Source organism: Linepithema humile, chromosome 2 (assembly GCF_040581485.1).
Source record: "Linepithema humile isolate Giens D197 chromosome 2, Lhum_UNIL_v1.0, whole genome shotgun sequence".
In the NCBI taxonomy this organism is placed as follows: Eukaryota; Metazoa; Arthropoda; class Insecta; order Hymenoptera; family Formicidae; genus Linepithema; species Linepithema humile.
Genome location: NC_090129.1, coordinates 16630953 through 16703041, shown reverse-complemented (window position 1 = coordinate 16703041; position 72089 = coordinate 16630953). Strand labels below are relative to the sequence as shown.

The 72089-nt window shown below is 39.2% G+C and overlaps 6 protein-coding genes and 1 pseudogene across 6 annotated transcripts in view; 3 read left to right on the top strand and 4 right to left on the bottom strand.

Annotated features, from left to right (window-relative positions):
- Positions 1-1123, bottom strand: part of LOC136997907 (uncharacterized) — a 1143-nt gene extending 20 nt beyond the window's left edge. The window contains exon 1 of the mRNA XM_067349308.1: positions 1-1123. This exon is cut by the window's left edge and continues 20 nt beyond it. Coding sequence (XP_067205409.1) covers positions 1-1123 — 1123 coding nt within the window.
- Positions 1124-5852: 4729 nt separating this feature from the next.
- Positions 5853-7086, top strand: LOC136997906 (uncharacterized). The gene is made up of 3 exons (XM_067349307.1): positions 5853-6464; positions 6549-6706; positions 6978-7086. Exons 1-3 carry the CDS (start codon positions 5853-5855, stop codon positions 7084-7086), a joined length of 879 nt encoding a protein of 292 aa, XP_067205408.1.
- A 1258-nt stretch (positions 7087-8344) lies between these two features.
- Positions 8345-10852, bottom strand: LOC136997905 (uncharacterized). Its single transcript, XM_067349306.1, has 2 exons — positions 10176-10852; positions 8345-9959 (listed from the first exon to the last, which is right to left on the bottom strand). Exons 1-2 carry the CDS (start codon positions 10850-10852, stop codon positions 8345-8347), a joined length of 2292 nt encoding a protein of 763 aa, XP_067205407.1.
- A 122-nt stretch (positions 10853-10974) lies between these two features.
- On the bottom strand, positions 10975-13563 carry LOC136997761 (uncharacterized). Its single transcript, XM_067348973.1, has 2 exons — positions 13042-13563; positions 10975-12966 (listed from the first exon to the last, which is right to left on the bottom strand). The coding sequence occupies exon 2, from the start codon at positions 12069-12071 to the stop codon at positions 10998-11000; it is 1074 nt and encodes a 357-aa protein (XP_067205074.1). The 5' UTR covers positions 12072-12966; positions 13042-13563; the 3' UTR covers positions 10975-10997.
- Positions 13564-31376: 17813 nt separating this feature from the next.
- LOC136997904 (uncharacterized) lies at positions 31377-33492 on the bottom strand (annotated as a pseudogene).
- Positions 33493-33519: 27 nt separating this feature from the next.
- Positions 33520-35471, top strand: LOC136997953 (uncharacterized). The gene has a single exon (XM_067349501.1). It carries the CDS (start codon positions 33531-33533, stop codon positions 34209-34211), a length of 681 nt encoding a protein of 226 aa, XP_067205602.1. The 5' UTR covers positions 33520-33530; the 3' UTR covers positions 34212-35471.
- Positions 34550-37975, top strand: LOC136997903 (uncharacterized). The gene is made up of 2 exons (XM_067349305.1): positions 34550-34595; positions 37080-37975. The coding sequence occupies exons 1-2, from the start codon at positions 34550-34552 to the stop codon at positions 37973-37975; spliced, it is 942 nt and encodes a 313-aa protein (XP_067205406.1).
- Positions 37976-72089: the final 34114 nt, after the last annotated feature.

The following is a 72089-nucleotide window of genomic DNA, read 5'->3' as shown; positions in this document are numbered from 1 at the left end:
TGTTGTTCAATGGATTATATTCGACCATTCGATCGTGTATAACGAGACAATAGGCGGTGGTGTTGGCCGGTATATTTTCCTTACAATCAAATTCTATTCGCACGTCGACGGTGGCGTTCTTGACAGAGTCGTTTTGTGGCGAACAATCTATGACTACGAACGGACCGGTTATCAAGAAATCATCGATATCCAAATACGTATCGTCCTGTCCGTAATAGGCTTTGCGGAAACGCGCATACATGTTGTACAGTATAGCGTATCGATTTCTGTCGAAATCCAAGTTCATGTCGTCGTACGGATAAAAATCTGAATTCAGATGCAGTCTCACATTGGTGAGTTTACAATCGTCAAATTGCGCAGCGTTTTCAGACAGTACGTTTTTTCGACCGGTTTGGAGAGCGAAGATTACGTATCGCGGTTTTTCCAATTGCGTCGCGGCTTTGATCGCCCAGGAATGCTTGGTCGTGTTTTGCAGCAGAGGAAACTCGTACAGATCCCACGAACGGAAGCACACGCTCAGATATCGTCCGCTTTCCAAAGTTCGAAGAAGAGACAGCTTGTTGACTTCGCTCAGAGATACGTGAGGCATTCGCCACTGTATCTTGAGTAGCTCGATCGTCGGATTCGCACCGGCTCGTCCTACGAAACAATTGTTATCGTTGCGCGATCGTATCAATACAAGTTCGTGACGAGCGTTGATCACGATGCGCTTGTAGTCCTCGCAGAATCCAAACAGAGCATTGAGCGGAACGCAAAAATTAAAGTTTCCATCGATCAACGAATATCCATTCGGATTCCACGATGCGTATTTCAGCATCTTGCTCTTCTCCGTCGTCAGCGATATATAATTTTTGATCGTCGTTGTTATTCCAACATTTCTGTTACGATCGATTTCAACTCCGTCGAGCTCGTATCGCATTTCTTCAAACATGAACGCGACACAATTATTTCCCATAATACACACGACATCTCTATTCTCACCGGTAGGATTCATAACGAGTTTTCCTTCAACGTAGAGAAAACTCTCACACGGCAACGTGTACAAATCCTGTTGTTGTATAGGTATTCGTATCTCGTCGCTGTGTCCCAACGTCGTGTTAGCGTACGGATTGTACGTGTGCATCTCATATTTCACGATACGCTCGTCGAAGACGGGCTCGTCAACGATGTCGAGTATATCCATCTCTTTAAGCGTTTCTCACAACGAATCCCAACGATTGTAAAAAGTTTACGTTCGTCGTACTGAGCCTCTTGAATGGTGATTTTTTCACAATTTTCGTTGCTCTCTCAATCACTCGCTGTTCGTTCAACACGAGCATTTCCTCGCACCGCGTCGCCGCAAGTGCAGTCTGATGGTAATCTCCTCTCCGCGAAAGTCGATCAATCGTCCGTCTTGATCCACCACACGCAAGGTGATATCGGTAACACTCCTCGCGATGACCGGAAGGTAAATGATTTGCGCCGGTGTTTCCGAGACTTTATATCCCGGAGGCACGTTCGGTGAAAATTCGTGTATCGTGTGCACCGACTTGTCGTTGGCGTACGCACCCGCGGTAATGCTGCATTCCACTCGAATAATGTTTACGTTGATGATGTTTACCGAGGAGTCTGATTCGTACCACTTTCTCGGTTCCAGTATACGATCCGTCGAAAATCCCAACAATGGTCCGATGGTATTCGGTTTGGCGAAATTTATCCGAAAAGCGCACATGATTTCACTCTTCATGGTATTAACGTTGGGACGAAGTGACAATGGATAATCCTGCTCTTCGCCTTTTCCTCGTTTTTGCAGTATCGCGCGTTTCAGATAAGAAGCAATGGCGTCCAGTTCGTACGATCCTTCGGGAATTGTAATTTCTTCGTCATTGTCGTCGAAATAAAATTTATCGTTCGCTACCGTCACGTTCGGAATCGTGTTGTAGGTCTCCATCGTGGTTAGGCCGAGCTCGTAGTCTCCATCGCTCAAGTCTATCGGTGGAAAATAATCCACCGTGAGAACGCTGCTTTTACCGCTTAGAGTGAGCGTCAGCGACATTGCCGAGATTCCATCGACGACTGATGTCGATCGATGGCGGATCGATTTTTATATCTATTTTCTGGAGGAACAGGAGGCACAATTGTCCGCAGATCGTTTGATTGTACGTCTGGTAGACCGTGCGATTGTACGTTATCGTTGTATCGGTGTCTCCGAGGTAGCGTGTAAGCTCCTTCGGCGGTTGCAAATTGCCAAAGCTGTCAAAGTATACGGCGCGATCGCCTCTCTTGGCGTACGCCACCCAATGCGTGCCCGGTCCGTCGACATCGTCCAAATTCACGATACCGCTCTCATTTTTATGTATCTTGTCGGGTAAAGCGTTACGCATGTAGACACCTCGGAAATACGGTATTCGCATACGCTTCGCTATTCGTGACAACTGTAGATTGGTGGTGGCACCCGCGGGCATCTCTATCGTTTTTTCGACGTTTTTTTTTTTTTTCTTCTTCTTCTTCAATCCTTTGCCCCGCTTGTACGGAGCGAGATAAATCCCCCGTCCTTCCATAGCTTTATTGTGACGTTTCGTCTCTTCGAGTTGTCGTCGCGCGGCCTTGGAGTCGTTCACCGCCTTTGCAACACCCGCTGCTCCACCGGCAAGCGAACCGATGACTCCCAAGAGCGGTAACAACGGTAACATACCACCGCGTTTCGCCGTCGGAAGCGTTCTCCTCTTTTTGATCTTCTTCTTCTTCTTTCCCTTTGTCATACCCATCCCCAATTTCGTCTTTGCTTTCATAGCAGCCCATACGGCGGTAGCGGCGGCCCTCTCACCGAGAGTCGCGTCCGCAGCGGTGATCCGCTCCCGCGCTTTATCGGCGAGAACGCGATCGGCCGCGTGGCGGTCCGCTGATTCGCGGTTTTGCGAGTACGCGATGTCGTGATCGCGACACGCCGCGTCCAACGGATTGATACCTCGATCCCCTCGCGCGAGTCGTTTCCGCAGACGAGTCCCCGGCCCGCAAAATTGGTAGCCGGGTATATGCAGCTCCAACGGTAGTCGATTTATCACACTGTTCAGTAAACCGGCACCCTTGTATCGTTTCATAGAGCGCGAATTATAACGTATCGCGTGTAAATCATATTTCCAACTGAGGTGTGTTTCGACAACGCTCACCTATAAATAGGAGGCGCGTATCGATCGCTAACTAGTGGAATATCAAAGTTTGTCGGACGACGACGTACAATGAATAACCGGGACAATAAGAAGGAACGGAAGGAGGTGAAATATATCGCAAACGTGCATCGCTAATCGTGTGTTTGAAACAATATTTTTTTTTTTTTCAGGATAATGTCCGAATCATGTATGGAAATAGAGATATTTTAGATCTAGCGACGAATATCCGAGCACCGCTCTTTCCGACATCCGATACCGCGCACTCGTCGCGTAATAACAAGGATGAGAAAGAGTCTGGTAAAAAAAAATGAAATTTGTACAACAACCGTACACGATCCGTGTGAAAAACATGGATGATAAGACGCAAGGGGTTTGTGAGAAGGCGTGCAGACACGGTAAAATGCTGCCAAACACGATACGCGGTATCATTTGCGGTCCCTCGAATTGCGGTAAAACCAATGTGATGATCAGTCTGCTGGAAAGTCCGAACGGTGTACGTTTCGAAAACGTGTACGTGTACTCGAAATCGTTGAATCAACCAAAGTATTGGTATCTCGAAAGATTGCTCGGATCGATCGATGAAATCGGCTACTTTACGCTCTCGGACAACGATACAATTGTACCGCACAGCGAGGCGTTACCGAATTCCGTATTCGTCTTCGACGATATAGCGTGCGACAAGCAGAATGCGATACGCGAGTACTTTGCTATGGGTCGACATTCGAAGGTCGATTGTTTCTATCTGTGCCAAACGTACGCGAAAATACCTAAACATCTCGTGCGCGACAACGCGAATTTACTCGTAATATTCAAGCAGGATGGAACAAACCTTAAGCACGTCTACAACGATCATGTGAATACGGACATGACGTACGAAGATTTCGGTACATTGTGTCACGCATGTTGGCGACACAAGTACGGTTTTTTAGTGATAGACAAGGATAGTGCGATTAACGATGGACGATACAGACGTGGTTTTAACGAGTTTGCGGTACCGCGGAATGGTTAGTCGTTCTCGAGACGTTGACGATGACGCTCGACACGAAAGATATCGACGAGAGGGAGAAGATCGCGAAGGAAATCGCTCGTACGAGCGAGTCGATTCGCAAGAAGCACCGGACGTTGAAGACGGGTAGAGTGGAGCAAGAGGCGCAATTGGAGAAACGGTTGAAACCGATCGTAGAGCCGTTGAAACGAATCGTCGAGAACATCAAGAGTGACGATGATTCGGTTGACGATCTCGAGATTACAAACGAGCCGGATATCAAACGAAAGCGGTCGAGTTTCGAGAAGAGGAAGAAGAAAATCAAGCGTACCCCGTTGACGACACCGATACAAGCCTCGACGCCGTTCAGCCGCAAAAATTGGCGTTTGAATCGCCGATAAATTTACCGATCGAAAACGTGTTCGAAACCACGGACCCGTCTTTCGCGACATCCGTGAGACAGACGATGCAAACGTCCGATGGTCGGGAAGCGCTGTACGGTCAAATGGGCCCGCTGGGCCAAGAGTACATCGGGGAGCTCTTGAGCGGTGACAAGAAGAGAGGGATCGACAACGTGTACGGCGTATACTTCAACGATGCGGGAACGTTTCTCGGGGACAAGACCTTCGACATCGATCGAGACGACAATTTGATCGTGGACGGTGTGAAATACGCTGGCACGCCCGGCATGTTTGAATTAATATTCAAAAGACTTCCCGACAATACGCTGTGTACGGAGGTTGACAAACAAAAGTACAAGAGCATACTACTAGCTACTAACGCTCACAGACGCGGTCATAACGCGCATTTACCTGTTTTGGGAAACAAAGGATACAAATACAAACATATCATCACACCTCTGATATCTAAGAAAGGTGGAGGTGTCGCACATCTCGACAAGAGAGGTGCGGATCGCACGTTACCCAAGTGTAACGTACCACAGACCATGACTGTGACCGACAACGCGGTCGATTACGTGCACTGGGACGCATCCGAACGAATTGGTGGATCGCCTTCGATTGCTGGACGCCTCCCGTCAGGCGGGAAACAACGCGCACGACAACGAGTTTCTCTCGATTATCGAGGAACTGCGCGAAGCCGGTCTGATTATAAATTGATCGTCGTTGTCATCGCTGTAGCCAGTATTGCTCGTGCGATGCTACGGGAATGTCTATCAACAAATTCGGACTACAGCTAGGAGGAGGAAGCGCCAGGGTGACGAGACAGAGCGGTGGAGTCTCGAAGAATTACGTGCGCGAGAATTGTCTCTGCAAGGATGGTGGGGTTTTCAACGCCAAGTCACGCGTAATCAGACATCTCGCCGACCCTGAAGCGGACACCGACGCCGTCAACAAGCTGCATCTGGATCATCACTTCCAGCTTATGAGCGATCGTGCGAATCGAGATCGTATGCTCTATGAAAATTTTAAGCGAGAAGTACTTTCGCGACTCGAAGATTCGGAGAATACCGAGCGGACCTGGAAGAGAGACCACGACGATTACATCGAGACCAGATACGTGACGTTGGAACGTCAGATTCACGATCTGAGAGGTCTCCTCGACGAGAGTGTGGCGCTACTCGATGGAAAACTCGTCGATCGCGAGCGAGAGACGAAGAGTCTTGTCGAGCGAGAGATTCACAATCTTCGTAGAACTGTGAGAAAAAATTTCATCAAATACTACGATGAGGCGATGAAGAAGAAGCAAAACGAATCGCAATGAGCCTGGAGAGGAGATCGCTCGTGGACGAGCTCCACGCACCGGCGAGAAGAAACTTTACGCGTCGGCCAGTCGTCGTGAAAGGATACGATGATTTGTGGCAGGCTGACATTGTCGAGATGAGACCGTACTCGCGATCCAACGGCGGTTACAACTATATTCTAACCGTTATCGATGTGTTGAGCAAGTACGCGTGGGCCGTGCCCTTAAAGACCAAAGGTGGAATCGAAACGTCCAAAGCATTTTCCGCGATATTTAGGGAGAGAATTCCGAAAAATTTGCAGACCGATCGTGGAAAAGAATTTTACAACAGAGATTTCCAAAATCTTGTCAAGAAACACGACATCAATCATTATTCGACATACTCGGTCATGAAGGCTTCGGTGGTGGAACGATTGAATCGCACGTTGAAGAACGAAATGTGGAAGTTTTTCACGCTCGCGGGATCGTACAAGTGGATCGACGATTTACCGCGATTGGTCTCGGAATACAACGGTCGTAAACATCGTACGATCGGTATGCGCCCGATCGATGTCACTCCCGAGATCGCAAAGGGACTCTTGAGCACCGTGTACAGTAGAATAAAAATTGCCGCGCCGGCGAAATTCAGGGTGGGTGATCCGGTGCGCGTGAGCAAATTCAAAACTGTATTCGAGAAAGGATACACGCCGAATTGGTCAACGGAGGTGTTTAAGATCGCCACGGTGCAACGTACCAATCCTGTGACGTATCTGATTAAAGATTATCGCGGAGATCCGGTCGCGGGAGGCTTTTACGAGCACGAATTGCTCACGACCGCACAACCCGACGTTTATCTCGTGGAGAAGGTGTTGCGCCGAAAGGACGACAAGGTGTTTGTAAAGTGGTTGGGATTCGACAATTCGCACAACTCTTGGATAAATAAAGACGATGTATTGTAATAAACTGTGTATATTTTACATTGTATTATAATAAACTATTATACATATATACAATGGTGTTTTTTATTACTACTACAATATGTTACAATATATACATTTAAAAAAAAAACTAATAATACATAAAATATTAAACTATATAAATTAAACACTATGTATATTACTAAGCATTATTTACAAATGTATCTCGCGATGTCCCCATGGTAGAGTGTCGGTGGAACCGGATACGACGTGCCGCTTATCGTCGTACGGACTGAGCGCGAGCTTCGACTCCGACACGGTGTACACCTCGTGCATCTTTGAGCGGATGCTTTAATTATTATATTATATTTATTATTTTATGTTTTATATTAATTACACTTAAATTTACATATTTTTATTCCTGTGTGATGTTAGCATATAGAAGACATGTCTTATTACTATATATATATTGTTAGAAGAATAAATTATTATTAATATTATAAACTTTTAATATTTTCATTCTTATTGTCCACTCATTTCTTTCCTTCTCCTATCTCAAGCAGTAACTTGACACGCGCCTTTGTCACGCAGTAGGTCTGTAGTGGATAAAACGAGGCATAGGAAATATATATATACGAGAAGTTGGGATAATAAAAAAAACATAATTTAAAATATAATATAAAAAATATAATTTAAATATTTATAAAATTTGATTACATAAAATATTATTAGTAAAAAAATAAAAAAACATTTTTAGTCCATATATGATGGTGGACAGCCAGCGTTTCCTGTAACAAATAGAATGGAGTTACACAAAATTTATAGATGATAAAAGCATGACAACGCATGCGCACCGCTTAAAATTTATAGAAAATTAAACAGTACTTACCGGTGGTGGAGTCTCCTATGGACTTAGCGGGCTGTCGGGTTGAATGTTGGGCACTTGTTGGAGCCATTTTTCCACTCGCTCCTGCCGCGAGATCTTCCCCACAGTAGCCCGCCATAGGGCTACATTGGCCTCCGTCAATTCCTCCACTCTGAACGGTGTGCTTTCCTCCCAAAACCGGAAACGTTTTACTTGTCGCACATCGGATTCGCGGTCAACCGCGATCACCAGTGTGGCGCGGTCCATGTCTTTTTAATGACTAACTCTAAAGAGCAAACGTTGCGGTAAACATCCTTCCTATAAGTTTCTTGGAAGGTTTATCTGTTGCAAACGAAGATGCTTTATATTGCATCAACTGTGACGTATCTGATTAAAGATTATCGCGGAGATCCGGTCGCGGGAGGCTTTTACGAGCACGAATTGCTCAAGACCGCTCAACCCGACGTTTATCTCGTGGAGAAGGTGTTGCGTCGAAAGGACGACAAGGTGTTTGTAAAGTGGTTGGGATTCGACAATTCGCACAACTCTTGGATAAATAAAGACGATGTATTGTAATAAACTGTGTATATTTTACATTGTATTATAATAAACTATTATACATATATACAATGGTGTTCTTTATTACTACTACAATATGTTACAATATATACATTTAAAAAAAAAAACTAATAATACATAAAATATTAAACTATATAAATTAAACACTATGTATATTACTAAGCATTATTTACAAATGTATCTCGCGATGTCCCCATGGTAGAATGTCGGTGGAACCGGATACGACGTGCCGCTTATCGTCGTACGGACTGAGCGCGAGCTTCGACTCCGACACGGTGTACACCTCGTGCATCTTTGAGCGGATGCACAATTGACGCCGCGTCAGCTCGATTTCGGCGTTGAGGCACCGAGTGTAGTCGTCGAACGTTATCGTTCTAGCGACTACACTCTTTTTTACACCTTTAATCTTTTTGGTGTCTTTTTGGCCGGTGACTCTCAACGCGTACATCTTCGCTCTCAGTCCGACAAATTCCGTCATGATCGCGCCGTTATTCTCGTCTTTCATCAGACCGGGTACTTTCTTGTTGGCGCGCGGCATACCGTAAGCGTTGTCCTCGGAGTAGTCGCTCGTGTCGAATTTGGATATATCACGTTTCATATCCCGATACGCGTCCTCGCAGTGCAGAAAGTATATCAGACTGTCGGTATCGGTGTACATAATTTTGCAATTGTCGCGGTAGAGAGGCGCCATGTACTCGTAGTGAAACTCGTACAAGCAGGTCTTGGATATGTCGAGGATGCACATACCCACGTAGATCGGCTTGTCGAATTTCACTTCGAGTTTTCGCAACTCTACGGCGATCAGATCCTCCGAGAACACGCTTCGGCTGTGGAAATTCGGTTTCGCGATCATAGCCTCCGCTCCGTACCGACCATCCCACTGTGTAACGAGCCGGACATCCGTGTGATTTCGCACATTCTCCATGGTTTTGCCGAAAACGGCGTTGTTCATCAATTTGTACAAATTTTTTTTGAAATCATTTTTCGCCCGTGTCCGAAACTGTGTATTCAGTTCTATGTATCCGCGGAGCCACGGAGATTGCGCGAATTGCAGTACGCGGTGAATCTTTGCAATTCGCAGACCATGTCGCACGCATTGTTGCAGATTACGATAGTGGATGACATAACGCTGCTTATCGTACAGCGTTGCGAGTAACTTGAACTTCCGCTTGCCGGGCGGCTTATCACACGTCGGGCAGAACGGCAGGTCGGCGTGCGCGTCGTGAAGATTCACCGGATACTCGAGATCGACTTCCAGCACGTAACCGGTAGCCGAATCGGATGCAACGGACATTACGTCAAAGCTCGCGACATCATCGACCCATCGAAATTTGGCGTAGGGCAACGGTTGACACATCGCCCACCCGTACAAATTGTTTACATCATAGTACATTAGGTACGATGACGGTTCCGATGGGTCGTAGGATGGCATGTATTTGTTGTTGGCGGCGGCGTATCGGTTGGAGCATTGGCTGAGACCACCGCGTATACCGCGCTCGACAAACAGTACCATATCGATGTCCGTGAGCAACTCGAATTTTACACACGTGTACTTCAACATAGCGTCCCACGTGTATCCCGGTAGAGTGTAATAATGAGCGGGATCTAAACCGTAACTCTTTATAGACATGTTTCGAAAATTTTCGAAAATATCCGCCAACAAAAGAACGTCTGTTTTCAAATACAAATCGCTGTATTGGCCTAGATCTTCGATCGAAAAAGTTTGCCAGACGTTTGTCGCGTGCGCGTAATCGCTCTCGGATACCGTTTCTCCGGTGAGCGAGCTGTAAAACGATTCGCGCGATGGCAGGCTTGTGTCCCGGAGCTTGTCGACGCTGTCGACGTACTCGTAGGGAAACACACCTTTCCGAGTAAGCAGATTGAAATTTTCCGCGGATAAATGTTTGAATTCCGATCGTGAAATTTTTAATTCATCCACAGTTAAATAAGATGCCAATTTGTCGAGACTCGTACTGAGAAATTTAAACGAATCAATAAACCGTAATTTTATACACAATTTTGATTTTTGATCCATGGTATCTTTAACATTTTTTGTAAATGAAATGTAATGCTCTTTCGTCAGCGGCAACAATTCGACGTTGCCTTCGAAAGCATTGGCAACGTCTTTAATAATGAAATGCGCGTCGTAACCGGATAAATTGTGAAATATCACCGGGATAACGTTGGAGTCTATGTAATTTAGATTGCACGACGAGTGCGCGGCACCGCGGTAACGCCCGGTCAGATGACAATGATCGCGCACCCGCGTGTCGTCCGCTGTTAAGGGTTTCTCGCACACGTGACACGTTACGGCGCTACGGAATTCCTCCGATTCCTCCCGCGTAAGATCCGCCATGGGGACGACGGTGGTGCGGATCGCTTTCACGCGGTGCGTCAAATCGTGCAGTTCGTTGACGAACCACGCTGTGCAATCCTCACCGCGATATGACTTATAACTAGAGAGCGAATTATCGTAAGCGCAACTTACATAATATCCTACGCTAAAGGCTCTGTGATGTTGGTAGGCGTAAGTAGTACCGTCCTGATCCTCCTTTTTCTCGAGCGTACATTCGAGATCGGCGTACACTACAAACGGAACCCGCTCCTTCCGATTGTAATTCCGGAACGTCAGCCACTTGTCGTCCTCGCTGGGGAGAACGACGGCGCAGTCGTTCATTTTCCCGCAGTCGACGCTGTGGACTGACAACTTCTCCCGTGTATAAAAGTAGTGTAGACACCTGTAATAATTTATTTGATTAAAACTATGAATAAAAAATATTGATTTATTTTATACGCATCTTTTTTTTTTTTTTTTTTTTTACTTACCGATCGCAAATGTACATTTTATGTGTGTGTTTGCTCAGTTGTGAGCTCACCAACCGCGGCAGGTTCTTTATGCACGCAAAGTGTGCATCGTTGTTTTTACGCACGTATAGCAGGTTGACGTGCTTCTCCTTTTTGTCGTCGGCGAGCCGCAGAGGGACGATTTTTGAGTCTTCGGTGGTGAAGACGTTGACGGAGATGGCGTTTAGTTTCTCAAACTTTGATATTTGTGACAGCGTCACGGGGAACTCGATGCCGCACAGATTCAACACCGTTGAATAGTGCGGGTACTGCGATACTCTTTCCGGGTACTTTTCCGCCGGATGTAAAGCTGCTACCACCGCCCACGCGAAACATGCATTGTCCGTCGATTGCACGTTGACCACAGCCCTTTTTAGCATAATTTGCCACGGTAACTCGATGTGGCATCCCGCGTGCAGAGGATTGAACTTGTTCACATTGACGGTGAGATTCAGGATACGCGACAACGCCCATCCGCTATCGCGTTCCTGAAACTCCTCCAAAGCCGCCAGAATATCATTCTCCACGTGCCGCGTGTACCACTCGTTGAGATCGGATGTGGGAAACAACTCGCAATTTTTGGTGGCGATGGTCTTCACGGCAGTCTTGTCGCCCGCGACGAATTCCCCGTTGAACGCGGTGTTAATCTTGACGCTGTTGTGTTCCGCCATGACGCCCTGGATCCGCTCGATAACCGTATTTTTTACATTTTCAAAAAATTCACGAGGATCGATGTATTCGCGATTGACAACCACACCCGTCAGCACACGGTTCCTAAACGCCGTCTCGATCTCCTTCCACGTGTAGCCCTTCTTCTCGTATCCACCGTATCCGGCACCGACGGGCACAAAACGCTCGTGCAGGTTGTCCCTCACACCCTCCAGACGCGCAATTTGTGCCACCAGAGAGTTGACTACTCCGGTGCGTTGTCTCTTGCGACATTGTTCCTTGAGAGAATCGAGGTACTCGTTGCACTCGTAGTCCCATGGAAGGAACTCTCCCGTCGTTTTGATATTCGCTGCTCGTACGGTAAGATTGCGCTCCTTCTCCATTGCGAATGATTTTGAAGATTCATATTTTTCTCACTCGCTTTATATACCCGTTTGTTGCACACGACACTAACTATAAGCATAACAATGGCTCATGTTTGTATTAACAATTCTTATCTTATCTCTTCCGGGAATTATTGTAATCTGATACCCCTACCACTCCGAATTTACCCCCTCTCCTCCAAACATGATGACGTATCTAGCAACATGCGCTCTACTTTGATGCGCGCGTTGTAGGATAAGTCGGTATAGCGGATAAGATGGCACGGAAAAATAATAAAAAATTTTAATTACAGTTGAAATAATATTTATTAATATGTATTGTTACAACTCCACAAAGACCTGAGTCACCAGTTCACAATCAATTATGTTATTCTTATCAAATAAATCGCTTTTGCGAATCGCCACGTGATCGGGGTCCTTCGCATTCTTCGCGATTTCTGAAAAGTGTGCGAACTTGACATCAACCGTACCGGTGATGTTGTTCAACAAATGATTGATACAGTCTACGCAATATTCAAGTGCAAACATGTTACACACGGTTCGGTTTGACATGATTAAACATAACGCTGATGTTGCCAGGCGCATTACTTTTAGGTTGTTCATTTTTCCAAAACTTAACGTGCAGTGTCCAACGGTCTGAGACGGTGCTTCGTCCACATCGTTCTTAAAGAAGCTGGTGATGATGTCCCGTTGATTCATGAGTTCTTTCCATACGTCGTATGATAGACGTAGCTCCTTACCATGGTTGTCACCGAGAGCGATTTCCACACGGCTCGACGTTGAGACGTTGATTCCGATGTCGAGATATTTGTAACTGGTTTTTGTCAACGAGTATCTTCTAACCAAGATCCTAGATGATTCTTTTTCCATCTTTGACATATTACTTTTTTGTTTTCTATGAAAAAAAATAAATTGTGAGTTTAAAAGTATAACAATTAAGTTTAAAGATGTAGCTAAAGAAACAACTTACTTCACGGTTGACATGGTGCAAAACATCGTTGCTAGTAAACGTCACAGCGAACTAGTAATTTTCTCAATGATTTCGAACGACTGATGGTTCCTATTCTTTTTCACTCGCTTTATATACCCGCTTGTTGTATACAAAATTGAAATCTGACAACATGGCGCCAAAAATGCTGACGTGGCTGCCTGTTGCTATGGGCTTTTGTTCTAAAATACAGCAATGATGCAATCCGTAAACCTGCACGAACCTGCATAAACCTACTATAAACATTGCGATTCCGACAACATGGCGCTCCACTTTGATGCGCAGAGAAAAACCAAAGGATCTAAACAGTTCTCGGAATCCTTTAACAATGATACATTCCGACAACATGGCGCTCCACTTTGATGCGCAGAGAAGAACCAAAGGATCTAAACAGTTCTCGGAATCCCTATCTCTTCCAGGAATCCTTATCTCTCGACGACTCATGTTTGTATTAACAATCCTTATCTTATGTCTTCCGGGAATCCCGGAAATCCCCCACTTCCAGGAATTATTGTTATCTGATACCCCCCACCACTCCTAAATTACCCCCTCTCCTCCAAAACGATGACGTCATTACCCCCTCCACTGTTATCTGATACCCCTCTTCCCCTCTTCACCCGCACCCCCCTCATTGCCCCATGGGTTAGAACCGGCATAGTATAACTACTTCCGTAAGTTTCATGATACCGTCGACAAATTGGTTGAAATGAACATAGATATCAATCCGGAATTACTCGCGATTATGCTATTGTACAGTTTACCGCCATCTTTTGAGAATTTTTGATGCGCCATCGAATCGCGTGACGAGCTGCCGTCACCGGAAGTACTACGCATAAAAATCGTGGAAGAAAGTGACGCTCGAAAAAATGACACGCGCGGCGCTGTTCAGAACGCCATGTTTGTGAAGAAAAGAGGTAAACCGAACAGAGATAAAGCTAGAAAACCAAAATCAGAAAACAAGGAAGAGTTCAAGTTTCGCTGCCACAAATGCAAAGAAAAAGGACACAAATCCATAGATGGCAAGAAGAAAGAAGAGTCCCAACCGTCTGCGAAGAGCACCGAAGATATACTCCTATGCGCTGTAGAAACGTTCGCGAGTGCGCAAGAAGCGTTTCGCGTGGAAAGCAACGTGCGCGGTACGAAATGGTGTCTCGATAGCGGCGCGACGTCACACTTGTGCGGACAATTGCACGAATTCGCGGAAGTTGACGAACTAAAACGCGGCAATTTAAATCTTGCAAATCATGCATCGACGGAAATTACGGCAATGGGAAAGGTCTCATTTGTGACAAGTGTCGGCGGAGACAAGAAAAACGTGAGTCTGAGTAACGTGTTTTGCGTACCCGATCTTCGCGAAAACTTATTGTCAGTAGCTAAAATTACGGATAAGAATCTCGAAGTCATTTTTAAAAGGGATCGTGCAGTCGTAGTTGATCGCAATGGAAACGTGATATTACGCGCTAATCGAATAGGAAACTTATATTACTTGTCGGAACATGAACAAACCAAGTGCAATAGAATCTCAGCTGATACGCCGGGTGCTTCGAATCTTTTAGACGTGTGGCATCGCAGGCTCGGACATTTAAACGTGAAGGATTTAACGAATGGTGAGCGCAGTAACGCAATGCGAGGATTGAATCTCGGAAAATGCGAAAGCAAATTAGAGTGCGAAGTTTGTCTTCGAGGGAAGATGACCAGAACACCATTCTCGACAACTTTAGAAAACCGAACGAAAGAGCTCCTGGAGATAATTCACTCCGACCTATGCGGTCCTATGCGCACAGAATCCAAAGGTGGCGCAAAGTACTTTGTCACTTTCATAGATGATCATTCGAGGTGGTGCGAAGTACGGTTTCTTCGAAACAAGAGCGACGTATTCAACGTATTCAAAGAATTCAAGGCATTGGTCGAAAACAAGACTGGAAGAAAGATTAAGTTTCTACAATCTGACAACGGTAGAGAATATTTGAGCAAAGAGTTCGAAGATTTCCTGAAGAAGACCGGAATTCAGCGAAGGCTCTCTATTGCATACAATCCCGAGCAGAATGGCACAGCCGAGCGGAAGAATAGGACGCTTCTAGAAATGACTCGCTGCCTACTCATACAATCGGGCCTTCCTCCGTCATTTTGGGCCGAAGCAGTATCTACGGCGTGTTACATCCGAAATCGGTGTCCCACCAAGGCTCTCAACGGTCGAACCCCATTTGAACTGTGGACTGGAGAAACTCCCGATGTAAGTCACTTTAAGGAATTCGGCTGTAATTTATTTTGTTTAAATAGAGTTCCAGGTAAGGGGAAGTTCGAGGATCGATCCAGAAGGGGCATCTTCCTAGGATACGCGGCAGACTCAAAGGGATATCGCGTGTGGCTTCCTAAGGAAAAGAAGATCGAAATTACTAGGGACGTAAGATTCTTGCAGAATCGCGAAAACTTACCTATTACCGTCTTCAAGGACTTCGCCACGGAGAACCTCCCAACTGAACAAAAGTTTGATTTGGACCTACCTGATACCGTTGCTGATGAAGCTGAAATTGAAATCAATCCAATAGGAGGAGATCGAGGCATACTCCTGAATGACGACGTAATCGTTCCTGAACCAGATGACTTAGATGATGATGACCTTGATGCAAATGTTAACGTCACTCCGAGAAGAGGACCGGGCAGACCTAGATTATTACGGACTGGGAAGAGAGGCAGACCCAAGAAGTTATTTTCTGCACCGTGTGAAGAGACGAGGTTTGCCGTCTCTGAATTTACTTACCTCGCGGAAGTACCTATCAAGGAGGCCATATCCGGTTCCGACGCTGAGAATTGGTATCGTGCCATGGCAGATGAAACAGCATCCATTCTGAAAAACGATACCTGGAAACTTGTAAAACGGCCAGACGACAGAGAAGTCATAGGCAGTCGCATGGTCCTACGCAACAAGTACAAGCCAGACGGAACACTGGAAAGAAGAAAGGCAAGAATTGTTGCACAAGGATTCGCCCAACGTCCGGGCATTCACTTCAATCAGACGTTTGCTCCTGTCGCTCGTCTGAGCTCAATTCGTCTGCTTGTAGCATTGGCATCTAGTCACGGAATGGTCATGAGACAGTTCGATGTAGCCACAGCCTATTTAAACGGCTCGATCAAAGAGGAGATCTATATGGAACCACCTCCAGGTCTGTCTTCATCTCTGGATTGTATTATCGAGTCAGAAAGCTATAGCAAGGAAATAAGGTCCAAGGCGAAAGCGATGCTGATGGAGTTGAACGACGGGGACCAAGTCTGTCTTCTGAGAAAATCTTTATATGGATTGTGTCAAGCCAGAAGAAATTAGCACGAAAAACTAAACTACGCACTACGTAAGTTCGGCGCTATTCCTTCTAAATCGGATCCTTGTGTGTACTACGTTGGACAAGGGGAAGAATCACTTCTAATCGCTATATACGTGGATGATATCCTGGTCATGGCTCAAGATTCAAACAAAATCATAGAGATCAAGCAGTTTCTCTCTCGAGAATTCGAGATTAGGGATCTTGGAGAACCGAAATGTTGCCTCGGTATCGAATTCACGCGGGATAGTAACAAAATTGTTTTACATCAAAGAGGGTACGTTACGGATATCCTGGAACGATTTGGAATGAACGGTTGCAAACCGGTGAACACCCCTATGGACCCGAACGTTAAACTCTCAGGACTAACGGAAGAACCAAGTGACGATGAGAGGATTTTGCCGTATCGTGAGCTGGTCGGCGCGTTGATGTATCTAGCCGTTACTACTAGACCGGACATCGCTCACGCAGTAAGCTCGTTGAGTCAATTCAATAACGGATACGGACAAAGTCACTGGTCAGCTGCAAAACGCGTCTTGCGTTATCTCAAGGGAACCGCCGACATTGGAATCGTTTACGAACCTATCAAGAAATCGTTGACAGGTTACGTGGACGCTGATTGGGCTGGATGCCCGGTCGATCGACGATCCTATACGGGCTACGCCTTCATGCTGAACGGAATCATCTCCTGGGATTCTAAGAAACAGAGGACGGTAGCATTGTCATCGACGGAAGCGGAGTATATGGGATTGACCGAAGCTGTTAAGGAGTCCTTGTATCTTTGCGAGTTCCTCAAGCAATTAGGATTTGATAAGCTTGCTTCCGCGAAAATCTTTAACGACAACATGGGTGCTTTAAAGCTGGCTGAGAATCCAACGTTTCATGCTAGAAGTAAGCACATCGACCTCAGGCATCATTTCATTCGCGATGCTTTGATTAACAATCTTTTCGAGATTGAATATACTTCCACTGAGGACATGATGGCCGACGTGCTGACTAAGGGCTTATCAGGACCCAAACATAGACGCTGTTTGTATCTAATGGGTTTGGATTCCTGTATGTCTTCTTGTTAAATCACGTCTCGAGGGGAAGTGTTGAAATTCGCGGGTTCCGCTAATTTCAACAGACTATAAAAGTGTAAAATAGAGGGGATGTTTTGGCAACAACTTTAGTGAACTTTGTTCTTTGATCAGAACATTTTTCCGAATGTTTCATAACATGCTAATCTTTATTTCTAATTTTATTTGTCTTATCAATTACACATGCACGACAAACATCGATTACACAAGCGGCACAAACGATGCGTTATGCATATATATGCATATATCGCAGCGCGACGCATATAGTGCGACATTGACAGCTCATTTCTGAAAGATGCGATTTCGAAATATAATAAAATCATATATGGTTGTATTCAGCGTAAAAAATGCTACAACTTTTGTCATAACAAAAATTTTGAAATTTGTAAAAATAATAAGAAGGGGTAAGGGTAAATTAAAAAATATAAAATTTTTTAAAAATCGAGCTACGCGGTTATAAAGCTCATAAAAGACCATGCAACTTTTATTCGAAACATTTTTTGATATCTCTTACAGTTTTGACGATATTCAGTCAAAACCAAAAAAACCGTTTTAGCTTGTAGGGGTTGTTTCAACCCTAAACGTGCGAGAAAGCACATAAAAAAAAATACGTGTCTTTTATTTTGAGCTACTTTACAACATATTTAAAGCTCGTCAAAATCGGAGGGGGACACTTGGGTCCCTTTCCTTGTTAGTTATATGAAGCATTGATTCAAGAGTGTTACTGCAACTCAAATATTTCTTTAAAATATTAAATATTTGACGCCGAGTAGAAATGATCTCTATATGCACTTATCATCCCTGTGTAATATATGTCATTTCTTTCTTGAACATCATAGTACTTCGACATTTTTCCATTATTTTTAGTATATATAAATTTAGGTTTTTAATTGTGTTTTTCTTTAGGTTTTATAATGTATTGTTGTTTTTTCAGTATGCTGTCGTGGCCTTTACGGGAGAGGAAGAAGAGAAAGAAGGAGAAACAATCGCAGTTGTTCCTGTTAAATGGATTGATAAGCCTGATGATGAGATTACTGATATGTTCTGGCCTCCAAAAAATTGGCCTGAAAAAGGGTCAAGACTTGTACATATAAAAAGAGCTGTTAAAAATTGTATTGATCCTGACATTTATTGGCCTCTGCATAAAGGATCAGTTCTTCACTTATACCGTGAGTTTGTCAAATATGATATATCAATTTCTTTCTATCCATTTGTCATTGAATAAAGTTTTGTGCAATAAATATGAAATATTCAGATTTATTGTATTTCTTTCATGTAATACTTATAAGTTTAAGCTAATGCTTTAAATTTTAATTTTTCAATATTTTTATTGCAACTAAATAACTATTCTTTAATACGGCTATAATTGGAAATTTATTAGAACTATTATCGCTTTTATATTTCTTACTGCAGGTGAGTATGATGATGCAGTTAGAGGTTTGAAAAAAGCTGAGGATGACACATCGCTTGAAACAGAGGCAGATAATGCTCCACGAAGAAGGAAGCTACCAAGGCGATATATAGACTCCGATGAAGATAGTGAAGATAAGGAGAACAATATGTCTCAAAAGGAAAAAGGTCCTCGCAAGAAAAAAGTTAGAAAACTTAGCGAAAATAATGATGAAAGCGACAGCAAGATTTTGCCTCTGGTGAACTCTGATGTTTTAAATGCAGTTAAAGAAAGTATCTATCAAGTTAATCAACAAAATAAAGAGAAAGTGCCGGAAAAGCAACCTCTCAAGAAAAATATCAAAGTTCTTCAGAAATTTTAAGACAATTACAGTCAAGGCAGTGAGCGAAAGCAAAGACAACTGCAAAAGGTTCGTGGTAGCCAATTCCAAAGTAATATTATCAAGACGTATGAAAAACAGCGGAAAATGGATGCCAAGCAAAAAAAAAATTGTATCAGTAACAATGCCAAGCAAGAAGCATGTAACAACATTTTTTAATAGTGAAGCTTCTACAGTTTTCTCTCCCATGAAGGACAAAGTGACAAGCAGCAAAATCTCTGAGATTTCTAATACTCCTCCCCTTAACTCCCCAACATCTGATTTTATATCAGGTGATGACGCTCCTGAAGACACACAACTTTTATTTCCATCATTACGGATAAATAGTTCTGATAAGGGATCTTCATGTTCGTCTCAAAATCCATCATGTTCGTTGGTACAGACCATCACTTCTGGTGCAAGCTTTGAAGGACGTTCTTCGTCGACTTCAGAGGCTGATCAAAATGAAAGTCGTTCAACTTTTTATAAAGTAGATGAGAAAAAAACAAAGTTACAAGAGAAGCCTCGTTATTTCTACAACTTTAAAGATAAAGGTATTTTTATGGTTTGTGATTCATAATTCAGATGTTTATGGTTTAGGTAGTTATGGTTTTGACATTCTTTGCCGGTTGTCAGTAGATATGTTTTTCATTTCTCAGATTATTGTGGATGCAAATATTGTCACAGTGAAATTAAGCTGAGCAGCACAGTACTTCTAGAAATTAGCAAAAAGTTGGATTCAGTGCTGATTAATCAGGCAATCATCATTCGGTCTGTCAATCCAGATTATGCTAAATCCATGATACCTTTTAATATTCCTTCTATTCCATTGAAAACAAGGAAGGACTTTCTAAAAACGGAAACGTTTTTAGCAGCAAGTTGCATTAATTATGAAGCTATGGTATGTTTCATGTAATGTTAATTAATATGTATTATATAATGTATATAAAATTTACTAATTATGATAATCACTTTACGTTCCTTAACAGCGAGATCTGCTTCATTCTAAATGTGCTAGCGCGGTTGGCACATCTATTCCCTCAGAATGCAGTGTGACAGGGAATATTTTGTCTAAATTGATCTCAAATGATCTTGCCAAACTGATAAGTTGGAGTGGGTCAGAAGGTGATAAGAGATAAAGTTTTCTGACACAAAACTATGTGAAGTTGTATTTGGTAAGTAATCTGAATTTTTTCAAGTTTATCTCACAATTTTCATTCTAGTGTTGCATTCAGTTATTTCTTTAATACTTATATGGTATATGAAATTATATATCAATGTATTTAATTGTCAATCAATATGTTTCTTCTGTTGATAGTATTATTGCAATTATCTTTGTGTGCAGGTGCAGTTAAACTACGATTTCCTGATAGCTTTCTTACTGATGCTGAAGCCAAGATTAAGCATTGGTTTCAAACTGCCAATGGAAGGAAAGTTAATGAGTCACATAATTCTGATGCTTAAACTATTATATTTTATTACTTGTATTTTGGTTAGAAAATTATAATAACTGATATTAACTTTGCTTGTATATTTTTAATTTTTGGCAAAGTTAAACAACATAGTGAGTCTTTCAAAAATTGATTGTGTCTTTAGTTTATTTAGTTTGCTTATTTGTTACGTTAAATAAATTTATTTAATTCTGTTGATTTATTCCGCTAGGTTAATCATAGAAAGGTTCTTTTTATTTTTCTATGTTCTCAAACTTTGTTAGCAAAATATGGAAAGTCCTTTAATATTTATTTTATTAAGATTATCTAGGAATAGTATTTATAATAAATGGCAATATATTTTATTTTTTTATAGTTAATTTGCGTCATATACAATACAATAAGCAAGCATTTGTGATTATTTATTGCATTTTTGTTTATTTAAAGACTGTGTAACTATGTTATTTCTTATGGCTAAGAGCAAGGTTTAAAATATATTCGAATAAAAAATTCTATATAATATATTTTTCTCTCTGTTCTTTTTATTTAATGTAATTTTTAAATATATTTAAATATATAATAAACAATTACTTTCCACAGGAATAAATGCAAGATTAAAACCAATGGCGAATTCGGTTAGATGTACTATATGAGTGCGCACTAAGTGTGCCCTCTGTTAAATTAATAAAATATATTAATTAAATATAATTTAATTTTTAATTAAATATATTTCAAAATTAAATTATATTTAATTACATTTTATTTATTTAACAGAATGGGCGCACTAGTGCATCCAACCGAATTTGTTTTATTAGTTTTAATCTTGCATTGCTGTAAAAAAATAATTGTTTAGTTTGACATTAAATAGACATCAATATGACAATCAAGATCACCATCAAAGTATGGGACGTTTTGCAGTCAAATTGCCATCATTTTGATCTCTCTTTTTGACATCATACTCTTCATCAATTTGATAATATTTTGACATCACTTTGACTAGGCTGTTTTAACTGGGTAACGTGTCACGATTGTGATGCCAGTTATTTGGGACAAACCAAAAGAAAATTAAACACTAGAATAAAAGAATATAAATCTGATATAAATAAAAAAAACAGGGTCCCCGTCCAGTTATATCTTGCCAGGTTAGAACTAAACCATGAAATGGATTGGCAGAATATTGAAATATTAAATAAGGAAATGTCATATAGCAAAAGACTAATTTCCGAGATGTTACACATTAAACGACAAAAAAGTGGTCTTAATAAACAGAGTGACACTGAGCTATTGCCAAACATGTATTTGCCAGTACTCAATTTGTTCGCTGCTTAAATAATATTCTCTCACCACGTTTCTCCTTTGTATCTCAAGTTCTTAGTTGGGCCTTCAATCAGTTCACCATGCCCTCTCAGATCAGACGGACTATTAAATAGCCGTGTAGGCAGACTGACTTGAGACTCATTTTTTAAAATTGACACACACTTAAGTTTTTGTAAAAATTGTTGTGACACATCACGAGAATTGTTGGCCGCTGTGCATTGAGGTGAGAATCAGTTTATTTAAAATGATTACAATAAGAATATTACATGGGTCAAGGTTGACGTTCGTTTTTCTTGCTATATTTTAGATAAATGGTAATCTATTACAAAATTTCAATTTTGACAACACAACAAGAAATAATATATTTGTAAAATATGGACATCTTACTCCTTCCTTGTAATCTGGAGGTTCACTATTTTGATATCAAGTATGACATTGAAGTAATAGCTTTCAACGATCGGTTAAAGAAGAATTTTAAAACATAACGATTTTAATTGATGTTTTACTGTTTTATGTTCCTAGAAGATTGCGCTTAATAATGTTATTTTAACAACTATTTTTTAAGAAAATGTTAATTGAATAATATGTACTGAAGATGACCACATTCAATGGTCGAAACGTATATTAATTAACTGAATAATAATTAATAAATTGAGCATGATAATCTAGCTCTGGCTCTGTAGCTTATTTTTAATGATTTAATTATTTGTGATTAGCAAATAAGAAGACAAGGATAGGAATTGCATTATTTTCAAAATTTAAACGGAATTATTAATTTCTTAGGGCTTACTACTTATTGTCTTGAGGTCTCAACATGTACAGCGGTACACCACACGATTTGGACTTACATTAATGATTCTCGAAGTGATTATGGACAGTATTGTATCTTGGTGGCACCCACTCAATTGCACTTACAACCGTGTTACACAATCTATTATCTTTATCAATCTATATCTCAGTTCTATTCACCAAGAGTTCTCACTCGCACGGGAATTTGTCGCGTATCGCGAATCTAGATGGCATTCAAAACTTCGAATTTATTCGTGAATAACGTAAGCATCGGCGCGCCGAGTGTGTCATCGAGACCAGACTTCAAATTTTAATATCTTAGAATTGATGAGGTTGGGATATTTTTGAAAGTTCTTAGATTTCGAGGATTCGATATAAAGAACGAATTAGGATTATGGATCATCGAGAAAATTCTATTGCGGGGGAAGATTGTAAAATGTCTCAGCGAATTAAAACAGTGGAATTGGTAAGGATCTTTTACATGGCGAAAAATTCGAATAATTTTCAAATAAAAATCGATGGATTTTTTGAAGGTGGAAGAAGGTAATAAAGATTTTTGACAAATAAGAAATCGAAATTGAGGATTGCGTAGGAGGATCCAGCGAATAGGAGTCAAGATAGTTAGGGGATTCGATGGGGTGGTTCACATCGAGGTGTTATAAAATGTATTTACCGAATCGGAAAGTAAGATTCCGATTACTTGTTCTAAATGTGATAGTCGGCAAAAGTTTAAAAAGCCGTGTTTATTGGAATCAAACTATAATTTGCAATTTTTAGTTTATCACAACGTATGAGATTCCTCGTACAAACGACGTATTTTGTTTCACTTATAAATAGGAAAAATTCTCTCTTTTTATTATTTACTTTCCGCCCTTTAAAGGGATAAACTTCCGAAAAACTATTACCTCCGATTTGGCTGATTTTCAGCCTAAATACTTATTTTATCTAGTAAATAATATTTCCAAATAGATTTTTGGCGCAAATGCCTCCTCTGCCCCCCAAGCCATCTCAAAGGTAAAACTGTTTTTGTTAATTATTTCAGAAAGTATTCATTGTACGGAAAAAGTTGTCAAACAAAAAATGAAGCTCATAAAAAGCTCTACAAATAAGGTCCTATACATATTTTACCTAACTTTAATATTTTAGTCGTTATTATCAAAAATCTGGAGACAGTGTGTTCCGCCCCCCTGCGGGCTCCACCATTAAAAAACTATACACATAGAGTTTGAATTGAATCTCGCTTTGCGTAGTAATTCATAAATCTATGTGGAACCTCGCTTCGCATTGTAAAATGTATGCGTGGATGCAATGGGTGCCGCCCCTCCTACGGGGGCTTTTACAAGTTTTTTGATACATTAACATTTTTGATACATGACCTATTATACATTTGATGTTTGATATCCGATGTTATTATTGTATTATATCTTCTTGATCTTTGCCGTCTATCTGTGGGAACGTCGCACAATGGAAAGATCGTGCAGAAAGTAGGACGTAACACAACCATTTAAAATATCCATCATTCTGACAATAATTTGGGTTGCACGAATAAATTAAGTAATCACGCAATTAACAGATAATGATAAGTCGAATATTTCGCACTGAAATAAAATAAAATAAATAAAGCTACAATAGCAATACTCAAAAAAAAAAAAAGAAGAAGAAAGTGAATAAACTAACAATAAATAAGGCATATAGCAATAAGTAAGTAATACATACGTGATAGATTCCATTTAAAAGTGTCCGCCAATTTAAAAAAGAAGAAAAGATGGGAGAGTCAGAAAAAAATGTATAAATTGTGCCTATGGTTAAAATATAATATTAGTGACGACGTTATAACATAAAGAAATTCAAGAATCCAAGCGATGAAGAACATATAAGGAAGGGGAGCTTGAACTGTAAGGAGTGGGAAGAGAGGTGTAATGAGACATAAATGAGAAGGAAGAGAGAAGGAGTTTTTAATCATAAGGGGAGAAATAAGTTTAAGACAGAAGCATAGATCTCTGATAAAAAATCTGTACCACTCTGATTATTAAGACCTGCATTCTGGCGTTTAATAAGAACTATTTCCGAAATAAATCTTTTATTATAAGAAAATTCTTTATCTAAAATTCGTATATTCTTCCAATCAAAATCATGGAAGGACTCAATTCTATGTCGAGAGATCACCGATAGGGAACTACTTCTCTTATTGATATCCACCCTATGTTTTTTAATTCTTGAGTTCTTTAATTCTAGTGTTGAGTTCTTTTTTAGTTTGTGGCAGTCCTGAAATCATGTATACAACACCATAATAAGACAAAATATTCAATTGAACTTTTCCCGTTTTAATAAACTATCTTAAATTATTAGGGATCGAAAACGATATTTCAAAAGTAAAACTTCTTGTTATCAGCATGAAATCTCTAGAAATCGATTTAATATATAAAGATTTAATATATAGAATAGTCAAAAACGTCCTTTTGTCTTTTTCATCAAAGTCATTAATATTCGTCGTCACATTAATAAAATTAATTTAATAATAGAAATTGAAGATCCAATTGATGAAATAATATTTCAAGATAACAAATTATGTTGATAATCTGAATATCGTCGAGATATCCCTCTTAATCCTAAAAAATATTGACGAACGAAGGTTAAATTTATTAAATAAATATAGTTTAGAATTGAATATTAAGATAAAAGTAATTTAAAGAAAATTTAATGTTATTAATTCTATTGTCGTAAAAAAGAAATCTAAGACGATTATATAAAGCCGAGAAAATAAAAGACAGAGGGGATAACAATTTAATTTAAAACACATATAATGGAAAGGCTCCATATGTTAACAAACGAGAAATATAATGGAATGGCATTAAGAGCCGTCGCAGGATGTTAGTGCTAAACTTTTAATTTTTCTTAAAGAAATTAGTGAATTAGTCTACATGAGGCAGTTAGATTGTACACCGATCTCAGATCGAGATACCTAAAGTGTACGAAATTTTAAGTACATTGTTCTCATATATCGAGAAACTTAATCTACGTTGTATAGGAATTATTGGAAAGAAAGAAAGAGAGAAAAAATATCAGGGCGCGAGTGGCTAAGCCAAGAATTGAACCCGGGTCTTCCGCTTGCCGGGCGAATGTTCTGATCACTAAACTACTCAGACCCCACGCTTCTAACATTTTAATTAAATTAAATTAAATTTAAATTAATAAGAAATTTACAACCACTATCAAGTTCTTCTGATGAAACCTTGGGTGGGAAAGTAGAAAAATTCTGTCAAAATTATGCCTCTTTTGTCAAAGATAAGACGGGGGAATAATAATTTAAAAATCTCCCTGAAGAGGTGGGTTTCTGGAACTAATCAAAAATAATCACCCCATCCGCCAATATTATTATGACGTTGAGAAAATTAATGCAATTATCAACACCAATTTCCAACGTAAATTGTAATCTGTCATGAAAAGAGTTAAAAGTTTTAAGAATAACATCTAGAGAATTAGCGGGAGCAGCTAAAATTATATCGTTAACATATCTATAATAAAAAGGTAGTCCAAAAAATAAACTTTTTATCATTTTTTCCTCAATGTCCTGAAAAACGAGGTTGACTACTAATGGAGATAAAGGAGAGTCTATGGGAGCCTATTCCAAACATCTGTTTATAAAACTTGTTATTAAATTTAAAGAAAGTGGAACTTAAAATTAAGCGTATCCCTATCAGAAATTAATCAAGCGGAATAGAGGTATTTTCAGAAATGCAACTCCACCTGTTAGAAATGTTCTCGACAGCTAAATCTATTAGATTGCTAGTAAACGTTGAAACTACATTTAAAGAAATCAATTGAAATCCTTGTTCAGTTTTTTTTTTTTTAATTTAATTCTTTAACAAGATGAAAACTGTTATTAATGTGGCTGTTAGGTTTAGATAAGCTGTTGTAAAAATAATTATATGAAAATATGTCGAGAGAGAGTACAGAGGACTATTAATTGATGAAATTATTATTCTGAGGGGAAAGCTCGGTTTGTATATTTTAGGTAATCCGTAAACTCTGGGAAGGATTCAATAGTGATTTATAAACTAAATCATTGATGTATTTTCTACTCTTCCATCTTGTTAAAAGATCACATAGATTACGAGTTATATAGAATTCTAGGTAGATCTCCCTTTGGAGAGAGTAAGTATTCCAATCTAACAACATTTCCTCCAATTTATTTATATAATTAGTCTTGTTTAAGACGACAGTGACGTTCCAGATTTCTGGAAATACCGCTTGATGAATTTCTGATAAAGATATACTTAAAGAACAATAATAAACTAAGACAATAAATTTTATAGCCGGTTGAAGTTTGGAACGTTCCTGGAGCCATTTTTTAAAAATAATTTGTCGCTCTTCTCCTTCTGCACAGAAGAAGCTCCGAGGTCCTCACACGACATACAAAAGAGACTGATTCGATACACGCGTCGGAAGACACCCTATATTCGAAAATCGACCCCAGATCGCTTAAAAAATTCTCGCCACACTAAAAATGATTTGTCACTCTTCTCTTTTTGCATTTTGGTATTATTTATCACTTGCTTTGACTTACATATACGCTATTTTTACAATGACTTCGGTAGCTTAATCTTAAGCTATTCAGCACTTTGTAACTTTTTAATATTTGGAACAACAAAAATATTTTTATAGGTAAAATATAACAAAAAAATAGCAAAAAATTTCGGTATTATTAATCACTTGCTTTGACTTACATATTAGAAATTTTTAAAGTGATTTTAGGGAGTTTTTCGAGTATAAGGATGTCTTCCGACGCGTGTATCAGATTGGTCTCTTTTGTAGTTTGTTTATGGGTCTCAAAATTTCCTCTTTGCAAAAAGAGAAGAGCGACAAATCATTTTTAAAAAATCGCTCCAGGAACGTTCAAAACTTCAACCAGCTAAATTTTATCACGTTTTTTAATTTTTTACATGTAATAATTTATTAGCATGGTATTAAGCAAACAAAAAAATTTTACATGCAAAATATTCGCAAAATAAACTGAACAGTACGATGTATTTTCTCGTGTCGAGTAGAACGCTTTTAATATCGCTAACAAAAACTGCAAATTCAGCGCCAGCACTCGACACTGGAAATAGCGACGCCACTTACTTGTTCGTCGATGCAATGTCCGATATTCGCAGATCGAGAAAATTCCGGCAGTTCGTTAATGGCTGTTATATTGCCAACATATGCGGCCGCTGTGCCACGTGCGTGAAAAATCTGCAACGAATCAAGGGGAAAAGTTCGACATCTGTCCGCAACGCGGTCACAGTAATGCGCACGTATTGCGTCGCACCCAATAACTGTGATGATTGTGACATCTTTACGATGTGTATCGTTGCACGCATATTAAATGTCCGAAATATTGAGATGAATGGACATATTATTTATTCCGTGCGCCTATACTATTAAATAATATGCTATTAAATAATAATATTAAATAATAGTATTAATTTTTAAAGTTACTAAATAACATACGAGAAAAAAATCGACTAATCAATATAAAAAAAAACCTCATTACGTTTTATTTTCCTCTCATAATAAACTATTAGTATTAAATAATTTTTAAAAAATTGTATAATATTTTGTGTAATTTTAATATATGTACAATATATTGAAAAAACTTTAATAGTTTATATGAGATGTCTAATAAGGATTACCCCTTGAGTGCAGGAGCGTGGAGCGTGGTAAATTGAATAGAAAAGTTTTTTACCGTTGCAATTTTTGCAATAATTATTGAGAAATTAAGTAAAAAAGATTGGCGAATGAGTGCACGACCAGACCATGGGATGTATGTACACTCTAGGCATGCGAATGTGCCATCAACGAGTCGCGAGTGTCTTATGGCAACGAAAAGTAAAGTTTTTGTTTGCTTGCCATTTAGTCGCGCAAAACACGCGTTTATTTGCTAATCTTTTTTAATTAATTTTTTGATAATTATTGTAAAAATTACAAAATAGTAAAGAACTTTTCTGTTTAGTTTACTGTGCTTTATCGGTACACAAGAGGTTGCGTAATTTTGCTCTTTTCATTTATACACAATCTGTTTTATTAATAAATAAACAACAATGCATAAAGAGGTTAATGATTCTCCTCTCGTATCGTAATAAAACTTATCTTTCTTGAAGATTACAGCTCAAGCGCACTATGAAGAAGTGTTCACTGAGATCTAACATAGAAAAAAGAACGAAAAACAAAAAAGAAGAAAAAGAAGAAGAAATACAAAAGAAGAAAGAAGAAAAAATGCTTGAAAAGGAAGAAGGAAATGAAAAGAAGAAGGTAGGCAGAGAGAAGGGACGAAGAGCACCGAATATATCTTGTACAGTAGCCACGTCGAAGGTGTATCATAGCGGGTTCAAAGTGTTGCTTGGGGGACGTTCGAGTCCCTCGCAGAAACACGATGAAGACGATAGAGCAAGAGAGAGCAAAAGAGGTGTAGGGGAACCAGAGGACCAAGAGTGTGTCGGCGTTCCGTCTTACCTTGTAATTTACTCACCGCGGGCCTTAGGCTATCCATCTCGTGGCATAACTCAGGGATGGGCTCATCGAGTCTTCAGAGTGTAGCTTTGCGCAGGGCGCTGCGCAATTTTTCGCAAATTGTAAATACAATTTATTGAATTTATACAAATAAATTTGTTTTAATTTTAAATTGATCTGAAAAATGACAGACATGAAGACAGAAAATGAAAAACACTTACAAAATTCTCCGAATACAGTGACGAGACATATATAACTTATGATTCATAACTTTATATATTACGCATTTTATAAAAAAATAAACATAACATTTTTTGTAATATTTCTAAATAATTTACACCAATTGGTTTCTAATTAAATTAAGTTTACCATAATAGTTAATAATATTATTTTTTAATAATTTCCTATTTATTATTTATATAATTATTATAAATTTATATAATTATTATAAATTTTCTATTTATTTTTTATTTTTTTGTTTTTTGGAATCTAAGTTTAAATAATAAAAATTTTTTTAAATCTAATTATACTTATAATATTTATTAATACTTGTATTAAAAAAATATCACATGTTTTACTGTATAGTTAAATATTTAAAAAAAATAAATAATATGGTAGCACTATTAAAATTCTTTAAATAATATTGTCATAGCTGTAGTTATTAATTAATTATAGGATAGGGGCATGTGCTACAAACGCTTATAGTAGAATTGAAGCTGCATGATTTCGACGAGAATTGGTGAAAATTAATACCGCAATTATGAAACCGGAACATTTTTTAAACAGATTAAATTTCCAAACGATCGGTGATCTGCATATTTATATTTGGAAGAACCGAATGTAAAATTCAGTTTTGGATAGGACAGTCACGTGAAATTTATTTTGAAATACTTGTATTGCAAAAATAGAAAACATTCGAAAACCTGATATTGAAATTAATTTTAATTAGCCATCAGAATCAATTTAAATATTTGTCATTATTTATAGACAAAGTAAATTCTAATATGCAGAGCAAATTAAATGTAAATATATTTATTATATTAGAATAAATAGTAGTATAATAAAATCAACAATATAAAGATTAAATCATATTTGTAATAAATATAAAATATTAAATTAAAATTTATAAAATGCATAAATTAAACTTTGCATTGAAATCTACAATATAATTTATATTGTACTTTCTATAAACCTCTCAGATTTTACCAAATTACTTTTATCAAACCCCCAATTTTTTTTATTAAGCAACCATTTTATAAATAAAGAGTTCAAAGAAAAAGTAAATCAAGTCCTTTTTTAAATCCATATATAAATTAGAAAAGAAAACAGTTTTCATTGTTCATGAATGATTTAAAGGTGCAAATGTTTAAGTTAAAATTTAAAAAAAAAACTATAGCACGAAAAACAGTGTAATTGTGTACATATTGCACACAATTAGAACAACTTTAACTTTAGAACTATGTTTCTAACAATCAACACAAATGGACTTAATTCACTTTTCTTCTAAATCTCTCATACAAGAATCATAGTGTACTTCAAAATTGTAATAATTTTTCGTGGGTAATGAATAATCAGATGGATTATGCGAATTATAACAAGACTAGTAGCAACGTAATTGAGCTGTAACGTAATTGCAAATGACATAAAGAAAAACGGCAGTAATTCACGAGCGTAACGGCGTCGCGAAAACAATAGAGACGTGAATATAACATGAGAGTAAATTTTATTATTTTTAATAGTATTATTTATCACGTTTAATCGATTAGGAACCATCAATCTCTCTCTTCAATGTATAGAGTGTCTTAGGCAAAGTTTATTCCCTTTCTTAGCAACTTTAGATTTAAGAAGTTGAGGATATACAATTGTTTCAATCGAATTAAAAAAAAAAATTAACATATTTAATTGAACAAACTATTATAAGTTGATGTTATTTGTATACCTATAAAAAAATTTGAGGATAAAAAAACATAAAAAGAAAACAACAGGATTTATATTTAAAAAAGTAGTAGTTAGTAAATTTTTATTGCAAAAAATAATTTTTATATTTTTTAAAATTAATTTCAAGTAAGTTTTTAATATACTTTTCAAGCTTAATTATTTTTCAGAACGTTCGTCAATAAAACACGTGTCTTAGCACGTTCCTGCGCTTGAAGGCGAGCTTCAATACGACGCTGCATACGTTTAGTTAAATTATACTCTATATACACTGTTATTATTTCACGGATGCCGCTGATGCGCCTTCTCTCGCCTATCGCCTTTTTCTCATCTTATTCGTTCTCTGACCTCTTTGTCTCTACCGGATTGAAATCCTTGTTGAGACCTGACGAAAAAGCAGCGGGCTATGTATTACAGTAGGTACGTACCTGTTTGTATCATTTCTTCATTGTGTAAAACGTGGGCAAAAAAATATGCGCATGCGAATGCTGATGCGTGTATAAGTTGGCGACGAGTAAATATTATTACACAGCTTGAATTCATGATTCTCACACGCGTTAACTTTCTCGAAAAAAGTGATCTCGTTTGAATTCACATATATTTCTTTCTTTTTGATACACAAATCATGATTTAATCTTCAAACCAGAATAAAACATCTGTTTTTTATCTTTTACCGTTGTTTATTATCACAATACTTTGTAAAAATTAAAGTTATATACAACAGCTTCTTGCATTTAGCTTTAAGGAGATCCTGGAGTTCCTGACGAAAAACTCTGATAACGCCATCATTTTGATGGAACTAAAAATGAAATAGCATTATCGACGTAATGTCCGTGTATATGTATTTTTTCGTGTTGTTATTCACTACACTGACATGTGATCTGTGTCGGATGGTAAATAAACGATGCTCGCGCTTCTTTCTTCGACCGAAATTCCGTCGTAAGGCTGCAATATAATGTACGAAACGAAATAGGCATATACAAGGTGTCAAATAAATATGAATTAAATATGACAAAATAATATATTTAAAAATATACATATTATACTATACATTTAACTGAAGAAAAATGTCATATGCTTTCCTTATTTTTATCCTTACGTAATATACAGGGTGGGCCATTTTAATCCATCCACGCAAATAACTCCGAAGGTATACGTGATAGCGAAAAATAACTCGTACAAAAGTTGTAGGGTTCAAAGGGAGCCAACCGTTGATGACCTTGGACTTGACCTCGAAGTTGATTTTCAAAGTCATTTTAAAATTAACAAGTGTTTTTTTAATGGAAACCCGTATTTTTGATCCCGGATTTGGAAAGAGCACAAAATTTTGCGTAAAAAATATGTACCCATGTTAGGGCTTAAAAGTGGACCATAGGGGACTTTTAGACGAAAACAAGTGATTTTATTTTAGCACTACTTTTAGCATTACCCAGGAACAACGACGTGGACGTAGTAGTTTTCTGTTCCTTTTGGGGTGCTTGATTAACGTGAGTCCCCTTGCCTCTCACGATTCGAGGTGCTTGATTAACGTGAGTCCCCTTGCCTCTCACGGACGGGGTGTTTGTTCAATGAAAACCTGCTTTTTGACCAAATCTATAAATTTTGTTCAAAAACGTTACCATTAACCTCAATACATGATTGAATCCTTTTTCGAAAATTGCAAACAGTTTTCAATAACATAGCCCGTGGTATGTTACTACATGCGATCCGAATTCGTTCAATCATATCTGCTCTTGTTGTTGGTTCTTGTTTATAAACAACATTTTTCAAATAACCCCAAAGAAAAAAATCAGGTGAAGTCAAATCAGGCGATTGTGGGGGCCAATGAACTGGTCCATTCCATTCAATCCATCTTGCATTAAATTTGTTGTTCAGAAACGTAGTTACAATTCGTGCGCGATGAGCACTTGCCTCATCCAGCTGTACCCACATGTCTAACCTTGTCCAAAGGTCAACATCATCGAGCAGGTCAGGTAGTTCATCGCGCAACAACTGTAAAATGTTTTCCCCATTCACAGTATCTTCGAAAAAATAAGGACCGATGAGATAACCGTTGACAATTCCGCATCATACATTCACATTCCAACGATGCTGATTATCTATTTGTCTATACCAATGAGGATTCACATCTGACCAGTAATGACAATTATGCCTATTCAGTTCTCCATTGTTTTTGAATGTCGCTTCATCTTATTAGTAGTCGACAGTCGCTACATCTAAATTAGTAGTCGACAGATTGAAAGGCAAATTGGGATTTCTAGGAAGACTGCGCTAAGGCTGCTAAAGAATGCAAAGTACCATGCATATCACATCACTTTGACTCGGGCTATCACTGATGAAGATATGAGAGTACGTCTGCTGTTTTGTCAATGGGCAGAACAAATGTTTGAAAATAACCCGAGATTTTTTTATATTGTTATGTTTTCAGATGAAACGACATTCAAAAACAATGGAGAACTGAATAGGCATAATTGTCATTACTGGTCAGATGTGAATCCTCATTGGTATAAACAAATAGATAATCAGCATCGTTGGAGTGTGAATGTATGGTGCGGAATTGTCAACGGTTATCTCATCGGTCCTTATTTTTTCGAGGATACTGTGAATGGGGAAAACATTTTACAGTTGTTGCGCGATGAACTACCTGACCTGCTCAATGATGTTGACCTTTGGACAAGGTTAGACATGTGGGTACAGCTGGATGGGGCAAGTGCTCATCGCGCACGAATTGTAACTACGTTTCTGAACAACAAATTTAATGCAAGATGGATTGGATGGAATGGACCAGTTCATTGGCCCCCACAATCGCCTGATTTGACTTCACCTGATTTTTTTCTTTGGGGTTATTTGAAAAATGTTGTTTATAAACAAGAACCAACAACAAGAGCAGATATGATTGAACGAATTTGGATTGCATGTAGTAACATACCACGGGCTATGTTATTGAAAACTGTTTGCAATTTTCGAAAAAGGATTCAATCATGTATTGAGGTTAATGGTAACGTTTTTGAACAAAATTTATAGATTTGGTCAAAAAGCAGGTTTTCATTGAACAAACACCCCGTCCGTGAAAGGCAAGGGGACTCACGTTAATGAAGCACCTCGAATCGTGAGAGGCAAGAGGACTCACGTTAATCAAGCACCCCAAAGGGAACAGAAAACTACTACGTCCACGTTGTTGTTCCTGGGTAATGCTAAAAGTAGTGCTAAAATAAAATCACTTGTTTTCGTCTAAAAGTCCCCTATGGTCCACTTTTAGGCCCTAACATGGGTACATATTTTTTACGCAAAATTTTGTGCTCTTTCCAAATCCGGGATCAAAAATACGGGTTTCCATTAAAAAAACACTTGTTAATCTTAAAATGACTTTGGAAATCGACTTTGAGGTCAAGTTCAAGGTCATCAACGGTTGGCTCCCTTTGAACCCTACAACTTTTGTACGAGTTATTTTTTGCTATCACCTATACCTTCGGAGTTATTTGCGTGGATGGATTAAAATGGCCCACCCTGTATATAAAATTAACTAATTAATCAATTAATTAATATGTACATATACACATATATTAAATATAGTTATCATTATTTTTATTTTATATGATAATGACTAAAATAATAAATATTTATTGTTTTAGTCATTGTATAAAATACAAAATAAAGATAACTCGGTATGTGTGCATATGTATGTAAAAGTTAATTAATTAATTTATTTATTTATTTTGTATTTATTACATAAAAATAAAAATAAGGAAAGCATATCATATTTTTTTCAAATTAGATATACAGTATAATATTACAAGGTGGCCCCGAACGTTCCGGCGATATTTTGAGATCCTATAAGAAATTTGATTCTGAATCAAAAATTTCCTATAAACATGGGTCGAAAAATGCTTCCTTAAAAAGTTAGCGCCCAAAATCCTCTGAAATCACGGTTATTTTATACATTTTTCCCGATCGCCGGCAGCCACATCGCTCTGTTTTCGCTGAAACGCACAGGCGTTTACGGGAAACAGGATCATTTTCTAACTTGTCTGTGGTGCGGGGTCCTGTTCGCAACGCTAGAATAACAGAAAAAGTTGCAAGGTATTTTGAGACAAACCCAAAAGTACGTCGTGCTTCTCTGAATTTGGATATTTCCCGGATCACAATTCAAAGGTCGCTTCGTGAATTGGGTATGTACCCATATATCACTTTACACCAGTTCAAAATCTTTTTCTTGTTGATTATCAAAGAAGGGAAAGATTTTGTCAATGGTATTTGAATTTACATATAAATATTTTATCAAAAATCCTGTGGACAAACGAGAGCACCTTTTTACTAGAACGGGAGTGTTCAATTATCACAATTCTCACTACTGGTGCCACATGAATCCTCATCTTCCTCGGATATCATCTTTTCAGCATCAATTTAAAGTCAATGTTTGGGCAGGTATGATTAATGAATATTTAATTGGACCTCACATCCTACCTGACCGCATCAATGCACACCAATTTTTACAGTTTTTGAATAACAATCTATTTGATCTATTGCAAGATGTGCCTTTAAATCTCCGCTATGACAATTGGCTGCAGTTGGATGGGTGCCCAGCTCATAGTGCTCGTAATTTTCTAAATCAGCATTATCCGGAAAAATGGATTGGCCGTTGGGGATCTGTGGAGTGGCCAGCTAGGTCTCTAGATTTAACTCCTTTAGATTTTTACTTATGGGGAAGAGTGAAAAATGAAGTTTACTCAACGCCAATCGAGTCTCGTGAACATCTGATCCAACTGATAAACACGGCTTTCGATCGACTAAAATTAAATCGGGAGAAAATCTGTAATGCGACCAGATCAGTCACTACTCGATGCCTAAAGTGTATTGAAGTTGGAGGGGGACATTTTGAGAATAGTTAGTTTTTTTCACGTTGTTATTCATTTTCTACTACTACAATGCTATTTTAGTTTAAAAAAAAAATTATTTTATTTTTTTGAAAAAAAAGATTATTTTTTAGAAATTTTTTAAGTTTTGTTTTTTTTTTATTTTATTTTCTTACCACCTTCTGCTCTTCCTTTTATCCTTCTATGGTAATTGGTTTAAACAATAAAGAAAAAAAAAACTTTTTTAGTTGAAAAACCAACAAGCAAGATAAGCATTAAAAATTAACGAAGCTATATCAGCATAAATAAAGAATATTTTTAAAAAACTCTACTGTCGATATCCGAATAAACACTTTTTTATACATTTAAAACTGGCTATCTCGACACCTATGGACCGTACTACAATCGCTTTTATCTCATTTAAAAGATAATTTAATTCTCTACAACTTTTATTTGGGTACTATTTGTTAAAAAACGTATACTTTCCCTAATATTTGTAAAAATGTATAAAATAACCGTGATTTCAGAGGTTTTTGGGCGCTAACTTTTTAAGGAAGCATTTTTCGATCCATGTTTATAGGAAATTTTTGATTCAGAATCAAATTTCCTATAAGATCTCAAAATATCGCCGGAACGTTCGAGGCCACCCTGTATATAAGGTGTCCCATTTTAACTTTCGTATCGAAATATCTCGGAAAAACGGATTTTTCGAAAAAATGACAAGAGACCAAACTTTTAGGAAATCGAAAGGGCTATCTGATGGATTGATTAGATTTTGAACCCAAAGTCCATTTTTGACCTAATAAGGCCTAAATCGATTTTCTTGCATAGTGTACGATTTCCAGTTGAGTTATATTCTCTTTTTCTTTTTCTCTATGTCTTTTTCTCTTCTGGTGATTAACCAAATCACACGCACCATTCCCACTAAACCCATCCACATTAAATCTTTGAGCATACCACCCAATATTAAATTAGCAGATCCAACATTCCACATATCGCAAAATATTGCTGGGAGCCACAATCTTTTGGGATATTTTAGAAGCAAATCGAATACAGCTGGGAACCAAACAACTAGTACTACAACTGACGAAGCTCGGATGGCTGCTGTGTAAACAAATTGGAGAATCACGTAGCTCACAACTCCACAATAATCTTACTATTTGTGGATTAGTTCGAAATGAGGAGCTTCAGTCACAAATAGAAAGGTTCTGGCGCATCGAGGACATGCTACGTACAAAATTGTTGTCCAAGGAAGAATCAAGGTGCGAGGAAATCTTTCAGAACGAATACAAGCGAACTGTTGACGGAAGATTCGAGGTGTCGTTGCCATTACGCGAAGATCCCAGCGTTCTCGGCGAATCTAAAGCTAGTGCACTCAAACGATTACAAAGTATAGAGTGTAGATTTCGGAAGAATCATAAGTTACCCAATCGGTACGTCGCCTTCATGGACAAGTATCTTAAACTCGGACATATGTCTGTACTTTTAAGCATTAAAAATCTAACTGCCAACTACCTTCCTCATCACGCAGTGATGAAAGAAGCGTCAACGTCCACGAAACTACGAGAAGTTTTCGACGCATCCAGCCCGACTACTTTCGGAAAATCACTCAATGATTGTCTGTTAGTGAGACCTACGATTCAGCCAGAGCTATTTGAAATTCTCATACGATTTCGACAGCACCCGTACGTTTTGACCGGTGATATTATCAAAATGTACAGACAAATTATGGTCAAGCCAGAGGATCGGCAATACCAATGCATCCTTTGGAGAACAAAGTCGGATGAACACCCGACTTTGAATACCGTCACTTATGATACTGCTTCTGCGCCTTTTCTAGCTATACGGTCGCTACAGCAGCTAGCGTTTGATTTCGAAAGCACACATCCTCGTGCTGCCGCAACCATCATCGAGACTTTTACGTCGATGACCTGATTACCGGGGAATCATCGATACAAGAACTTCACGAAACGAAAACTCAAGTTTCGGACATCCTAAAGACGGCAGGATTTGAGTTGGCTAAATATCGTTCGAACGTATCACTCGGTCAAGAGAAATGCCTTGACAATTATGGAGTTACTGATACTAAGGTTTTAGGACTTCTGTGGCAACCTACATCAGATCGATTGTGATATAAGACAACGTGCAATTCCATACCTGATGTAATTACCAAACGTACTATTCTGTCCCTAATTACTCAAATATTTGATCTGCTTGGACTCATTGGACCTGTCACGATTAAGGCCAAGATGTTACAAGCGCTTTGGCAGCTCAAGATGGACTAGGATACGCCCTTACCAGAAACGCTTAGGATGGTATGATCGTCGTACTATCAATAATTACCAAGTATCAATCAGATCATTGTACCACGACATGCGATGTTACACAATTCAAGTGATATCCAACTTCATGGCTTCTATGACGCATCCCAAGCTGCGTACGGTGTTTGTATTTACATCCGCTCCGTCAATGAGGCGGGAGAAATTAATGTTCAATTACTCGCCGCAAGATCACGAGTAGCGTCTTTAAAAACCGTCAGCTTGCCCAGACTCGAGTTGTGCGGTGCTGTGCTTCTAGCTAACTTATTACAGAAAGTTGCACAAGCTTTTACCTGTGCAACTCCACAACGATATCTCTGGACAGACTCAGAAATCACTTTAGCATGGATTCAAGGTAAACCATCAAGATGGCAGACATTTGTGGGTAACCGCGTTGCTGAAATTCAACGGCTCACCGACGCACGAAATTCGTCACATGTACGTTCAGAACATAACCCAGCTGATCTAATTTCACGGGGACTCTCTCCCGAACAACTACTCACGGCTACAGTATGGTGGGAAGGCCCGCCATGGTTGAAGAAACACCCCTCGCAATGGCCAAGGTCTACAATACAAATGCCAAACGAACTACCTGAAACTCGTACGCAATCTCTTGCTCTATTTTGTGCTAAAAAATCGCTTGACATTCTCGAACAATATTCATCATTAACTAAGCTAAAACGAGTCGTCGCAACATGCCTGCGGTTCACGACAAATTGTAGTCTATCAAAATCCAGATCTTCGTTGATCTGTGGACCTCTCACAGCTGAGGAACTTTAGAAGGCAATAAAGTTTCACCAGCAAGAAACGTTTGCACGTGAATTACACGATTTGCATCAAAGTAAACCCATCGATTCACACAGTAAGATTCTATCGCTCAATCCTGTGATCGATCAGATCGGATTACTCCGGGTTGGTGGCCGGTTAAGGAATGCTCCATTACCTTATTCGCAAAAACATCCCATCCTCCTGTCTTCTCACAGCACATTGACAGACTTAATTATACGTCTTCAACATTTAAATCATTTTCATATAGGCCCACAATCATTATTGGCAACGCTTTGTGAAACTTACTGGATAATCCACGCGAAAAATGCAATCAAGCGCGTACTTAAAAAATGCGTTTTCTGTTTCCGATTGCGACCTTACAGTCCGACACAACGAATGAGAGATTTGCCCGCGGTTTGAGTCACCCCGTCTAAAGCATTCAATTACACGGGGATTGACTACGCAGGATCCTTTAATATAGAGATATCGCGAAATAAGTCAGGCAAGGCTTATTTATGTCTCTTCGTTTGTATGGCTACAAAAGCGATACACCTTGAACTAGTATCAGACCTTACAACCGAGATGATCTTAAACGCTCTAAAGAGGTTTATCTCCCGACGTGGTAAATGCGAATTTATTTAATCCGATAATGGAAAAAACTTTCTCGAGGCCAGTAATGTACTACGGCAAATCAGTGAACTATTGTCAAATCCCGATCATCAAACGAAGGTCATTGATTTCGCTTCTAATCAAGGAATCTCATGGAATTTTATTCCCTCTCATTCACCCTACATGAGGGGGGGGGGGCTATGGAAAGCGAATGTGAAGGCTGTGAAGACCCATCTTAAGATTGTAATCAACGATGCTGTCGGGGATTAGATTCCCTCCTAATTTGATGAATACGAGGCGTTTAGTCGCAGCGCTAATAGATGGTGTGTGCGCAGGAAGACGGACAGAATTGAAAAAGATGGCGAGCAAGAAAGCCATGTGTGTCACAACATGTATTTTTCATAAGCAATAAAAATCATAAAAGAATCAGTTACACAAATAAGCATCCTACCCAACAAACAAGAACATTTGGCGCCCGAACAGGGACTCGTGCAAAAAAGACTAGTGCGAAGTTCCAAAAATTTATAGAGATTATTGTATCTCGCGAACGTGCATAGTGCGTTGAGGCACGTGCCGGCAATCATCGCCTCGCGAGAATTCGTGTTCATAAGGGCTGGTGAATAGCAACAAGCAAAAAGACACGTATACAGGCATACACGCATACAAGTGGCACACATACATACAATTGACTCATACATACGATCGGCTCACACATACAGTCGACTCACGCATACAAGTGGCAAACACGCATACGATCGGCTTACACATACAGTCGACTCATACATACGATTGACTCACACATACGATCGGCTCACACAAGCAAGCGTCACACGCACGCTCTTCAATTTCGTACAGTACATCGAAACAAGGTTCGCGTACACGTAAGCTGACAATACACACTTAGACAAGAACGACGCGCAGAGGCGTCACACACACACACATTCGAGAAGGCCTGGTGGAAAAACGCTCGCGACAACAGGCGGTTGCGTCATCCTCCAGGAAAAACAACAAAACGGACGGATTTCTGCGAGACGACGGGGGTCCTAGCCAGCCATTGGACAAACGACAGAAGAAGCTTTCTGAAATTCACAGGTTAGTGAGTTCCCCTCCTTATCCTTCCAGATATTTTGATATTCAATCAAAATCGCAAAAATGGTCGACTTAAAAACATTAAATGTGAGACGCGGTCAAATAAAAACACAATTAACGAAATTTAGCACGTTTTTAGAATCGGAAGCCGCAAGTATAGCCGATACAGTAAAAGTTGAGATTAGATTATCTAAAATAGTAGACTTATGGAATAGATTCGCGAAAGTTCAAGAATCAATAGAGCTTTTTAACATTGACGAGAGAGGCGATATTATAAACGAAGCTATTGCTCAGAAGAATGAAGAGGAACGGGCGGCGTTCGAAGATACGTTCATGGAATTAGAAGCAAGAGCAACCGTGAAGCTCAGAGCAGCAGCAAATGAGTTAGGAAATAGAGACGCTCAACCGCAGAACTTTGATAGAATAGTTAGACGCGAACAAAACAGAATAGATATAAAGTTACCGACTGTAAATCTTCCAACATTCAATGGACAATATGATCAGTGGCTACTCTTTAAGGACTCATTTACGTCAATTATTCATACAAATGGAAATTTATCGGACATTCAGAAATTTTAATATCTACGTAGTTCATTGAAAGGTGAGGCCCTTCAGGTTCTCAGTTCGTTAAACGCATCGGCAGAAAACTACACATTAGGATGGGAGCTACTGAGCAAACGTTATGAAAACAAAAGACTGATTAGTAATACGCACATAAAACAATTTCTAGAATTTCCAATCGTATCAAAAGAAAACACAGCAAACTTGTGAACTTTCATAGATCATGTTCGTACACACACACGCGCGCTGCAAACACTAGGGGAGCCTATTGACCAATGGGACACGATCTTGATTTATTTAGTATCATCAAAATTAGATTTCAGTACAAGATGTGACTGGGAGATAAGAATCAATCAAAAGGAACACGACGCCAGGCCGACGCTGAACGAGCTGTTAGACTTTTTAAGCGAAAGATGCAGCACGCTCGAAATGATAGATAAAGGAAAATTAAAACAAGAAGCAACGACAAAGAAAGTCAAGTCAGAAAAAAGAATAACTCTCGCAGCAACCCACAACGGAACATGCGAGTACTGTAAAGGAAATCACTTCATATACAGATGTGAAGACTTCATCGAGCTGTCTGCTACACAGAAAAAAGAAGCAGTTAAACAAAAGGGTTTATGCCTAAACTGTCTAAAAAAAGGTCACTTTGTAAAGGATTGCAAATCATCACAATGCAGAAAATGTTCAGGAGCGCACAATACTCTTTTACATCATGAATTTGAATCGCCAAAGTCTTCTAATCAAGCAAGTAAATCAAATGTCAAAGAAGAAGCAACAGCAGTAGGACTCTATGGTTCTTATAAAAAAGACAATAAGACAAATGAAAATGTACAAGTATAAAAAAAAACGGCATCAGAGCTTTCAACGGAAAGAGATGACACATCAAGGGCCACATATTGCATGAGGAAGCAAACAAGTCATGTGCTTCTTTCAACAGCACAAGTTTACGTTATAGATGCATTCGGTAATCAGAATAAATGTCGAGTTTTATTAGATCCCGGATCACAGTCAAATTTAGCAACGATTGACTTAATTAAGAAACTTTAGCTACCAACAAAAAAAGAGAACGCACCTATAACTGGTATCAACAAAACGCGAACGAGTGTTTATCAGTCTGCTCAAGTCAAGATAAAATCATTATATAACAATTTTAATACTGTTTTAGATTGCTTGGTATTGCCAACGATTACCGAAAGATTGCCGCAGGTAAAGATTGGAACAATCCTTGATCTACCAAAAGAATTGCAATTGGTTGATCCTGCATACGGAACGCCAGGTGAAATAGATCTGCTGATTGGTACAGGCCAATTTTGGTCACTTCTGTGCGTGGGGCAAATAAGGCAAAAAAGGGGCCAGCCCACATTGAGCAAAACGCAGTTAGGCTGGATTCTTGGCGGTGAAATTATCAATCAACCGGAACAGACAACATCGCAAATTTGTCATTTGATGACAAAGATAACATTACAGCAACAGTTAGAGCAATTCTGGAAACAAGAAGATATCGTCGAAAAGCATTACATGACTAAACTGGAGGAAACTTGTGAAAAGTATTTCGTCGACACAATCGAGCGACAAACCGAAGATTCATAGTAAGATTGCCTAAAAATCCAAAAGTCTCGTTAGGAGATTCAAAGGAACAGGCCCTTCGGAGATTAAATTCATTGGAACGACGGATGCAGAGAAACCCTCAATTGCAGCATGATTATATCTTGTTTATAAACAAATATATTGAAATAGGACACATGACAGTTAAAAAATCAGAAGAAACAGGCGAAAAAACGGAGACATATTTTCTACCCCATCAAGCGGTGATTCGTCCTGACCATCTTACAACGAAGCTAAGAGTCGTATTCGACGCATCAGCAAAGACATCAACGAGAGCATCTCTTAACGACAGGCTCTTAGCAGGCTCGAATTTGCAAAAAGAATTATTGGACATCTTAATAAGATTTCGTACACATGAATTCGTACTCACTGCAGATATAGCCATGATGTTTAGACAAATCTTCGTTAATAAAAAGGACAGAAGTATGCAGCAGATTCTATGAAGAACAAGCGCAAATATGCCAGTGCTGGTATTTGTGCTACATATACTTACATACGGCACAACTTGTGCCTCTTACTTAGCAATGCGTTGTCTATCACAGCTGACGATCGAAGGAGCACAGGAGCTACCTGCAGCAGCAAAGAGTCTTCAAAGGAATTTTTATATGGACGATTGTATCACAGAAGCAAACAGCATTGAAAACGCGATAGAATTGCAGAGACAATTAAAGCAACTTCTCTCAAGAAAACAGTTCACTCTTAGAAAATGGCGGTTAAACGATTCTAGAATTTTTGAGCATTTAGCAGAAAAATCTAAAACAGACGACATGTTGATTCTCAATAGAGAAAACACTCAAAAAAACGTTGGGCTTATTATGGAATCTAAAGACGACACGCTACATTATCAAGTAAGGACATCACAGGATCAAAGGATTACAAAGCGTAGTATTTTATCTAAGATTGCACAAGTATTCGATCCATTGGGACTTATAGGACCAGTGCTAATTAACGCAAAAATAATAATGCAGAAGCTATGGGAGCTAAACTTAGACTGGGACGAGTCTTTGCCAATGAAGCTGCATTTCACCTGGAAAACGTATTATAACGAGCTGCATAAAATTAATAGCATAAGCATTCCTAGGAACGTTAATCCAAAAAATGAGATCGAAAAAATAGATCTAGTAGGGTTCGGAGATGCTTCAGAAAGAGCATACAGAGCATGCGTATACGCAGTCAGCAATAACACGGAAGGAAGCACTACATCTAGCTAAATTTGCTCGAAAGCAAGAGTAGCGCCCTTAAAAACTATTTCCCTGCCTAGGCTAGAACTCTGCGCGGCGTTGTTGCTAGCGGAACTAGTTCACATCGTAAAAAACGCTTTCCAAGAGAAAGTCAACAATATTTATCTATGGAGCGATTCAACAGTGGCATTAGATTGGATCAAAACACCTCTTAATCGATTAAAAACTTTCGTAGCAGCAGGGTGGCGAAAATACAGCAACTAACTTCAGAAGCTACGTGGTATCATGTACCATCGATGGATAATCCTGCAGACATATTGTCTAGAGCAGGGCTGACGAAATGTGGCTCGCGAGCCGACCCCTACTTCGGACGCTTCTCCCTCCAACGCGTCAGCCGGCAGAACCGACCGACGTCTGTCAGGACCGTAGATAGCCCATTGTGCGAGATTGCGGGGCCATCGTGAATTTTTGGAAATTTCGATGTTTAACGACGTAGTGAATGTATCGTGAATAAAATGAGGAATAAAAATATTAATGTGACAAATGGATGCGCTTAGTATTGCTAATAAGTTCTTCAATGTCAATATTAATTTGCGTTGAAGCGAGACGAAGTTGATGTTCTAACACTTTATTGGACAGCAAACAACGTTGAGCAGATTTGATGTGCTTCATAATAGAAAACGTGCTTTCACAGATGTAAGTTGATGCGAATAATGATTTTATATAAAGTGCAAAGTCAATGAGTTTCGGATACCGATCTTGTGGCATAACTTCAAAAATTTTTGAGTCTGTCTCCGTTCTCGATAGCATAAATGGATCGTTTTGTAGATTGCACACTTCTTCTTGAAGATCACTTTTAACGCACTGAACATTTATTTTCATTGGGTTATTGTAAAAAATTAAATCTGTTTCTATAGCTTTAAAATCTTGAAAACGACGGTCGAATTGATCGGAAACTTCAGAAATAACGGAAGTAAATCCTGAGAATTTTATTTCCTTGAACTCTTTTTTAAGTTCAGAGCAACTTGGAAAATGGCAAACATTTTCGTTGTTTAATTGGCATTTAAATAATGTAAGTTTGCTTCGGAATCCATTAATATTTGCCAGCATATCTGAAATAGTGCGACCTTTCCCTTGCAAATTTAAATTTAAATTATTCAAGTGATTTGTAAAGTCCGTTAGAAATGCCAATTCTGATAAAAAAGATGGATCCTGTAGTTTTTTTACGAATTCGGTAGTATCCGATTTGATTTCTTTACTCAAAAACTCGGCAAGTTCTTTTCTGAGTGCAAGAAAACAAACTAAACATTTTCCTGCACTTAACCAACGAATTTCAGAATGAAGAAGTAAATCTCCGTATTCAGCATCCACTTCTTCTAAAAATGTTTTCCACTTTCGATGAGACAGCGACCGATTTCCTCCGCGAATAAGGTTCGTAATTTTTGTTACAATTTTCATTGCGGACAGCATTCTAACACTTTTCTTACATAATGCTTCCTGATGAATAACGCAATGAAAAGTTAAACAATTTATACCGTTTTTTCTTAAGTGACCAACAAATCCATTTTCGCTACCAATCATAGCCGGTGCTCCATCAGTAGCAATAGCAGAACATTTCTTGAAACCATCAATTTCGTCGATACACTTTTTTACGGCTTTAAAAATATCCTGGCCTGTTGTTGTTCCATGCAACGGAATTACAGCGAGTAGTTCTTCATATTCCGAAAAGTCGTCCATTATTATACGAATAAAAATAAGTAATTGACTTATATCTGTTCGGTCAGTACTCTCATCCATACACAAAGAATAATACCGACAGTGAACAACTAAATTCTTTATTTTCTCTTTTATACTATCGCCCATGTCAGTAATTCGACTTTTCACAGTTTGTTTTGACAAGGCAACTGTTGCGAAATCTTCAGCAGCATTGTTATGGTCGAATGCTTTTGCCATTTCTATTGCACATTCTTTAACAAGTGTGCCATCGCTCAAGCATTTTTGGGCTTTTGCTAATTTCAAGCACACCGCATATGATGCAGTTAAACTCTTTTTATTAAGAGATGCTGGCACAGACACTTGCATCTCTTTTTTGAATTTGTCTACAACGGCGCGTCGCTTGTCATCAGAGTAATTTCCGTATGTTTTTTCATGAAGTGAAGAGAAGTGTCGAGCAAGATTTGAACTTTTATTATTACTCAAACAATTTTCACATAATACGCATTGCGGCTTCTCGTCCGAATTCTGAATAAAGAAATACTTTATTTCCCACTCCTTATTGAAAGCGCGGTTCTCGGTGCTCTTTCTTTTAGACATTTTGACACTTTTATTACTTCATTTTATAACTTCATTTTAATAAACTCATTGACTTTGCACTTTATATAAAATCATTATTCGCATCAACTTACATCTGTGAAAGCACGTTTTCTATTATGAAGCACATCAAATCTGCTCAACGTTGTTCGCTGTCCAATGAAGTGTTAGAACATCAACTTCGTCTCGCTTCAACGCAAATTAATATTGACATTGAAGAACTTATTAGCAATACTAAGCGCATCCATTTGTCACATTAATATTTTCATTCCTCATTTTATTCACGATACATTCACTACGTCGTTAAACATCGAAATTTCCAAAAATTCACGATGGCCCCGCAATCTCGCACGATGGGCTATCTACGGTCCTGACAGACGTCGGTCGGTTCTGCCGGCTGACGCGTTGGAGAGAGAAGCGTCCGAAGTAGGGGTCGGCTCGCGAGCCACATTTCGTCAGCCCTGCTCAAGAGAGATTAATTCTTAAATGGATGAATTGTACGAATAAATTCATTAAAAAACATCCTGAGATCATATTTACTAATGCGGATAAAGGCAATGTGACTGTAGCGATTAATAGGTCAGACTACATCGACAAAATGAATGATTTTTTATCAGATGAGAGCACGTATGAAATTGTGAGATAGGATCCGACTAATAAAATTGTGATTTACGCTCGCATTTAAATAGATGGAAAAATAAGGAATTTATCAGCAAAGAAATGTATAATCGTTTAATGTCAAGTAAAGGTATCCTACCATGCGCTTACGGGCTTCCTAAAATCCATAAAGAAGGCATTCCGCTTAGAATTGTTGTCTCTAGTATCAATAGCCCGTTATACAATCTGGGTTGTTATTTACATGAGATCCTTAGTAATGGTATTTCTAAACCTAATAGTTTCGTGGAGGACAGTTTTTAGCTCGTGAGAGAGGTGAACAGCATAAGTATGAGACAAGATTATGATCTTGTCTTACTTGATGTTGTTTCGCTTTTTACTAATATACCTATGGAAATGGTTCTGTCTAGTATAAGAAGAAAATGGAATTTTATTGACAAAAAAACAAAATTTTCTTTTGATGAGTTTGTTACAGCTATTTAATTTGTTCTAGATTCTACGTTTTCCAAAGAGTGATGGCAAAAAGATCTGTTTTTCAGCCTATTTTTTGGACCTCGAATTTCAAACTTTTTTTTTATGCCAAATAGTACTGTATGATGGAACATTAATTCCAGAGAAATTTTAAGATGAGCATAAGCGCGGTTCCGGAGATATAAAGGGTTGAAAGTGATGATTTCTCATAATCCATGAAAGTACACGAAACTCTTTAAGTATTCATACCAAGGGATAAAATATATATAACGAAGTGAAACATACCATTTCTTATGGATTTTTATGCCGGATTGAAATATGACCTTAGTTTTCGTCTACCATGCAAATTCTCCGAAATAGATGGAGTTGAAGTAACACGTGACACCGCCTTTTACGGATCGAGATGCTTTTCTGCTGAGAGTCCACTCTTAAGATGATTTTTGACTGATTACTAAATTCGTAACAGTTTTTACATATTTTGTAAAAACTCTGTAATGGAATGTGATTCAATTCTTCTAATTTCCGTTTCTTTGGATTATTTTTCCGCAAATTGTTAACCATCATCAACGAATTTGATATGTCTTTGATAGGAAAAAACTTATCATTTTTCGATCTTTTTTGGTCATTACAGCCTAAACATTTAGTGAAAGGCATTGTCTTATTGAAGAATCAACGATCGTCAAGATATGAAAAAATATACCTGAAGAGACAAGAGAATGTAGAAAAAATTAAGATGAAACAAGAGAAAAGTAGCGAGAAACCATAGATATATATAAAAATAGACCGAGCGCTTATATGACACAAGTTAAAGTATCGTACAAACAAAAAAATTGAAAACAAACAAGCAAGAATAGAATAGAATACATTAGAATAGTATGTAGATAGATTCTTGAAATATACTTCATGTGATAGTACAGTATTTCAACTGCGAGAGAACTTGTCAATGCGTCATGTAGCGAGACTCTATCTTTTAGGGTGCTTTATAAAGCACGCCTCCCCCCCTCTCCTCCATAAATGAAATAGCGGTGAATAGTAGATCGTTCATTCTCTAAACAATGAATCCATTTGATAGAATATATCCTCAATATTACATGAACTTCAGCCACGTATTTTTCCTTATGCGATATACCCTGACTGGAAATCATCATTTTCACCCTCTTGTATTTCCGGAATCGTGCCTATGCTCATCTTGAAATTTTACTGAGATTAATGTTTCATCTAATAGTACTATTTGGCATGAAAAAAAGTTCGAAATTCGAGGTCCAAAAAATGGGCTAAATTTGCCATCACTTTTTCAAGATAAAATATATAAGCAAACATTTGGTAGCCCTATGGGTTCCCCTCTGTCCCCCATTATTGCTAACATTACCCTTACGGATATAGAAGAAAGGGTCCTTAAAAACTTAGTTTCGAAACCGCTTTTCTTTTATAGATATGTGGATGACATAGTTTTGGCGGCTCATAATAGTGTTATCAATAAAATAATAGAAGTATTTAATTCGTTTCATGATAGAATTAAATTCACGTGCGAACGAGCCAATAATGGACATTTCAGTTTTTTGGATGTCGAATTGATTGTTGAAGGGGACAACATTATTACTAAATGGTATCACAAACAGACGGGGAGGTACCTAAATTTTCTCTCACAACACCATATATCACACAAGAGAGGAGTTATTTTTGGAATGGTAGATAGAGCCATAAGACTGTCTCATCCACGTTTTCATCAGGAAGATTTCAATCACATTATTAACATTCTATTGAATAATAATTACCCTCTTCCATTCATTTTTCACAATATTGAGGAAAGATTAAAATACTACTCATTTGATAGCATAAAAAGACAAGTGGTAGATAGTGGTGTTTCAGAAGATCGAAGAAATACATTTTTTACCATTCCATACGTCAGAGGCATATCCGAGAAATTTACTTCTATGACTAAGAAACATGGGTTTAAGATGTCATATACAAGGGAATGTGATTTGAGGTACTTCATAAAGAGACACAAAGACGATTTAGAAAAAATTTTACATAGTGGTGTGGTATATAAGATTATTTGTGCTGATTGTGAGGCAACATACATAAGCCAAACTAAGAGAAGGTTGGAAATTAGGATCAAAGAACATAAAAACGATATTAAAAAAAGCGCTTCTCCTTTAGTTATCTCACAATATCGGTTAGAATTAAATCACCAAATGAATTGGGAAGGAGTTAGCATCGTTGACAATGAAAGATCATACTTCAGAAGATTAACTTCTGAAATAATAAACATAAAAAGACAGTCACACGGATTAAACAAACAGACACAGATTTGCTCTCTGATTCGTATATTCCGATTCTCAACTTATTGCCTACTTTATAGAGGTAGGAAAAATAATATTTTTCTCCTTGCCGGCTGTACATTTGGTTACTCCTTTTATTTTCCCTCCTCCTTTATATCCTTCCTGTCTACATGCCTCTTCTGGGTCTTCACATTTAAGAATTAACATTAACTCACAGTTGAGAACATGGTGTCTTTCGACTAACACCTTAATAAGATTTTCTCGCAATCACATACGCGACTTCACTTCCAAAAGAGTTTTAATAATGACGAATTGAATCTACGGTCTTCTAACAAACAGGTATGCGACTAAAAATTAGTTATTTATCTCATTAGGTAAATTTTATTAACTTGAGCTTGTAACGGTGCGTATTTTTACGCCTCACGGGCGGTGCGTGATGATGCGAAATTTCGACGGTATGCGGATTTTTCGATGCGGAATTACGACGGTGCGTAGTTAGCGAAGCGGATTCTTACGACGCGGAATAACTCGTCGGTTTGCCAGAGTTCGTTCGTGTGGTTTATCGGGAGACTTCAAATTAACAAAAATATTTTAAAGGAAAATAACTATTTATTCAATAGAGCATTATAATTATAAAAGAAAATAGTAACAACGAGTACATGTGTATTTCTGGAACGGTCTAATATCTTAACGGTATAATCGGATACAACTATCGGAAATAAATAAATAATTCCTTATCGGTTAGATGAGTTAATGTTTCGACGGTACATGTGTATAATTCTAATTGTGAACGAATGAATAATGAACGGAAATTAAACGGCGTAAATTGTTGGTGCGCCTTTGGCTGAATTATAAACAAACTAAATTATTAAATTGGTCGGTTCGTACGGTACGGAGCAAAGTAATAAAAAATAAGCGATACCGCGTATATCCGAGCCTTGCTGATTCGACGGTTGCCGGTACGCTGTGTCCGAAGACAGTGAGAGACTTCTCTCGTGCAAGGGGTATCGGAAGTCGAACGCCGGGAACACCTGACCGAGGCAGAGAACGCCCTGCCCCTAGAACGACGGAGAGTCGGAAGTCGAACGCCGGGAACACCCGACCGAGGCAGAGAACGCCCTGCCCCTAGAACGACGGGAAGTCGGAAGTCGAACGCCGGGAACACCCGACCAAGGCAGAGAACACCCTGCCCCTAGAACGACGGAGAGTCGGAAGTCGAACGCCGGGAACACCCGACCGAGGCAGAGAACACCCTGCCCCTAGAACGACGGAGAGTCGGAAGTCGAACGCCGGAAATACCCGACCGAGGCAGAGAACACCCTGCCCCTAGAACGACGAGGTATAGGAAGTCGAACGCCGGGAACACCCGACCGAAGCAGAGAACGCCCTGCTCCTAGAACGACTATCGGGATGGGAGCGAGTACGACCGGAGCTTCAGAGTGCGTCCTGAGGCTTGTCCGAGTCGTACTCGGGGGAATGGTCTCGATCTGTTCCGCGAGCCGGCTTTTATACCGGTCGCGCTACCCCCACTTGGGGTGCTTCCCTACCCGGCAGCTACCCCTTCTCGAGCTTTTACCCTCGAGTTGGGGGATCGGAATGCGGCCCGAAACGGGGGTGCTCACGTGGAGCCCGCGTGACGCTTAGTAACAGCGCGTGCTGTTACAAGCTCAATTATAAAAATTTCTAAGATATATAATTATTTAGATTTGTAAAGGTAGCACTGAAGATGGCTGAATGATTAGTCGAAACGTTTGCTGCTTAAGTAAAACATTGGTTTTATTAAAAGATATCAAAAATTCTAATTTTCTTTGGCTTGAGATCCTCCTGCTACTCCATCGAATGTGATTAATATTGAAAGATAGTAAATATGCAATTAATTTGATCGTAGAAGTGATAATTGTAATGTTTTTTTATCATTGTGTGGAGAGGGTAATATAATCTGCGGTATTTATATACAAGCCAGCAAATCGAGTGGTTCGTATATAAACACCGCAAATATTATCTTTTTAATATTGATAAAAAAACGTTACGACTATAATTAATTCTAACAAGGGGAGGACGCGGACTTCGGGTCACTGATTTCAAAGAAATTTTTATATGGTATAGTACTCTATCAGAAGAGTATTTGAGTAAAAGGATAGGGTGCAACGCTTAGCCGTTTTCGAGAAAAATCGATTTGAAGTTTATGGCGTCCCTTATATTCCGGTCCTGTTGGATCGGTTGTCGAGATGGCGGCGTAGCTCGGACACTTAGGCCCTAGGCTATCACGTTGTCGACCTGGGTTCGATCCCTGCTTATTATACTTTTTTTTCATTTATTTTATTTATTCTAGCGAATATTTATTCATTATATTATTATAATTAAATAAAATTATTTTAATTAACAATTTTGTTTTTTTTTAATTTGCACTTTTACTACTATCATATAAAAAATAAAGTAAAAAAAACGTCTACGATTTAAATAATATTATAATTATTATTTAATACCAGAAATATTTTATCAATCATAATTTAATTTGGTGTGTAGGAATATACGTTACAGAAGGGAAGTAGTCTGAAGGGGAGCTAAAAACTGTTAGCAGTTACCTGATGTGAGAACATTAGGTATACAAATATTATGGTTGGAGCAATAAGTAACTCAACGAAGTTGAGTGAAAAATTACATACCAAATTAAATTATGATTAATAAAATATTTCGGATAAAGTTCCGAATAGGTAAAACGCCCGATTTTTTTGAAACTGCACTATTTTATGTATTTTTTGGCGCGCTGATTACGAATATGATAATAAAAATCGCCGACAAGGTCATTTTCAAGGTCAAAACTCCAAAAAAAGTGAAAAAATATCACTTTTGAGATTATTTCAAGAAATATTAATGTATAGGCGTATTGCCTAATGGATTGTGTTCGACTGGTGAGAAGTGAGAGAGAGTCAATGGTGTAGAAATGTGTTTATTTCTTTGTCAGAGAGAAGTATGTATGTACAAGTGTGTGTGTAACTTGAGTGCGCCAGCGGCGCATTCGCGGCAGAGTGTAAGGCCGCGAGTTTCGAATGAAAGGTGACGGGCGCGGTAAGATATTACCGGCCGCGTCTGCGTGGTTGGAATCGGGTCCTTAACAGGACGATTCATGCGAGGGTGCGTGTTGCATCCCGGCGGCGAGGTTTGCGTTGCGGTGGAGTATGTCTCCGTTGTGCCATGCGCTGCGACCGTCCGGCTCTCGATGGCGCAAGTGAGTCTGCGAGCCGAGGCGGGAGAGGCCTTCGCATTCGGATGTCCCCCGGAACGTGTGTGTCACGTGGGGGCCGAGTCGACCGGGCACAGAACTCTAAGGGAATTATTTTCCGCTGTAGAGTCTGTGGTGGCGACGGCGATGCTGGTGCGTCAGCTGACCGTAGATGTACATCCTACGTGAGGTGTGTGGTCAGAGCTGAGACTGAGTCTTTCGCTTCCGTGCCTTCCCAGGCACTGTGAAAAGTTGAGAAGACTTGCTGGTTGCGCTCTTCGAAGCAGAGCTGTGACTCCGTTCAAGGGCCCTTAGTGAGAGCTCGCCTTGAAGCGAGTGAGTAAGGAAAGATCTGCGGAGCAGCTCTTTTATATCCCTTCGATCGAAGCTTGATCGCGAGAAAGCTCTTCACCGCCTGCGCAACCTGGCGGTGTCTCCGCAAGCTCATAATCGTAGACGGCCTGCGGCACGTAGCGGCGCCGCGGCGTATTATACCGCGTCAGTGCAGCGGTGTGGCGGTGAGCCGCCACAGGATAATGTAACGAAAAAATGTCTCAAATAAAAGTTGTAGTTCTTGTAAAAATACATTATTTATGTTCTATGCATTTTTTGTGTAAAACTGATAATTTTCGAGAAAATTGACGTTAAAGATTAAAAACTTTGGTAAACAGGTAGGCCTTAGCTTGCATGCGCATGCCGTTCAAGAATGTAGCGGCGTGTGTGCGTATACAATTTATGTATATTTATTAAATCTTTGCCTTGCTAAAAATCTAATGAGTCTACAATATACTAAAAATACTAGATACTGAAAAGATTAGCAAGACCCCAACGCAAGGTGTGTGCGCGCAGAAAGTTTATATGAATTAAATCTTTGCCTTACTAAAAGTATGATGAGTCTACAATATACTAAAAATATTTGATACTGAAAAGATTAGCAAGACCCCTACGCAAGATAGAGAGCATATTGTGTTTGAAAGTTATTTTCAACTTCTATAATAGACACTAGCTATGTAATAGGCGGGGGGAGAAGCTCCGCCCCTCTCTCCTGCACCCCCCTCCCCGCCTGCACCCATTTCCCCCTCGGGGGGCTCCGCCCCCCGAACCCCCCGTGTTTCATCCTACTTACCAAAGTTTTTAATCTTTAACGTCAATTTTCTCGAAAACTATCAGTTTTACACAAAAAATGCATAGGACATAAATGATGTATTTTTACAAGAACTACAACTTTTATTTAAAACTTTTTTTTGTTACATCAATATTTCTCGAAATAATCTCAAAAAAGTAATATTTTTTCACTTTTTTTGACCTTGTTTTGACTTTGAAAATGACCTAGTCGGCGATTTTCATTATCATATTCGTAATCAGCGCGCCAAACTACATAAAATAGTGGAGTTTCAAAACAATCGGGCGTTTCACCTATTCGGAACTGCACCCAATATTTCTGGTATTAAATAATAATTATAATATTATTTAAATCGTAGACGATTTTTTTACTTTATTTTTTATATGATAGAAGTAGTGAAAGTGCAAATTAAAAAAAAAACAAAATTGTTAATTAAAATAAATTTATTTTATTATAATAATATAATAAATAAATATTCGCTAGAATAAATAAAATAAATGAAAAAAAAAGTATAATAGGCAGAGATCAAACCCAGGTCGACAGCGTGATAGCCCAGAGCCTAAGTGCCCGAGCTACGCCGCCATCTCGACAATCGATCCAACAGGACCGGAATATATGGGACGCCATGAACTTCAAATCAATTTTTCTCGAAAACGGCTGAGCGTTGCGCCCTATCCTTTTACTAAAGTACTCTTCTGATAGAGTACTATACCATATAAAAATTTCTTTGAAATCGGTGACCCGAAGTCCGCGTCCTCCCCTTGTAAAATATAATATTCAATTTTTGTAGTATTCCTACAGATGGCGGTATGAGTGCTATAATCTAGCGTTCAATAAATTGTTAGATTACAACCTATTTTAAGTGTATCCACGTGAAAAGATCGTGTGAAAAGCGTGTGAGAAGATTAAAATTGTATTAATACAATATTAATACGAGTGTTATGTATCACACAATTGTGTTTAATTGACGGTATTTATATAAACGGTAAGTAATATCAGGAAACGTCTTAATTATACAGGTTGTCCCATTATAAAACATCCACGCAAATTACTCCGAAGATAAGGGTGATAGCAAAAAATGACCTTAACAAACGTTGTAGGATTAAAAGGGGGCCAACTGAGGGTGACCTTGATTTTGACCTCGCAGTTGATTTTCAAGGTCATTTGAAGGTCAGAGTTATTTTTTTAAATGGAAACTCTTATTTTTGTATTCAAAATCTAATAGCTGGTGTCAAGAGCTTTTCAAAACACTATAATAAAGTTATTTTTTATTAAGTATTTTTTGAGTTATGAGGCTTGTAAATTACAGTATTTTGACATAAAATACAAAATATCTTGTAAAACATTCAATTTTTGGGAATCTTACCTTAATACTTTTATGCATAAAATAATGAGACGAATCAATTGGTATAAAGAAAACACATAGTTGCTTTCAAGAAAAAGTATGCAGTTGCATGTTGCAAACATGCTTAGGCAGCGATCTGTTAATTTGTAAATTAATCTGTAAATCTGTTAATTGCTTTATATAAGTTCCTATTATTTTGATAAATAATTACAGTTTTTTTTATCATTTAGTATATATATTGCTCGTTTTCCACCAATAATAAATATTCATATAAATATAAATATTATAAATATTAAGCCGTCATTAAATATTGATATAAATATTATAAATATTAACCTTTACTTGTCAATTGTTCCAGTTACTTTGAAACAACCAAAACAACATTGCCGCTATGTTCATAACCATGATGTAAAAATATGTAGAGTCGGAACACGCCGACTCGATATGCCTTGACATCCGTGCAAGTTCATGTGTTAAGGCATTTCTGTAACCAAGTGTACATTACATGTATATACATGGAATGTACACGAGGTATATTCTATGTATATACAGGCAGCGATCTCGTTTGAATATACATTGTATGTATATCCATACGATATCCTATGTATATTCATAAATGTACCTACATTAGCGTATATCGTATGTATGTACGTTACATGTATATACTGCGACTTGAACTAGCCTCGGAATCACGCCAGATCCGAGGGAGCACGCCCAATGAAAGTCGATAGCCCGCGGTACTCCCCGTTTTTCGAGAGCCAGGTAACTTACGCGGTGTCGGCAATAAACGCACGACTCGGTAACTCGCGGTATCGGCAATAAATGCTCGATTCGATAACTCGCGGTACTCCACGTAATTCGGGAGCAATCCAGATAGCACAGGATATTTTGAGGATATTTATTATTGATCCAGAATGTGCATAGAATATACGGGATATAATATACATGTCCATGAACAAACATAAAAATATATCCATAAAATAGACCATACTATAGACATCCATAATATGTCCATAGATATGATATAATATACAAATGAAGGACATACACGTATATTCATATATGAATGTTGTGCGTATATTAATTTATATATATCAATGGATATTCAGAAAAATATTTTTTATCTACATCCGCTGATCATACATACATGGATCTGCCAAATATATTTACCGGGAAACATTGTATGTATATTGTATGTATATACTGCCACGTACATTTCGAAATATTCATAAATGTACTTTTCATGTACATCCGCTGAACATATATACATGGATCTGTTAAATATATTTACCAGCGAACGTTATATATATATTGTATGTACATACTATCACGTATTGGCATATATTAAACTTGCATTTTGTTATTAAATTATTGTAAAAAGATTTATTTTTTTATTGACAATGGCACATTAATCCATATATATAGTTATTAATTTAACATAATACTTTTTATGAATATAAAATAATATTTTTTTGCCAAAAAAACATTTTTTAATAATTTACTTTATTGTAAAATTTGTAAATTTAAAACAAATGTGGGAAAAAAAGTTGCAAGAAGTAAGCCTTGAACACTAGGCCAAGATCACTAAAGCCCGTTGCAGAATGCCAGGCAACAGACAATAGGAATAGGGAATAATGTAGGAAAGAAAAAGGAAGAAATAGCTTTTCTCTCTTTTTCTTCTATGTTATTTCCTATTCTTATTCATAGCGTTTTCGATTATACAGGATTTGAACGACCCAAGATTGGTTAATAACGTCATTGCAACCTCTCCACCAATGAAAGACTTGCATTTATAGTAAAATAGTGATTGATCAACCCTAGATCGTTCAAACCCCGTTTATTCGAAAACGCTATCAGTGTTCCGATTAGGGACCGGTTGTATGCGCATGTGCGGCTCTGCGCATGTGCGGTAATGGAGATCCAGTGCCGTTATATGTTGTGTGTTAATCGTATGGCGGGACGTTTTGAGGAGGTTAGGTGAGTACAAATAAGGTAAGATTTATTTATTTATTCAGAAATATGGAATCTATGGAGCCTAAAGCTAAAAGACCTAGAATTAGAAAATTTCAATCATCATGGCTAGATGAAAATGTTTTTAAAGGATGGTTAGCCACATCCTACACTACATAAAGCATTGTGTACTGTATGCAATACAGCCATCAGATGTTGCAAATCAAATTTACTTGAACATTCGCAATCAGACCAACATATTGAACAAATAAATTCTAAAAATGTTAACATTAATTTTTCGAATAATAATGATAATAGTAGTGTTACTCTTTCACATAAAGATAAAGTCAAACGCGCCGAGATCAAATTAGCAGCATTTTTTGCTGAGCATAATATTGCATTTTATTCCGCAGATCATTTAATTCCACTATTGAAAGATATCTCTATGATCCCTGAAGTTGTATCAGATCTTTCATTAGCACGAGAAAAATGTACTAAAGTAGTTACACAAGTAATTGCAAAACGCGAGATTGAAAAATTCGTTACTAATTTACAAAAATGTAAATTTTCAATTTTAATAGATGAAAGCACAGATATTTCGGATAAAAAGCTTATGTGTGTTTTTGTGCAATATGTTTCACCATTCACTAAAAAAGTAACGACTCAATTATTAAATTTATTGTCTGTAGACGCAACAGATTGTTCCGCGAATAAACTTTTTGAAATTTTTAAAAATATGTTAAATGAAAACAAAATTCCTTTACAAAATATTGTTGGAATGGCAAGCGATAATGCATCTGTAATGATTGGTTGCAATAATTCTTTTATGTCACGATTAAAATTAGAAATACCGGGTCTTGTCACGTTAAACTGTATTTGCCATTCATCCGCGCTTGTAGCAAGTAGAGCATGCGAAAAACTTCCTGAGTCGTGCGAAAATTTAATTCGAGGAGTTAGTACTTACATTTCAGGCAGTGCAAAGAAATGTGCAATTTTAGATGAATTTCAGGCGTTTTTCAATGTGGAAAGAAATAAAATTTTAAAATGATCAAATACTCGGTGGTTGGTATTACATAAATGCGTTGTTAGATTATTAAATAATTGGAAAGTTTTAAAAAATTTTTTTATTTTGGCTGTAGTAGAGGATAAATTAAAATCTGCGGAAATAATTTTAAATCAGTTAAATGATAATTGTATTAAAGCATATTTATTATTTTTAAAATATTCGTTGAATTTTTTTAACGAATTTAATGCTCTTTTTCAAGCTCGTAAAGTTTTAATACATACATTGTTTGAAAATAGCCAACAATTACTTCGCGAAATAGCATAAAATTTTATTATTTTAGAAGCTTTAAAGTGTATTGTTGATTTTAATATAAACGATAAAAAAAATATTAAAGATATTAATAATATATATGTTGGTCCGGAATATGAAAGTCTTTTAGAAACATTATCTTTAGAATGCGCGCAAGAAATTAAATTAAATTGTTTAGAGTTTTATATAACTGCAGTTCGCGAAATGTTGAAACGTTTGCCATATAGAGATACTGTTTTCGAACAATTAATGTTTTTACAGCCGAAAGTTGCTCTTTACGATGAATCTAGAATACAATTTAAAGATTTAACATTTATTGCTACGCGTATAGGAGACAAATCTTCCAAAAAAAAGTTGTTGTATATATAAACCTTTCAAAAAAAGCTGTCGTATATATTATATATTAACCTTCCAAAAAATTTATCTTCCACAAAAAAATGTATATATATTAACAAATAACAAACCTTTCAAAAAAAGTTGTTGTATATATAACCAAATAAAAATTTGCTATATATTCTGCCTATAAAAGAGGTGATATCAGAAAATGACGCCAAGTTTAAATAAAAAACCTTTCAAAAAAAGTTGTATGTATATATTTAAAAAAAAGTTGTATATACCAAATAAAAATTCGCTATATATTCTGCCTATAAAAGAGGTGATATCAGAAAATGACGCCAAGTTTAAATAAAAAACCTTTTAAAAAAACTTGTATGTATATATATTACGAAAAAGGATTATATTTATTATATTTAATTATATTTATTATATTTATTTATTAAAAAATTTTTCAAATTTAATCAAAATAAAAAAATATTACAAAATTTCGCAAAAAACTTGGCGCTGCTGTACTAAACTATTAACTTACATAAGATTCGCATCGCAATACTTTAACATGCTCCTAATCATTCCAACATACTTTAATCTATAGTATATGTGACGTAATACTATAGTTTAGTTTGGAGTATTAGAACGAGTAGGAGCATGTTAGAGCAAGCGATGCAAACAAATTTCGGCTCAAACAGACTAGAGCGACGAAGCGGCAAGTGGCGATGCTATAGCCAATCAACTTACAATTTTACCGTAAGAACAAGAGTTTAATTGGCTATCGCGTCGCCGTTTGCCGCTCTGGTCAGTTTGAGTCATTATAACACTTAATCATGTAAATTGTAAAATTATTGCTCATTTTCATTCTCTATAATATTTTAAGATGTATTTAACATGTAGTTCAGTACAGCAGCGCCAAGTTTTTTGCGAAATTTTGTAATATTTTTTTATTTTGATTAAATTTGAAAAATTTTTTAATAAATAAATATAATAAATATAATTAAATATAATAAATATAATCCTTTTTCGTAATATATTGTGACGTGACATTTTTAAGGTCCGTCACAAGGGCGAGAAAGCCCGATCGAGGAGGGAAATTTGAGGTCGGAAACCCCACCGCGGGGGGCGACGACCTCTCCCTCTTAATTCTCTTTTTGAGATTGTAGATTTTGCGTTGTAACGAATTATGCGAGTCGGGGTGAGTGGCCAAACTCCCATATTGTGATTAAAGTGGAGCAGCCTTCGTGGGACCTGCGAGGGACTCAGCAGACAGGACGACGGAGGCTCGGACGGCGTGTAGACAGATCCGGAACAAGGTCAAGTAAAATATCCTTGAGTAAACAATTAGATTCCAGACAAAGTCGCTACCGTAGATACAATTGCAGATTTGGAGCATATCGAGGCCGGTGGACGCACCGAGAGAGATGACGCCCGAGAGGGAAGCGCGCTCTCACACGCCGAAGACCCGGAGTGGAGTACCCGAAAAAGGAGCTGTCGTAACGAGCCAAAGCAGAATCAGGTCGGAACCTGATCAGTTCCCGGCCGATTCAGAGAAGGTTCGGATCCGTAAACGGAAAAGGCCGCGAGGGGCGTTAACGGCAGCTGCCCTAAGAGAGAGACTGGGGTCACCTCGGAGAAGCGTCGCCGAGGGCCGAAGTATCGAGGAGCGACGCGAACATCGAGATCTAGTAAACATCGAAGGATCAAGAATCGCTAATCGATAGCGAGGATCTACATGCGCAGGACGATGCGCGGAATGTCATCGCTGTCCAGCGAGCCTCGCTGTCGTCACTGTTCGGCGAGTCGGCAACCTGAGAGGAACCTCAAGGACCACAACGGGCGTACCGACGTTTTGTAAGGCCACCACTTCGACTTCGCGGTAAGAGCGGTATCAGTAGGCGGCCCGAGCCTCGCGGAAATAAGAACCCGCCTGGTTTTCGTGAAAGAGTATGAAGGGTATCGAAATGTCTCGCGATATTGTGCGAGGTTAGATTTAGGCCGGGCCCCGCTAACTACCGCTTCTATAGAATAAGATTCCACCATGCTATTCCCCTCGGGGCTGCCGAGCCGACGGTCGTTTTGTATAGTATAATGTCGTTTGTATAAGTAATAATTTCGCGTCAATTCTCGTAATGGTGTACCGAGCGTAAGAACTTATTGAAGTTAGCCTGTCGTGCATTTCTCATCTCGACCTTCTGTTGAGCGTTAATACTAAGAACAATTAAGAATCGCGTAAGGAAAGAATTGCGTTGTACGCTGACTATTATCAAGAGAGATTAACGTAGAGTGAATAGCAACGACCGTACCCAATGAGAAGTATAGAACTGGTACGTCGAAAATATTATACCGCGTGAGACGGAAGTACGCGGATTCCCGCGAGTCGAATATCCAAAATCATAGAGCCTCTCTCCGAGGTAATTTATGTCTCCGCTCCACGGAATTGTTAAGGCGCCGATCACCCGGCGTCAAACTCACTTGATTACTCAATTATCTATATCACCTCATTACTGGAAATACATGTTATTTGTTACTGATTAGTGTGTTCTTAATAACCGTCTATTTCAGACTCCTCTCTCCAAACCGGGTTAGCATCTCTAAAGAACCTCGCCCCTCTGCCATTTGTAGAGTGGGCTAGTCGCGCTTATCGCCGTTGCTCTTTAAAGAGAAGTATTGACTCTAACGTAATTTGTTCGTGTGGCGCGTTAATCCGCGCCTGGCGCCCAACTATAAGTTTTGCAATAATTATTAAGATCTATAAAATAGAGCAACGAGGTTTGACACGCTTACCGGCGGGTGTACTTCTGCCCGACGGAAAAGTCGTCGCAAATTTTTGGCGCCCAACGTGGGGCCCGAGAGATTAAGAAGTCATAATAATTCTAACAAATACTGTCGAGATTTTGGAGAGAGAGAGACAGAAAATTTAATTGAAATAAAGAATAAAATTGAATGTGATTCTATATGGATATTTGTATTATATGTATATTGCTGTATGTCGCTATTTTGTGTAATCCGTTTCTTTCAGGACATATATTTTTTTATTTTTATTTACTGTTTTTTTTCTAATTGATTTATTTGAGTATTGTGGGTGGGAAAGAAAATTAAGATAACGTATACAGCGGTCCGAAATTAACGCATTTCCACCGACCCTTAGTGAATGAGCGCGATCCCGAGGGAATCGTGAATTTTGGTGCTACCGTGTGTATAGCGCGTCGCGCGGTGTAGCCGCTCGCGTCGGAATTCCACACAGCTGTTTTTCTGCCGCGCTATTGTGTTGTGCGTGTGTAGCGGCGCGCGGAAGTAAACATCGCGCGCGGATGAATAAAGTCCGTTCATAATAAGACGACGCCGAATCTAAGTTCGTTCGTGTTATGATCATTTAAAAGAGAATACGAGTAACGTGTTGCGATCTTTACCGAAGTACGTCGAACCGATAAGGGGGAACTTTTGGTGTAGTTTTTTTGGTGATTTCGCGCATATTCTCCCTATCGACAACGTTCTGCGTGTTTTTCGCAGTGAATAGATGAGTGGGAGGATTCGCCAGTAATAATCGCGCTAATTAAGAGCCGATATTCCGTGCGAGACCTTGATGACTTCTTAGTAGCCGCGTATAAACCTCAAAGTAAATCTTCGGGAAGTTCGTAATACAATAACACGCTTATGAGTAAATAGTAATTGAGTACATTAGAGCGCGTGTTGACCGTTTCATTCTTATATTGTTTGGCCTTCGTGAAGAGTCTGGATAGTGGTTACCTTAATAAAGGCAAATAAACTCTTATACTGTGCCAGATCTTTTTTTTTTTTTTTCTTCGCGTAGGAATCGTTTGCTTAGTGAGAGGAAATTTTTCTTCTACTTGTGAGACTTTTCGTCTGAGGGGACCTTTTCGTAATTTTGGGAGAATCTTTTTTTGCTTTTGCGGGAATCTCTCTTGCGTTTGTGAGGATTTTTTTGCGTTTTGCCTACTTCTGCCTTCCTCGTACCGTGAGTACCGTCGCGTTCATTGGTGATTGTCGCGGTCCGAGACGGACTTTAAAGAGACCATTTTTTTCTATAGTTCCGTGTGAGAATTTACCGTCACAATGTCGGAAGCCAATGCATCCTTTAGTTGGATCAACGCGCTTCCACTCGACTTACTTAAGCAACAGCTTAAGGACAGGGGTCTGTCGGATAAGGGCATAGTGCCCACTCTTCGCGAACGTTTACTTCGCTATGAGGAGGCGATACGAGTCGGACGCGAACCCGTGCGAACGCCGGACCCTACGGGATCATCCGGGGACGAGGCCGAGGAGGCTGCCGAGGTAAAAGATAACCTACTCTCCCTTCCGACTATGTCACGCTTAGAAACACCGGCTCTAGCCAACCAGGGGACTCCGCGCCGCCCTCATAACTCCGCTACCGACGTTTATAATATTATGAGGAGATGGAACCTCAATTTCTCCGGAATTCGCGGTAGCGACGCGGAGGCGTTTTTGATACGAATAGAGGAGGGGCGCGAGTTGGTCCCAGTCGGAGACGAAGACATCTTCAAATGTCTACCCTTCTTTCTGACGGGCATCGCCCTACACTGGTTTAGGACGAACCGGGGTAAGTGGCGGACTTGGAAAGCCTTCGAAGAGGCGTGGCGTTCTCGATTCGGCGACCCGGATTTCCAGTTCGCGCTTAGGGATGAGATATTGCGAAGAACGCAGGGTGAGAATGAATCGGTAGCCGATTATCTCACGTGCTTACAGGCTTTGTTTAATCGTTTAGACCCGCAGTGGCCTCTACCAGAGCAGCTCAATTACGCGCATAGGAATATGTTGCCGCGGTTGCAGGTGGCAGTGCATCGCGAAGCTATTGACGATTTTCCGTCCTTAGAAAACTGGGCAGCGCGAGTAGAGCGTAGTTATAGCGTAGCGAAAAATTTTAGGGCCCCTCCGGCTCCGGATCGCTCCATGTTTCCCGAGTTAGCTTACCGCCCGCCTAAAGGCGGCTCCAAATCGGCGACCTCGGTCAGTGCCGTGGGAATCCCCTTACCGGGAGAAGCGGCAAGGAGGAAAGGCGTGAACGCGAAAAGCGCCGGGAAAACCCCGGCCAAAGACAGAGCAAAATCGCCAAAGGCGGCGGGAACTAGAGACAGAACGGGAAGCTGGTCAAGATCCAAAGACGCCGCGGAATACCCGAATAGAGAGTCCGACATTAAATGCTGGAATTGCGAGAAAAAGGGACATCGCTCACGAGATTGCACGGGAGAGCCAAGAATGCATTGCTACCGTTGCGGAAAACATACGATTCGGACGTGTCCCACATGTTCGGGAAACGAGGCCGAGAGTCGGTAGGGCGGGCACTAGCGACTCTGAACACCGCTACCGAGACCCGCGAAGAAAATTTTTTCACGCATACCGCTCACTCGTACGTCACCTTAAACACCGCAATAAAACCCTCTTTACAATACCTTACTATTTATATTCAGGGGCGACCTTTAGCTGCGTTAGTGGATTCCGGATCGAGCCGTACTTTAATGGGGAACGAGGGTATTAAGTTAATTCGTGCCTTGGGAATACCGATAGTGCGGGACGAAACAAGCCGTATCCGGACGGCAAACGGACAAATCGCGACGATCGGCCAAAGAGCCGACATACCGCTTCGACTTAGGGGCGTTACACGTACCCTTTCCGTCGGACTTCTTAAGGAATTAGCTGTCCCGTGCATCGTTGGAGTGGACTTTCTCCACGAATTTAGATTAGGCATGGATTTTGCTACCTCTGAGTGGTACTTCGCAGATAAGCCGAAAATTAGGTCTTGTTTTGATGCCGCGGATGACGCAAAGCGCATATGTAGCGGGCTACCGGAGCTTACAGATAAACAGCAACAAAGGCTTGAAAATTTCTTTCTGGAAAAGGTGCCGAAAGCTACCGAGAACCCGGGAGTCACGTCCCTTACAGAACATCGTATAGACGTAGGACAAAACCGGCCCATAAAACAGCGTTGCTACGTGGTTTCACCGCGAGTACAGGAAGCGATTAGAGAGGAGGTAGACAAAATGTTAGCCGCAGGGGTAATAGAACCTTCCTACAGTGAATGGTCGAACCCCATTGTAATGGTAAAGAAGCCTACGGGAAAATATCGGTTCTGTTTGGATTTCCGCAAAGTTAATAGTATTTCGAAAAAGGACGCGTATCCACTACCTAATATGAACGGTATCTTGGATAAATTACGTTCTGCCAGTTACATATCAACGATCGATCTAAGTCAAGCTTACTTTCAGATACCGTTAGCGAGAGAAAGCCGAGAAATTACCGCCTTCAGCGTACCGGGAAAAGGGCTATATCATTTTACCCGCATGCCATACGGATTAACCGGAGCCCCAGCTACCTTTCAACGGCTATTAGATAAATTAATCGGACCGGAAATGGAACCGTTCGCGTTTGCGTATTTGGACGACATTGTTATAGCGACACCCACTTTTGAAGAGCACCTACAGTGGTTAGAACGAGTCCTCGCAAAAATCACAACCGCAGGGCTTACGATTAACCCGGAAAAATGCGAGTTTTGTAAAACGCAAGTAAGATATTTAGGTTTTATAGTACAAAAAGAAGGACTCACCGTCGATCCGGAGAAAACACAACCTATTATGGAATATCCGGCTCCGCGAAACATTAAGCAGCTGCGTCGATTGTTAGGTATGGCGTCGTGGTACCGTCGTTTCATTCCCCAATTCGCAACTTTGAGTGAACCACTAACGAGACTCTTGAAAAAGAATAAGCGATGGGATTGGGGAGAAGAGCAGGAATTAGCCTTTGAACGCATCAAGGAACACCTCACCACCGCCCCAACATTAGCATGCCCTAATTTCGAGCAGCCATTTGCCTTACAGACGGACGCTAGTTCGGTAGGGTTAGGCGCTGTGTTAACACAATTCTTAGGGGGGGGAGGAGAGAGTGATCGCGTTCGCGTCACGTGCGTTAACGGATCCGGAAAAACGGTACTCGGTTACCGAGCAAGAATGTCTGGCGGTGGTATGGGCCATAAAGAAATTTCGACCGTATCTGGAGGGCTATCAATTTACGGTAATTACCGACCATAGTAGTCTGAGGTGGTTACACAACTTAAAGAATCCGACCGGTAGATTAGCCCGATGGGCCCTAGAGTTACTCGAATACGACTACGAGGTAATACATAGAAAAGGGGCCTTACACCACGTTCCCGACGCGTTGTCGCGTATGTTCGAGAAGGATACGGATACGACTATAATGGCTGCCGCTGAGATAGATAATCGAGATACCGTCGATGTTGATACCACAGATCTGTGGTATAGGAAACGATACGCGCAAGTCAAAACGGACCCGAAACGATATGCCCATTGGAGAATAATTGAAGGGCAGATGTATTTTTTAAGACCGAAACCAATCATATCCGAGATAGTAGAAGATTTAGATAGATGGAAGTTAGTGTTACCGTATGAATTACGTAGAGAGGCCCTGCGCGAATCACACGACGAGCCGCAGGCCGGTCATTTGGGGATAGATAAGACTTATCAGAGACTAGCTGTCGCGTATTTTTGGCCTAATATGTTTCGAGATGTTGTGAAATATTTGAAGTCGTGCGATACCTGCCAGAGGACGAAAGTAGAACAAGCAAGTCCGGCAGGATTAATGGGTCGTCGCGTAGTGGAAGGTCCGTGGACGGTGGTCGCCGCGGACATTGTCGGTCCGTTGCCGCGTAGCAAAAATGGCTTCCAATACTTATTAGTCATACAAGACTTATTTACGAAATGGATCGAATGTAAGGCCCTTCGAGCGGCTAAAGGTCCAAAAATCAAGGAAGCCTTGGAAGATCTAGTCATAACGCGTTGGGGCACACCCAACTTCCTCCTCACCGACAATGGTACCGAGTTCGTGAATCGCGTGATGACGGACTTCGCGGAGGAAAATAAAATCACTCATACTACCGTGCCACCGTATCATCCACAGGCTAACCCGGTCGAACGCGTAAATAGGATTCTCAAAACAATGATTATCGCGTATATTGGTAAAGATCATAGAGACTGGGATAAGCATCTCGCGGATTTCCGATTAGCTTATAATACCGCGGCCCATTCGTCGTTAGGCACCTCACCGGCTTTCCTAAATTTAGGTCGGGAATTAAAACCGACAAGATCCTTAAAAGAGAAGGGGGGTAAGGTTACAGAGGTAGAACCGGGAGACCGAAACAGCTGGTCAAATCGGATGAAAAAGTTAGAAACGATCAGGGCCTGGGTAACGGAGAATTTGGAAAAAGCCTATCAGAAGCAGGCGACCGGGTACAACCTACGGCGAAGACACCGTGTCTTCAGCCCCGGGGAACTCGTATTAAAACGACAACACACATTGTCGTCCGCCGCACAGAATTTCGCAGCTAAGTTGGCACCAAAATTCCACGGTCCCTTCCGGATTGGGAGGAAATTATCCTCTGTGGTTTACGAGTTGACCCGTCTTGACGGATCCTCTGTCGGAAAAATACATGTACAGGAATTAAAACCTTATCACCCCCCTGACCCTTTCTAGGCGTACCAAAATTTTTTTTTGTGTTTTGTTGGAGTACCGAATAAGAAGTTTTTTTTTTCGTTTTGTCTGATGGTTTTGTTTATTTTTGTTATTGTTTTTTTGTACCGCTAGGAGGTTAACGAGGAAGGGGGAAAGAACCCCGAAATAAAGGGTAAGACCGAGAAGTTGTCATTACTAATACTCCCCTTCTCAATCCTTCTTCGATCCAAGGTCGTTAGCATTCAAATAAGAAAGGCGGCAAAACCCATAGGAGGGATGGCAGAGGGTGGCTTTAAACCCCCTCAGGCTGGTGGAATTTATTTGTGGGTCCTGTAAAGGACCATAAGACTTTAGTGACTTTCGTGATGCATTTAGTGTGTCGGATTGGTGGTCATCGACGCCCGTCGATGTCCAAGACCTCCTCGGTCCTCTCCTGGGAAGGGGGAGTTGTGACGTGACATTTTTAAGGTCCGTCACAAGGGCGAGAAAGCCCGATCGAAGAGGGAAATTTGAGGTCGGAAACTCCACCGCGGGGGGCGACGACCTCTCCCTCTTAATTCTCTTTTTGAGATTGTAGATTTTGCGTTGTAACGAATTATGCGAGTCGTAGTGAGTGGCCAACTCCCATATTGTGATTAAAGTGGAGCAGCCTTCGTGGGACCTGCGAGGGACTCAGCAGACAGGACGACGGAGGCTCGGACGGCGTGTAGACAGATCCGGAACAAGGTCAAGTAAAATATCCTTGAATAAACAATTAGATTCCAGACAAAGTCGCTACCGTAGATACAATTGCAGATTTGGAGCATATCGAGGCCGGTGGACGCACCGAGAGAGATGACGCCCGAGAGGGAAGCGCGCTCTCACACGCCGAAGACCCGGAGTGGAGTACCCGAAAAAGGAGCTGTCGTAACGAGCCAAAGCAGAATCAGGTCGGAACCTGATCAGTTCCCGGCCGATTCAGAGAAGGTTCGGATCCGTAAACGGAAAAGGCCGCGAGGGGCGTTAACGGCAGCTGCCCTAAGAGAGAGACTGGGGTCACCTCGGAGAAGCGTCGCCGAGGGCCGAAGTATCGAGGAGCGACGCGAGCATCGAGATCTAGTAAACATCGAAGGATCAAGAATCGCTAATCGATAGCGAGGATCTACATGCGCAGGACGATGCGCGGAATGTCACCGCTGTCCAGCGAGCCTCGCTGTCGTCACTGTTCGGCGAGTCGGCAACCTGAGAGGAACCTCAAGGACCACAACGGGCGTACCGACGTTTTGTAAGGCCACCACTTCGACTTCGCGGTAAGAGCGGTATCAGTAGGCGGCCCGAGCCTCGCGGAAATAAGAACCCGCCTGGTTTTCGTGAAAGAGTATGAAGGGTATCGAAATGTCTCGCGATATTGTGCGAGGTTAGATTTAGGCCGGGCCCCGCTAACTACCGCTTCTATAGAATAAGATTCCACCATGCTATTCCCCTCGGGGCTGCCGAGCCGACGGTCGTTTTGTATAGTATAATGTCGTTTGTATAAGTAATAATTTCGCGTCAATTCTCGTAATGGTGTACCGAGCGTAAGAACTTATTGAAGTTAGCCTGTCGTGTATTTCTCATCTCGACCTTCTGTTGAGCGTTAATACTAAGAACAATTAAGAATCGCGTAAGGAAAGAATTGCGTTGTACGCTGACTATTATCAAGAGAGATTAACGTAGAGTGAATAGCAACGACCGTACCCAATGAGAAGTATAGAACTGGTACGTCGAAAATATTATACCGCGTGAGACGGAAGTACGCGGATTTCCGCGAGTCGAATATCCAAAATCATAGAGCCTCTCTCCGAGGTAATTTATGTCTCCGCTCCACGGAACTGTTAAGGCGCCGATCACCCGGCGTCAAACTCACTTGATTACTCAATGATCTATATCACCTCATTACTGGAAATACATGTTATTTGTTACTGATTAGTGTGTTCTTAATAACCGTCTATTTCAGACTCCTCTCTCCAAACCGGGTTAGCATCTCTAAAGAACCTCGCCCCTCTGCCATTTGTAGAGTGGGCTAGTCGCGCTTATCGCCGTTGCTCTTTAAAGAGAAATATTGACTCTAACGTAATTTGTTCGTGTGGCGCGTTAATCCGCGCCTGGCGCCCAACTATAAGTTTTGCAATAATTATTAAGATCTATAAAATAGAGCAACGAGGTTTGACACGCTTACCGGCGGGTGTACTTCTGCCCGACGGAAAAGTCGTCGCAATATATACATACAAGTTTTTTTAAAAGGTTTTTTATTTAAACTTTGCGTCATTTTCTGATATCACCTCTTTTATAGGCAGAATATATAGCGAATTTTTATTTGGTATATACAACTTTTTTTTAAATATATACATACAACTTTTTTTGAAAGGTTTTTTATTTAAACTTGGCGTCATTTTCTGATATCACCTCTTTTATAGGCAGAATATATAGCAAATTTTTATTTGGTTATATATACAACAACTTTTTTTGAAAGGTTTGTTATTTGTTAATATATATACATTTTTTTGTGGAAGATAAATTTTTTGGAAGGTTAATATATAATATATACGACAGCTTTTTTTGAAAGGTTTATATATACAACAACTTTTTTTTGGAAGATTTGCGTGCACTTGGCGCCTTTTCTTTACCTTTTTTTAAAAAGGTAATTTGTTGATTTTCAAATATACAACAACTTTTTTGTTAGGTAAAATACACAACAACTTTTTTGTAAGGTTTGCGTGTTTATATATACAACAACTTTTTTGGAAGGTTTGCGTGTATATTTAGATGTACCTTAAAGTTCATGTTCTCTATTTGTAATATTATAGTTTATTTTTGTGCACGAGTATAATGTAAATGAAAAACTATCTTCCAATGTTTTCACCAAACGAATTAATTTCGGTATAAAATTAATTTTATAAAATGACTTGCTATAATGCACTTACTTTCTCACCACGCGTGGTATTGTTATTCGACGAAGTTTTGCCGGCTGTAGAATTAGATGTCTCCATTTTTCGTGTGTGTTAGAATGCAAAGCTTTTAATACGAGTTCGAATAGTATTCATAAAACTTAATGAAAATTTATTTAGATAAAAAAACAATGTTTGTACTTTATAAAATGTAAACTCAATGTAGATAGTAAATAAAAGATGTTTTAATAAATAAATATTATATTGAGATGCATTAATTGGAAATTTTTTTTATTAAAAAAGTTAAATTAATGTTAATGATATTGTAATTGTTCGTATAGTAAAAATTTATTTAGTGTTTTATATGAAATAAGAGAAATAGATTGTTTTAAAATTCCAAAAATCTTTAACTCATTTTTGTATAGTTATTACATTTTTAAATGCCAATAACAAATGCTTAAATTTTCTTTCTATAAAATTTTAATAATTTTCTGCCTGCATTAGTCTGTATTCCAGCGTTACCAATTCTTGGCTTGGGTTACCACGCAACAATCAAAAGACCATGTCATGTGCTGCGTAAAGCGTTCTGCGCAGCACATGAACATGGTCCCTCGATTGTGTGCGTGGAAACCTAGGACAAAAGTTTGTAACGCTGCTGTACTGATTATAAACATTTTAATCATATGGCAAACCTATTAAAACAACTTTGATATTTTTATCACTTAGGGAGGAGGATTTTTGAAACGCTTGAAAGCGATCATAATCGCTGAGCGGTTGTATCTCTTCGCGCGCTTGCATTCGGCGGCAGGCTGGATTGATACGCGCTTATTCGGACATCTTTAGTAATTAATAACTCAAATAACTATAAAATTTTAATATTTTTCTATGTAACATCTAAAAATTTAAATGAGCAAATAGCCAAACAAACGTAAGCGCGCGCCGCGCGGCTTCTCAGCGCCATCAGCGCACCTAACGTCAGAAACTTGCAGATTCCACCATCTGCACAAAGTACACTTTCTGTCCACTAATTAACTAACTACAGAATACTGAGAGTGTACACTTCTGCACTTTAAGATCGAAAAAAATTTTTTTTATGAAGAATACTATTATTTTTGATATACACTATCTTTATTCGTCTCCACAACACGTTATTATACATTTTACGACCGATACTAATATATAAATGTAATTAATATATACATCAAAACTGCGAGCTGACAGGTCTGAGCGCCGCCATGTTAGAATGACGCTGACCAATAAGACACGAGCGACATACATCTCAACGCGACATCCTAGCGAGATGATGATTTTCTAGATTTCTCGACTTTGAATGCATATATTTATTTTTATAAAGCACACAGAGCAAAAACAAGCAGACTTTTCTTATGTAATTTGGGTATGCGCTATCGATTGAGCCTATTGCCAACTCAATCGGCCCAGCCGTTATCGAGATCCGATAATCTCGGCTCGTCTCAACTTTCGGGCTCGCGTAAAGATACACGGTCGGTCTTGCGCTTGCGTTGCGCGCTGCGCGTGAACTTGGCGCGAG

What these genes read in the sequence shown, in the direction of transcription:
- LOC136997906 (XM_067349307.1), top strand. Translation starts at nt 5,853, where the DNA reads ATGAGCCTGGAGAGGAGATCGCTCGTGGACGAGCTCCACGCACCGGCG. An exon ending in CCGCGCCGGCGAAATTCAGG is followed by an intron (nt 6,465 to 6,548) that starts GTGGGTGATCCG and finishes GAGGTGTTTAAG; the next exon opens with ATCGCCACGGTGCAACGTAC. An exon ending in CGCCGAAAGGACGACAAGGT is followed by an intron (nt 6,707 to 6,977) that starts GTTTGTAAAGTG and finishes TCCCCATGGTAG; the next exon opens with AGTGTCGGTGGAACCGGATA.
- LOC136997905 (XM_067349306.1), bottom strand. Translation starts at nt 10,852, where the DNA reads ATGAACGACTGCGCCGTCGTTCTCCCCAGCGAGGACGACAAGTGGCTG. An exon ending in AAATTGTGTATAAAATTACG is followed by an intron (nt 9,960 to 10,175) that starts GTTTATTGATTC and finishes ATCGTTTTACAG; the next exon opens with CTCGCTCACCGGAGAAACGG.
- LOC136997761 (XM_067348973.1), bottom strand. Translation starts at nt 12,071, where the DNA reads ATGGAGAAGGAGCGCAATCTTACCGTACGAGCAGCGAATATCAAAACG.
- LOC136997953 (XM_067349501.1), top strand. Translation starts at nt 33,531, where the DNA reads ATGAGAGTACGTCTGCTGTTTTGTCAATGGGCAGAACAAATGTTTGAA.
- LOC136997903 (XM_067349305.1), top strand. Translation starts at nt 34,550, where the DNA reads ATGACTTTGGAAATCGACTTTGAGGTCAAGTTCAAGGTCATCAACG. An exon ending in CAAGTTCAAGGTCATCAACG is followed by an intron (nt 34,596 to 37,079) that starts GTTGGCTCCCTT and finishes GGGATATTTTAG; the next exon opens with AAGCAAATCGAATACAGCTG.